This window comes from Cajanus cajan, chromosome 3, assembly GCF_000230855.2.
Source record: "Cajanus cajan strain Asha chromosome 3, NIPB_CcT2T_4, whole genome shotgun sequence".
Lineage (NCBI taxonomy): Eukaryota > Viridiplantae > Streptophyta > Magnoliopsida > Fabales > Fabaceae > Cajanus > Cajanus cajan.
The window spans coordinates 62,477,487-62,540,713 of record NC_138519.1 but is presented as its reverse complement, the minus strand read 5'-3'; the positions used below and the strand labels follow the sequence as shown (position 1 = coordinate 62,540,713).

The 63,227-nt window shown below is 34.1% G+C and overlaps 4 protein-coding genes and 2 long non-coding RNA genes across 20 annotated transcripts; 2 read left to right on the top strand and 4 right to left on the bottom strand.

Annotated features, from left to right (window-relative positions):
• Positions 1 to 4,667: 4,667 nt before the first annotated feature.
• Positions 4,668 to 7,913, bottom strand: LOC145955825 (uncharacterized). 12 transcript variants are annotated; one of them, XR_014432548.1, is made up of 6 exons: positions 7,177 to 7,913; positions 6,947 to 7,033; positions 6,751 to 6,829; positions 5,425 to 5,502; positions 5,179 to 5,351; positions 4,668 to 4,954 (listed from the first exon to the last, which is right to left on the bottom strand). It is a non-coding gene; the product is annotated as an uncharacterized LOC145955825 (long non-coding RNA). The 12 variants fall into 12 exon arrangements; XR_014432547.1 differs by having other exon boundaries at positions 5,179 to 5,334; XR_014432550.1 differs by having other exon boundaries at positions 5,179 to 5,254.
• A 9,820-nt stretch (positions 7,914 to 17,733) lies between these two features.
• LOC145956583 (uncharacterized) lies at positions 17,734 to 19,817 on the top strand. Its single transcript, XR_014432824.1, has 3 exons — positions 17,734 to 18,861; positions 19,308 to 19,366; positions 19,503 to 19,817. It is a non-coding gene; the product is annotated as an uncharacterized LOC145956583 (long non-coding RNA).
• Positions 19,818 to 27,220: 7,403 nt separating this feature from the next.
• LOC145956380 (uncharacterized) lies at positions 27,221 to 29,970 on the bottom strand. The gene is made up of 3 exons (XM_083071969.1): positions 29,817 to 29,970; positions 28,290 to 29,571; positions 27,221 to 28,082 (listed from the first exon to the last, which is right to left on the bottom strand). The coding sequence occupies exons 1-3, from the start codon at positions 29,968 to 29,970 to the stop codon at positions 27,221 to 27,223; spliced, it is 2,298 nt and encodes a 765-aa protein (XP_082928095.1).
• Positions 29,971 to 35,677: 5,707 nt separating this feature from the next.
• On the bottom strand, positions 35,678 to 37,671 carry LOC109818651 (uncharacterized). The gene is made up of 2 exons (XM_083072144.1): positions 36,719 to 37,671; positions 35,678 to 36,556 (listed from the first exon to the last, which is right to left on the bottom strand). Exons 1-2 carry the CDS (start codon positions 36,741 to 36,743, stop codon positions 36,015 to 36,017), a joined length of 567 nt encoding a protein of 188 aa, XP_082928270.1. The 5' UTR covers positions 36,744 to 37,671; the 3' UTR covers positions 35,678 to 36,014.
• LOC145956379 (uncharacterized) lies at positions 36,753 to 37,287 on the bottom strand. The gene is made up of 2 exons (XM_083071968.1): positions 37,161 to 37,287; positions 36,753 to 37,072 (listed from the first exon to the last, which is right to left on the bottom strand). Exons 1-2 carry the CDS (start codon positions 37,285 to 37,287, stop codon positions 36,753 to 36,755), a joined length of 447 nt encoding a protein of 148 aa, XP_082928094.1.
• Positions 37,672 to 40,428: 2,757 nt separating the features above from the next.
• Positions 40,429 to 56,555, top strand: LOC109818649 (phosphate transporter PHO1 homolog 3). Of its 4 annotated transcripts, none has more exons than XM_083071039.1 (16): positions 40,429 to 41,290; positions 42,057 to 42,420; positions 42,503 to 42,551; positions 42,638 to 42,709; positions 42,821 to 42,950; positions 43,050 to 43,170; positions 43,290 to 43,548; positions 43,630 to 43,734; positions 43,825 to 43,869; positions 43,994 to 44,143; positions 44,597 to 44,875; positions 45,559 to 45,695; positions 45,838 to 46,474; positions 55,294 to 55,342; positions 56,099 to 56,153; positions 56,371 to 56,555. In XM_083071039.1, exons 1-13 carry the CDS (start codon positions 40,705 to 40,707, stop codon positions 45,938 to 45,940), a joined length of 2,400 nt encoding a protein of 799 aa, XP_082927165.1. In that variant the 5' UTR covers positions 40,429 to 40,704; the 3' UTR covers positions 45,941 to 46,474; positions 55,294 to 55,342; positions 56,099 to 56,153; positions 56,371 to 56,555. The 4 variants fall into 4 exon arrangements, with proteins under 4 accessions (XP_082927165.1, XP_082927163.1, XP_082927164.1 ...); XM_083071037.1 differs by having other exon boundaries at positions 56,236 to 56,555; XM_083071038.1 differs by adding an exon at positions 47,784 to 47,826 and having other exon boundaries at positions 56,099 to 56,555.
• The last annotated feature ends 6,672 nt before the right edge of the window (positions 56,556 to 63,227 follow it).

The following is a 63,227-nucleotide window of genomic DNA, read 5'->3' as shown; positions in this document are numbered from 1 at the left end:
GGAACACCCCCAGACCAATGGCCAGGCCGAAGCCGCCAACAAGGTCATCCTCCGGGAACTCAAAAAGCAACTAGGAAATGCCAAAGGACAGTGGCCCGATGAACTTCCCAGCATCCTCTGGGCGTATCATTGTACCCCCCCAGTCAACTACACAAGAGACGCCTTACAGGCTGACCTACGGAGCTGACGCAATGATCCTAGTAGAAGTCGGCGAAACATTCCACAGGCGCCAAGTCTTTAACGGAAAACAGAATGCCCAAGAACTGGCAGCTGACCTCAACTTAGTGGACGAGCTTAGAGACGAAGCTCAAATCCACGAAAAAGCCTGCAAGCTCCGAGTTTCCCGAAGATACAACACCCGAGTAAAACCTCGCTCGTTCCGAGTAGGTGACTTGGTATGGCGATTACTAGGCGAAGCAAGAAAGGACACGTCAGATGGGAAACTCGCACCCACTTGGGGTGGCCCCTTCCGAGTTACAGAAGACTTGGGAAATAGAGCTTATAGATTGGAAGAACTCCGCGGCAAACCTATACTGCGAACTTGGAATGCTACGCATCTCAAGTTTTATTTTAGCTGAACTTTGTATGAATGAGTTGTGCACTCTTTTCCCGCCTCAGTCTTTTGTCCCAAAAAACAGAAAGATGGTTTTTGGCTGAGAGGGTTTTTAACGAGGCACATTCACATAATCAATAAAATGACTCATTCCATTCAACTTACATCTTTTTCCCATCATTTTATGTCTAACATCAAATGAAGGTCGAGTCCGAACCTCGGTTTATTAAGGTCAAGTTTGAACCTTCACAAAAATCTAAGGTCGAGTTCGAACCTCGGGTCATCAAGGTCAAGTTTGAACCTTCATAAAAACCTAAGGTCGAGTTCGAACCTCGGTTCATTAAGGTCAAATTTGAACCTTCACAAAAATTTAAGGTCGAGTTCGAACCTCGGGTCATCAAGGTCAAGTTTGAACCTTCATAAAAACCTAAGGTCGAGTTCGAACCTCGGTTCATTAAGGTCAAATTTGAACCTTCACAAAAATCTATGGTCGAGTTCGAACCTCGGGTCATCAAGGTCAAGTTTGAACCTTCACAAAAATCTAAGGTCGAGTTCGAACCTCGACTCATCAAGGTCAAGTTTGAACTTTCATAAAAACCTAAGGTCGAGTTCGAACCTCGGTTCACACGAGAAGCATAGTCTTCGTTGGAACGCACGGCGATCTCCAATGACTTCTAGGCCCTGGCGAGGTCCCCCCTCGCCGCCCGGAGCTCGGCCCCCTGCATCTTCGCTTCGCCGAGGGCGGCAGTCAGAACCCCGTTCTCCTCCTTCAGGACTTTATTTTCATCCTTCAGAGGCTGAACAAGGCTCCTCAGCTTCGCCATGTCCTCCTGCTGCCTCGACCACTTGTGTTTCCATTAATCCACAATGGTCGTGCCTCTCTGCAAGAAGATCTGGGCAACCTCGAAACTCCCCATCGGCCCGGCCGACTCGATCATCGCCTGATCAGCCGTGCTCAGCGACCCCTTTGGGAAAAACTTCTCCGGGGTCACCGCGGCGCTCCACAGAGAGTCGACCTCCTCCGACGCACTCAAATGCTCTAACCGCATGGGCGCGCCCTCTTGCGCATAGCGGTACGCAAGATACGGCCGCTTCGGCTTCGGCACTGGACCGGAAGAAGGGGGCCCAGAGCTCGATCCCTCCCAACGAGCCCCGGCGAAAGTAGACGCAGGCACTCCCTACGCAACCACGGAAGGATTCCCTTCCGATGCCCCGGAACTTAGGAGAACCGAAACCCCGGTGTCGTTCCCCGCCTGCAAGAAATGAGGATACTCTTCTGAGAACAAAAAGTAAACAGAAGGGTAAAACATCAACGTCACAGAAGGGCCAACCGCTTACCTCGCCAACCGGGGTAACAGGTACAGCACCCCAGACTACCTCCTCGGCAGCAAGGACCACTTCCTCGACGACATCCCCTGCCTATAGAAAACAGCCTCAAGTCAAAATCGAGAAAAACAACGTACAGTGAAGAAAATAGAAACAAGACTAAGAAAAAAAAAGTACTCACCACGACGGCCCGGACAACTCTCTCAGCAGCTCGGGCCAGCACCTCGCCGGGCTGAGCGACAGGCCCAGTAGCCGACGCCACCTCTTCAGCGGCCACACGAACGCCCCCTTTCGACGGTAGACTTCCAGCAAGGTCCACCATGCCGCCTTCAGCAGCCTCGGAGGCAACCTCCCATATTCCACGAGGGGCAGAGGTCCCCCCGACCTCTCTCCCACCCCTCTTTCTCTTTCGGTTCACCTTTAGGGGGGAAACCTCCTCCTCTGGAAGCTCGGAGACCTCGAGCTCGGTCACGTTGAAGTAGTGCTTCAGATCGAGCCACAAATCCTCCCCTATAATGCCAAATCTCAACAAACTACCAAAACATACGATACTCACCCTCGAGGCCCCTCTCCCTATGCGCCGAATTCGCCAGTGACAATATCGACTTGCAGTCCAACGGACGAGGAAGTGCCGAAAGATTCCCAATGGCAGCGACCTCCGAGGCCGTTAATTGCGAAGGATCCACCCCGTGGAACCTAGACGGTTTGGGACACCAGTAAAAAGGGAACTTCGGCAATCCGCCGAAGTAGAAGCCCCCATCCTCTAAAGGGTCAACGTCCACGAGGGCAACCCGGAAGAACTCGGTTTTGAAGTTTTTATAAGACTGGGAGTAAGGAGTGAATAAACCCCCCTCTTTACTCCCGTTCAAAGAAAGAATGCCATAAGGCGGAACACCCAGCTTCAGCTGATAAAAGTGAAGGAAAACACGGAGGGACAACCCTATCCCTATGACCGCACACAAGACTTGGAACGCCCTCAAAAAACCCCAGCTATTGGGGTGTAGCTGGCAAGGTGCCGCGCTGATGTAGTTCAAGAAATCACACTCAAACTGAATGAAAGGAAGACAGACGCCCAGGTCCCTGAAGAAACACTGATAGACATAGAAATGAGGAGGGTCGGTAGACCTCCCCATATACACACCCTCACCGGCCGTACAGGGCTCGAGTCGAATCATCCGGGAAATGGAAGGGTCGCAAATCCGATGCGTCTTCCAAACCGCATTAACCTCCAGAGGTGATCTGAACACGCTTCGAACCCCCCATTTCGCGCTTCACCCAGTCGTAGCCAGGAACGCCCGACTCCAGGTCCTTGGGTGGAGGCGGGTCCTTCCTCTCGGTGGCGCCCCTCCCGGTAGCCACCACCTTACCGCGCGCTTTGCCCCTGGCAAGGGCAGAAGAACTGGCGCCATGACCACCAACCATCAAGAAGAGTAATAGAACTCGAAGAGAAACTGTGAAAATGGAGACAGAAAGCGAACGGGAACGAGAAGGCAAAGAGGACTATCGTACCCAAGAAGCCAAAGAGTGGAAGAAAACAGAGTGAATAAGGAGAGACACGGGAGAGAAAGAGAAAAGGGCTTTTTCCCCAAGTTTCAAAACGGCCATGCCACGTGTCAACCTAAGGGCACGCTGACAACACATTAATTGCAAAACCATCATTGCATAACCGTCATTTCCCTTAACGCGCCACTTGCACGTTTTCGGAAAATGAACAGTTGCGACACATGGCATCTCAACAGGCAGAAGTATGCGAAAGGTCACTTCCCCCAGTGAGCTCGGTCTTAACTCCTCAACCTACGGACTTCGGAGCTCGGGGGGCTAGTATACTGTCCGTACCGCGAAGTCGAGCTCCGAGCTCGGCATCACAACACAAAATGAGGTCGGGCACGCGCTACGTGACGTCAGCTTGACATTTAAGCAGATCATAACCGATCTCGAGAGATCTCGCTTCAGACGGGATCCACCATTTAATCCTATCATATTTTATCTCAGGCCCAAGGCCCAAAGCAACCCTAATTCACACTAAGGTACGTGCATTACACTACAAAAAAAAAGGATTTTAGCGACCACAAAAATCGGTCGCTAAATTACTTAAATCGGTCGCTATTTACTTTAGCGACCGAATTAGCGACCGATTTGAAGTAGTTGCAAAAACCCTGGTCGCAAAGTTGTTTAGCGACCGAAATACTGGTGGTCGCTAATTAGCGACCGAAATTTTCGGTCGCTAATTGGTCACTACGATTATGGTCGCCATAGTATATGGGGACCAAATTAGCGACCGAAAAAGAAGTCGCTAAATCGGTCGTTAAATGTGTTATTTATTTTTAAATTTTTAAATAATAATTTTCCTTTCCGTCGCTAAATCGGTCGCTAACAATTTTTAAAATAAAAAATTATTTTCAATTTCGGTCGCTAAATCGGTCGCTAAATTTTATTATTTTAAAAAAATAATTTTTATTTCGGTCACGAAATCGATCACCAAGTGTAATTTTTTTTTTAAATAATTTCTGATTCGGTCGTTAAATCGGTCGCTAAATTTTATTATTTTTAAAAATAATTTTCAATTCGGTCACTAAATTGGTCGCTAAATTTTATTATAATAAAAAATTAATTTTCTTTTCGGTCGCTAAATCGGTCGCTAAACATAATTTTATTTTTGAAAAAAAAAAACTGATTTTCATCAGATGTAAAATTTTAGATCCCAGCTTGCATCAATACCATGGTCATTAAAATTGTAATTAAGATTTCTATGGCAATCAATACATTTTGGTTTCACTATGCAAAGCAATAAACCAAGAGCTATCATTAATTAATAAAATAAATATTTAAATATAACCAAAGGGAAAATTATCAAATTAAGATTGAGTCACCCAAGACAAATAAGAAGGAAGTATAGCTTGGGCCATGAATATCACCATCATCCTCCAATGGCTGCCTACGAATATCACCATCATCCTCCCTGAGTTCAACCCGTATAAACAAATTCCTTTTCCTACGGATCCCTGAAACTTACGCCACGCTCTACGCGCCAATCATCCGTGTCAGGTTTTTCAGGCATTTTAGCAACACTTTTTCCTGGAACAACGCAAAGATACAACAAAATTCAAAATCACAGATTCACAAGAGCATGATCAAATTCCAAAATTTATTTGAAACAAAAAAGAAACGATACTCAGGATCAAATGAATCTCAATCTGTTAACTCCATTACAAAGCTGGAAAAGGGTAATGAAGTTTTGACTAAATTACATGCAATAAAAATGAGTCTATAAGTAAAATGAAACGAATTTAAACACTTACCCTCCACTCAAATCCCGAAAAGACTTGAACAACGTAGTTGCCATACTGATCTTGAGTTAACATGCTAATAAACTACCTAAGACAAATATGAAAAAGACTGCTGGTAATTTCTATCCTGCTATTCCAATTTTTGTGAGGATTTCTTTTTTCAAGCAGCTGTTCAATTTATATGACTGCATAAACATTTCAAAAGTTCTATTTCAAGAAACCCATAAACCAAAATTCATGATTGTCTACCGAGATCACCTGGATGTACTTTTCAGCAGGATTGGTCGTGTTTGATGAAGGATTCACTGATTTTAGCTCGTGTAATGGAATGACTACCTGATGCATAAACCAAAGCATTCATTAACTGCCATCTGCACAAACCAAAGCATTCATTAAAATGCACAGCATAACAGCTTAATAAAATTTTTACTTTCAGTATTAAACACCAGAAAAATTCAATCAATAATAGCACATATTAACTGCCACATATAATGATTGAATTAAAAATATAAATTACATATTAGAAGAAAAGAATAAAAAATCCCTGGAGCAAATTATAAGAATATAACATGTTTGGTTGGATCTTTCAGTTCTAGGTACAACAATAACCATGCACCCAGTGATCAGACATTGCGCCAAGGACAGATCCTTGATAAATAAGAATACAATAGTCCTCGTAACATTAGATAAATAAGAATTAATAATGTGTTAATCAACCAAACTAAGTACGTTGGGTTTACACATATACAATAACCTCCCTGTATCCAATATCCTCTAAACAAAACTGATCGCTTCCATCAAAATGCACATATTAACATTAGTACCAAACTAAACATCTCCAATCAAATAAATTCAAAGTGCCCGCTTGCAACAAGGAACAAAATGCCCCAATAATCAAAACGGAACCTCAATCTTCTCACACATGCCTCTAGCAACAAACAAGATTAAAGAATTTACACGAAAAATAAAGAAGAAAAGGCAATATGATATTTAGCAGCAAATTACACTGAAAAGGGAAACACAAGAACAATTCATACGGCATATACTAGCAACCCCTCATCATTGAAGCACAAAAAGGATAAAACAACATGTTGATTTGGTGTCTTTCAACACAAACTCAAAGTACAAACCATCTCTTTGTGACCATATCGATAGGTCACACGCATAGCCTACGAATTAAAACCAAACAAAGTTGAACAAAAAACCCAAAAAAAGCTAATAAAAATAAAAACCTTAGACCTGTTACCATAAGACAATAAAAAATAAATATTGTTGTCAAATATCCTCCTCCAACCATATAATTATAATTATATTATAATCTTTAACAATTTCTATGATAAAAACAAAAGTATAGAAACAAAATTTAAAGATTACAAGTAGAAATTAACAATACATTTTCTCGTAACTTAATTATTTTAAATGCAAAATCATTCAGTACAAATAATTTCCTTGGTTATCCTCCAGCCGATTAAATGACTGAATTTAATTGCCAGTGCATTATGAACAAAAGCTAAGAGTAAGACGAAACTATATATGAGAAATTTAATAACTTGGATACTACTCACGTTGGTTTAATGATATTACCTGGTCTAACAAAATCAGATAGCCCAAAATCAATGACTTTCATCACAGAATCCTCATCTTTTGAGACAAAAAGAAAATTCTGCAAAGCAAAAGATATTAGAGGTAACTATGCAAACATAAAATAGCTTATTCATTGAAAGGCACAACCAAATTATTCTAAGTCACTATCTAGAAATTACTATGGCAGTATCAATACCTTCAGAAATTGAAAATCAACATATATTGAATTTCCGGCCAAGAGAGGTGTGTATGCATTAACATGTCTCTTAACAAATTCAATAACCTGAAATTTCATAGATCGTAAAAGATAATAAATGAATAAAACAAAGGGAAAGAGATTCATTCACTACATTCCAGAAAAGACCCAACAAGCAAATGTGAGATATAATAGATATATTTATGCATGGGAGTTGGAACCGAAGAAACCTGATTTTGGAATGTGTCGAAAACGGTGGAGAAGAGATTGAGCATCCCAGCGTGCACCATCAGAGGCTCGTGGCCTTCCTTGTCACCGAGACTATCCAACGCCACCAACTTCCTTGTCGTGCCAGGTAATCATTTCTTACCACAGCCGTAGATTCCCACATACAAGTCACACCAAATTCACAAAATACAAAAAATTAAAATTAAAAATTAAAATAAAATAAAGAGGGTTAGGGTTTTACCCTAACAATCAGAAGCTTCTCCTCTTCACAAATGGGGGACGCCAGGAGACCCTCACCAGTCCCCATCTCCACCTTGGACAAAGCCCAACGCTTTGACTCCAGGCCCCTCATCTTCGTCTTTAAGGACGACTTCCTCGCCATGGTCCACCGCGACGAGCTCCTCGAGTACGCGCTCGTCTACGGCAACTACAAGGGCGTCCCCAAGCTGCAGATTCACGAGGCGCTCGCCAAGGGCTGCGACGCCGTGCTCCGGGTCGACATCCAAGGCGCCGCCACGCTCCGCAAGGCCTCGACAAGTCCGCCGGAATCTTCGTGAGGCACACCAGGCCGTTGCACCCATAGATGTTCATCGCATAGGACTTGCAGATCCCCTTGAGGCACGAGGGCCGGAACGTGAGCGCCGGAACGTGAGGAGGCCCAGCATGAACGCCGTCGAGGAGGGGACCCTCTGCGGTGTTCTGTTGCGGTGTGTTGTGTTATTAGGGTTTAGGGGAACTTGGGGGGTTTATGTCCAAAAAAATTCAATTTGAAACTAAGTTTTTTTAAAAAAATTAGATAATACTTTTTAAATTAGTTAAGAAACATAACATATGGAAATCGAATTATCATATTCTTACATATACTTACTATATGTGAGTAAAAATACAAATTTTAAAAATTAAGAAAATTAATGAAGTGTATAAATTTTAGATTTTATATCAAATATTCTTAATCATATTTATTTCAAATAGAGTTTTTTTATTAAAAGAATCAAATAAAGTTTATTTAATTAGATTTGCCTATATTTTAGTAAAATAAAATTAAGTATTTTTCTTTTTACCTATTTGTATGTTTAAAGGGAATACATAATTATGTATAGTAATCCAATATTAAATCAAAAGATAATAAAAATTATAACTAAAATCATAATAAATATTATGATATTAAATTTAGTATATATTAAAATTAATTAAATATTTGTATTTAAAAAATTGTTACAGATTTTAGATATATATTTTAAAGTTTTTATTTTATTAAATTAATTAAAAATTAATTATATTTTATCACTTTTTAATAAAGTAAGTGAATGATAATTAAATATTATAATTATTTTACAATAATTTAAAATGAAAAAATAATAAAATATGTTAACTTATGTTTCAAATAAAATGCTTTAAAATATTATAATCAAAAGAAATCCAATATTAAATCAAAAGATTATAAAAAATTATAACTAAAATTATAATAAATATTCTGATACTAGATTTTTAAAATATATTTTAATTAAAAATATATTTTTGGTGAATATGATGGTTAAAAATATTTTTTATAAATAATTATATTAAAAATAAATTTTAAAATCTTATAATGGTGTTTTTTAATGATGTTAACTTAAATATTCCCAAGATTTTAGAATAAATTAAAATGAAAAGATAATAAAATATGTTAATCAGTGTTGGGATTTTATTTCAACACGAAACTTTAAAATAAATGTGCGAATAAAAAAAACTCGCTCAAAACGGTCATATATTCTATTTGATAGAGAAAAAAGTAAGGAAGCGCATTGTGATGTATTAAAAACTAATCAAAAAGAACAAGTAGGTGGTTTGTCCAATTAGTTATGGGGAAGACTTAAGATTTCTCCACGTAAGTATGTGTGTGGATTCGAGCTCTACTGTCAGTAATTTTAGCCTTTTTAAACAAATGAGATGTAATTGTAATAAAAAGGAGGTGTATATATCATAAGTTAAATACTATGAATATCTTCGAGTAAATTAAAATCAAAAGATAATAATTTTTTTAAATTACTAAAAAATATTTCATTTTTTAATTGTTTCACAAATTCTTACTAATTTTTGTATAAATCAATTGCTTTTAAACAATGAAACTAACATGATTATATTAATTGAATTGAATGATTAAATCTAACTTTTAAAATAATAATTGAAATAAAATAAAATTCAAGAAAATAATTTCAAAATATATTAAGTAAATAATTTTTATATATAATAAAATTAAAGACAACGATTAAAATAATCAATGGAATTAATATAATGTTCATTTATAAATATTTAAATAAATTATAAGTAGCAAGGTATTATTTAATTGATGTTTAAAATAAAATATTTTATAATATCTGAATAAATTTATTTTTAAGATAAACTATTATATACATATTTAATTAATATAATTTTAATATATATATATATATATATGTATATTAGATATATTTTAAATATATATTTTTATATTAAAAAATATTTTATCATTAAATAAAATAAAAATATTTCAAAATATGGCTGTTGTTGAATCTGTTTCCCATGGTGGGATCATATTCATATATAATAATAGAATCATGTCTCCTTAAAGAAGCAATATCTACCTCAAAGTAGTAGAGTATAATTGAAAATACATGGTATAACGTATTCTAAATAAATGATCTCATGTGTTATTAGTGTATATATTTATATATACATTTTTTATTTTATAATTTTTATTTATTAAACTAATGGAACATTAATTATATTTTATCAATTTTAGATTTGTTTGATAAATTTTTATTAATCCTTATATAAGCCAATTATTTTTAATTTGATCGAACTAGCATGTTTATATTAATTGAACTAGATGTTTAAGTCAATTTTAAAAATAATAATTAAAATAAAATAAAATTTATGAAAAGAAGTTTATTTACCTTAACAAAATTGGAAAGAACAATAAATTATGTATTTTCATATTATCTAATAATGTAATAAAATATTAAGCATGACAAAAGAGAAATAAATTTCTCAAGAGAAAAATAAATAAATTTTCTAGATAAATTATTATTTAAATTAGTCTATTTTTTTTATAAAAAAAGATTCAATTAAAAAGATTATTATTTAATTTTGATTTATAGCATTATGTTTCTCATTTTTTAATACATCATGATATATTAATTATCTATTTTAAATTATATAATTTGTATTATTTTACAAAACAAATTAATTTTATTGGGAGGGTATTGATTTTTATTTCTTATCATTAATATTTTTATCATTATAAAAATAATATTATATATTTTTATATTTGCTTTCATTTAAAAATATATATTCTAAATTTTTTAGAAAATTTACATTTAGCGACCGATTTTAATTTGGTCGCTAAAATTATTATAAATATTAATATTTTTTATTTTCTTAGCGACCGAATTAAAATCGGTCGCTAAAAAAATAAAAAAAATAATTTTTTTTTATTTTTTAGCGACCGATTTTAATTCGGTCGCTAAAATTGTTAAAAAAATTAATTTTTTTATTTTATAGCGACCGATTTTAATTCGGTCGCTAAATTTATTAAAAAAGTTATTTTTTTTATTTTTTTAGCGACCGATTTTAATTCAGTCGCTAAAATTATTAAAAATTAATTTTTTTTTATTTTTGTAGCGACCGATTTTAATTCGGTCGCTAAATTTATTAAAAAAAATTAATTTTTTTTTTATTTTTAGCGACCGATTTTAATTCGGTCGCTACAATTATTAAAAAAATTAATTTTTTTTTATTTTTTTAGCGACCAATTTTAATTTGGTCGCTAAAATTATTAAAAATATTAATTTTTTTTTATTTTTTTAGCGACCGATGTTAATTCGATCGCTAAAATTAATAAAAATATTAATTTTTTATTTTTTTAGCGACCGATTTGAATTTGGTCGCTAAAATTATTAAAAATATTGATTTTTTTTATTTTAGCGACCGAAGTCGTTCCGTCGCTATTTTAATCAACAATTATTATTTTAGCGACCGATTTAGCGACCGATTTTTTGCCACTAAAAATTCGGTCGCTAAATTGGTTGCTAAATAAAATTTGCAACCAAATCAGATTCGGTCGCTAATTAAGTCGCTATTAGCGACAGAAAAAAAATCGGTCGCTAATTTCGGTGGCTAAATTGACTTTTTTTTGTAGTGTTACTTATACGAGATTCATACTCCCACAAACACTAACTCATCGGAGTCTCTTTTGCAGGTACCTCCCCCATCTTGGAGCACCAGCGTACCCGTGAAGGAGGCTCACCGATCTTACCTGGCGGATCAGCTCTACAGCAGATTTCCGGTAAGAACAAGTATCATGCATACAACATTAAAATTAAATTGAAAAGTTACAAATTTAAATAATCAAAACAAAAAAATAAAAAATCCTTTCATGAGAGTGATTATTCATCAATATTAAACTTCATTGGAGGCTTGAGTAGATAAATTTATAACAATTTTATGTTGTTTAACATCAACTTTATCTTTTTCTTCAAAAAAATGGTATCTTGTTAAAATAATACACATAATAATAAATGAGTTAAGTAGGTTGTTAATGGATTGAGTTGATGAGAGTGTAAGTGGATTAGGTGGGTAGCCCGACCCACCACGACTTCAATCCGGGTGGGCCGAGTCAAAAGTAGGTTGTGTTACATTTTTTAGCCCATTATGAATTTATTTTTTTTGCTTGACTTGACCTGTTTTCAAGATGGGTCGGGTTGATCCACAGGCCAAAAATCCATTTTGATAACTCTAATTTTAGGTGTCAAAAATAGGTGATTAGTAATATAACTACTTTTCCTTCATTGAACATATGATTTCTATTTATCCTTTGATTAGTATACTTGTCAAAAAAAACATATAAGATGCATGATTGTCTTATATATTTGAGTTTTATATCTGTCAAAGGATCTAAAGGATGATATACTTGTAAAAGATACTCTAATACTTAAATGAAAATTTAGCATAAAAATCTATGTAAATAATAAATAAATAATAATTTTATTCTAAAATACATCACTATTTATATTAATCATAAAGAATTCTTGGACCTATAGATTTTGATGGAAGATTACCAGTTAGGTATTATTTCGTTCTAATTAACCTTGATTTACTATGTTACGTACTGAATGACACATAATATAACTCATCATTGATGGTGAACAGAGTGTCAACGACCAAATGAACTAAAAGAGTCCCAAAGCAATCATGCTATATTGCACCTATGAGGATATGCTTGGCCACCAAGTGATATGAGAATCTTCTCATAACTTTAATCTGCTAGACACATTAGGTTGACAAATCCACAACAGATGCCTTTCGACTTGTCCTAGAAATTTGTTCGACTACTGATAGTACTAGGAGTCTTTCCCTAGTCGAAGGAACAGCCAAAACCCTTTCATCAACTTTTTCTTTTGGTTTATGGTGCCTCTTATACTTCTTTAATATAGATAATAAGTAACTTGTTCTTTCATTATTCAGTGGTGTTAATGTTCTTCCCGTATAGTTAGTAGCAAGAGTTCACCAAATATTGAGGAAAATCATTTTTGTCGCCTACTCTACTAAAAAAGTATAGCACGCATTGTACCTATTAATTAAGGGTCTTTCAAAATCTTTTATATATTTAAGATATTTTCTGCTTAACATTTAATTTGCGCCATTGGTGGTTTTAGCACGGATATGGTCATTTTGTTTACAAGACAGAAGAGGATTATTCAATTCTGTTCCGACCAAAAGGTGGACTAGGGTTTTTTCCTAGATCGTGCCTTAGAGCCAGAACATTCAAAAGTGTAATCTGCCTTCTCAACTCACTACAACAAATATGGTTTTTAGTGACTAAAATAAAGTGACGAAAGTAAAACTTGTCACTAATAATATATTTTTTGTGACTAAATTTTAATTTGCCACTAGTATTATTTATAATAGTGGCAAAAAATAAGTCATCACTACAATTCTAGTAGTAGTGACCAAAATATGTTTGTCACAAAAAAATTTGACACTAATGTTTACAAAGTTTACTTTTTATTTTAAAATCGTCACTAATAAATTTTACTAAACATACAAAATATATTAGTGACAAAAAAAAATGACCTTATCATAAGTATTATAATCCATGTTTAGTGATTATAATATTAAAGTTATCATTTATTTTTAATTATAGACAAATTATTCATTATTCATCATTTAAAATTTGAAGTATTTGTGTCTATTAATTCTTATATATTAAATATGAATCTTTATATGAGAGTGTTTCAGGGGCTTTTATTATCTAATTTAATTTTATTAATCATAATTATTTATGAATTAAATATTAATATTTTAAAATAAATTATTAATAAATGAAAATAAATGTTTTGTTACAATACAAATTATTTATCATAATTCTAAGATATTATTTATATATTTAAAAAATATATAATTTATTATAAATTTTAATCAACTCATATATATTAAACATGAACCTTTAGAATATTTTAAAGATTTCTCTTCGACCAGAGAGTTTTTATGCATTATTTTAACTTCTTATCTAATTCAAATTTTATTTATTCTAATAATTTATGAATTAAATTTTAATATTTTAAAAATAAATTATCAATAAATAAAATAATATTGTGATATAATATAAATTATTTATCATAAATTCTAAATATAATTTATATATATTATATATTTTATTTGTTATAAAATTTAGTGCATATAATAAGTATTTAACATGTGCATTACACATGCCAAAATACTAATTATAATTAATTATAAATATTTAATATTAGTGTATTAGTAAATTATTAAAATCAAATTCGAGTAGTTAGTTTGACATGAGAAATATTTGGTGGCAAATCTTTCAACACTAAAAAACAACTAATCTTAAAAGTGGTGGAAAAAAATTGAATTGACTCGATTAATAAAATCAGAAAATTAAAGCATACGCAATAATTTGTTTAAATTAGTCTCTTTTCACTCATATTATCCCACAATCGCCTGAAAAATAATTTCACCAATTATTGATCTCTATACTTCTCTTTTATTCTATATTAGTGATGATGAAACACTTCGTAACTCTATAATAATTAAATAAAAATTAAATAAACAACTAATGTTTGATGGTTCAATTGGTATTGTAGTTGATTTCTAAGCTTCAAGGTCTTAAGTTCAAGTCTTAGGATATATAAATATATTATTTTTTTAATTTTTTAAAAATAAAAGGGTATTATAGTCTACTAGATGTGGAGACCAAGTAATTACTTAAAGGGATATCCCCTTTATATATACTATAGTGGGATCGAGCCTCTATTAAAAACAAAATAAAAAAAATAAAAAATATATATTGATCTAATTAATGTTATGATTAATCCATTAATTTTAAGTTCTTAAATTTGATAAAAAATATTTTTTCTATTTTTTTTAAATAGAAGGGTAGGATGATAAAAAGAAAATGTGGAAACCAGAGTGGTTACTGAAAAAAGTATCGTTTTTATATATTAATATATATATATATATATATATATATATATATACATATATATATATATATATATAATATTTTGACATATATTTAAAATATTTAATTTGATTATATATAAATGTTTATTATGAGTAATACAAAAAAAAAAATACAAGTTGAATAACAATGAATTAATTAACTATTTTAAAAAAATATAAAATTAGAGTAAAATTTTGATCATGGTGAGAATCAAGTACTGCACCTTTAGAAGGTTAAAATAAAAATAATCACTATTCGTAAGATATTTTATATTAATATTATATATTTACTAATTAAACATATAATTTAATGTGATAATTTATCCTAATATAAATAAAATATCAAAATAACTAATTAAGATATTAAATTTAATCTCAATATATCAAACAAGATCTGTTATTTTGTATAAAAATAATTTTAGAGATTTTTTTGCAACGAAAGAATTTGAAGAAATTCTTTTAACTTATTATCTAATTTAGTTTTTATTTATCATAATTATTTATGAATGAAATATTAATATTTTAACATAAATTATTAATAAATAAAAATAATTTTTTTCTATAATTTAAATTATTTATCATAAATATAAAATATAATTAATAAGTTTAAAAATATTTATCTATACAAATTTAAAATATAATTTATATATTTGAACTTAGTATTTATTCACACACACATATATATATATATATATATAATTTATTATAAACTTTAACTATATGTAAAAGATGAATTTATGCATTGTAGATATTAAATTACTAGTTTATTAAAATATCTGTTGGATCGAGGGCTTACCACTAGGCCAAAAGCTATAGCTGATAGTCAGGGCGCAACTCTTTTTACTTAAGAGCGCAGCAGCCCAAGCGCCATGATTCGACAGTGACTTGGCCCACCTAGCCTCCGCCACGGGACAATTGATGCAACCCGCAACAATCTCCCCCTTAGCAATTGCCCCGTTGGGTATTGAACTCATGACCTTGGCTCTGATACTAATTGTTGGATCGAGCGCTTACCACTAGGCCAAAAGTTATAGCTAATAGTCAGGGCGCAACTCTTTTTACTTAAGAGCGCAGCAGCTCAAGCGCCATGATTCGATAGTGACTTCGCCCACCTAGCCTCCGCCACGGGACAATTGATGCAACCCGTTGGATCGAGCACTTACCATTAGGCCAAAAGTTATAGCTGATAGTCAGGGCGCAACTCTTTTTACTTAAGAGCGCAGCAGCCCAAGCGCCATGATTCGACAGTGACTTAGCCCACCTAGCCTCTGCCACGGGACAATTGATGCAACCCACAACAGTATCCAAACAATACTAGATTAAGATTCATTAAAACTTCTTCTAAAAACATAAAGATATATTAAAACCTTACTAATCTTAAAGGCTAGTGTACCAAAGAATAAAATATTATTAATTTAATACTATATTAAAATTCAGAGTAATTTACACTTCACTACCTTAAAAAAATATTTAAAAATATTACATTAAAGACTAATTTAATTTGTGTAACTCTTATTATTTGCTTTGGTTTATTATGATTGCAAAAAAAAAAAAAAATTATCTCTTGCACTTTTCATACAACCCTAACTAATACCACCTTAGTTTTAATTTTGTCCTTTTTTTTTCTTTCTTCACATTTTACTCTAAAATCTAAATTACTTTTATCTTCCATTGTATTTTTTTTAATATTTAATATTTTGTGATCTCATTGTTCTACTTTAGTATTTTAAACCTTTCACATTCTTTAACTAAGTATTCATTTCATGATTTTTATTTTATTTTAATTTTTTAAGAAACAATGAGCCACAAAAAGTCTATTTTTACCCTATTTTATTATAATAAAAGTTTTAATTTAATTCGATCAACTTTAATTGATTTGAATTGATTCGATTTTTAATTTTTTAATTTTTAATTCAAATCAAACTAATCTAATACAATCATATTCAATTTGGTTTAGATCTAATCGTTGAATTTAATATAAAAGTAATAAAACAAAAATAAGAAATCACACTAGAAAAATTATAAAATATAGATTAACGGCTTAAGTATGTTTTTATAGTCCCTCAAATTTAAGACAAATTTGTTTTTGGTCCCTCAAATTTAAAACTGTTATTTTTAGTCCTTGTAATTTTCAAAAATCTTGTTTTAGTTCCTTAGGTCACTAATAACATATTTGAAAGTGACTAATTAAGATAGTTATGCAATATCAACTGGATTTAATGTGATATTTTCACTAATAAGGACACGAATAGGTAGATTTTATGCAATAATATTTGATAAATTTCTTAACAAAATTTGAATATAAGGACTAAAATAAGATTTTTTTTTTAAAATTACATGGACTAAAAACAACAATTTTAAATTTGAGGGACCAAAAATAGATTTACCCTAAATTTGAGGGACTAAAAACATATTTAAGCTTAGATTAAATTATACTTTTGGTCCTCCTATAATATCAAATATGCAATTTTGGTCCTCTATTTTTAAATTCATTATTTTATTCATTTGATTTTATAAAATTTGTAATTTTGGTCTTTTTATTGAATGTTCATTTGTTTATCATTAAGATTGTAACGTTAATCATATTTGATCTTAAATAGATAGCATAGCAATTGATATTTAATAATATTCATGCTAAATTTCACTTTTAGTTCTAATTAGAACTAAAAGTACAATTTAGCTTAAATATTGATTATCATGTCATCTATATAATATTAGGATACAATAAACATTATAATTTGAATGATTAATAGATGAAATTTAATGAAGAGACCGAAATTGTGAATTTTATAAAATTGAGGACTAAAATTGTGAATTTAAAAATAGAGAGAACAAAATTATAAATTTCATATTATAGAGAAATCAAAAATAAAATTTAACCAAAAATATATTGTCATATCATTCAAGTCCAACAAATAAAACATCCAATACAAATCTATTTGTTAATATTATAAAATACCTCACTTAAATCATTTAACATTAAAAAAATTTAAAATAACCATATCATTAAATTTAAACTTAAATTTATCACTTAAAAATGACATAATTACAGTAGTCAATAATAAAAAATGAGAGAACAAAATAATAATAATAATTGACTTTCATTTTATGAGTGAAATATAATAAAGGACTTTCATATTTGAATATATATTTATCTTTCACTAAAAGTTCAAACATCATAACTCAAACCAAAATTAATAATAAAAGTAAAATAAAAATAATAGGATTTTTTAATCAAATGGATTGATATCATTCAATTTCTAAAAATGAAAATTCGAGATACAAATCAAACTAATTGAATTTATACCTTTTTAATCTGATCTTAAAGATAAATTAAAAAAGTCTCTTAAAAAGTAAAAAAAGTTATTATTGAACAAAACTCTTAAAAAGTAAAAACATTCCAGTTGAATAATGAATTTAAAAAATTATCTTTTAAGATATATATTCTTATTTATATACATTTATTTATAAATTTAAATTATAATAAAATTTAATTATTAATATAAAAATTATTATATAATTTATATATTTAAAATTATTTAAATATTGATATAAAATAAATAAATATTTTGTGTATTACACATATTAAAATATTAACTATTTTTTTATTTTAATTTGAAATTTTATTTAATTAAAAATATATTTAGATTTATTAATAATATTTTAAGCATGGTAAGTTGGTTTATTTATATATTATATTATAACATACAATTTTAGACATATATAATAATAATAATAATACATTTTTAATAAAAATAATACATATTGATATTACTATTAGTATCTTATGTTTTGTTTGAAATAGAAATTAATAAAAAGAAATTTGAAATCTTTCCCGCTTGCTAAGAATTTATCTTTCCGCCATTATGCATCCACGATCTTTTTATTCGTCTATTTTCTTGCCATATTTGATTTTCAGTTTTTATTTTCCATACGGTTATTGTTTCCTTCTCCAAAAAATTATGAATTTCCTTCTACCTCACTGCTTCGAAAAAATTATGAATTTCCTTCTGCCTCACTGCTTCGAACCTTGACACTTTGGGCACCTCCCTCCAAATCCCTCTCTTGATTCCAAAAACATAGGTTTCGAATTGTCAAGAAAAAAAATTATAACTTCGCAATAATATTTTCCAGCAAGACATTTTAGAATCATCGTCAATGTTTGATATCTCACGGTACATTCTGAGTCTGCTTACACAAAAAAGGTATCTTATTTTTTTTTTCTTTTATGTCACTAGATTTGTGCTGGAACTTGGAAACAATATAGGAAAGATAATAAATTTTGATTTTTTTTATTTAGATATTTGTTGTGGAAAGATTTTTTCCCCGTAAGCTTAATTAAGTGTGTGGAACATTTCCAAGAGGGTTCTGGGCTTTTTATGTTATTATGAATTTATGTTGTTTTATTGTTTTATTTGGGTATGTAAATTCAATAATTCTTATCCTGTATTAGAATATTCTTGATTTTTCTTAATCTTGTTTTGTAAGTTACTTAAAGCATTCACGTTTAGATTTTGAGAAACTTAATATCACAATTGAAGATTATTTCCATGAGTTGAATTTTGCATGAAAAATACTACTTCAAACATTATTTGAAATTGATGTTGTTCATGGAATAATGTTTATTACTACATCTATATAATTGATGTAGGTATGTTAACTAGCACGTGAGGATCAAAGATGTCTTCTTCGAACAGTTATGATTTTAAGGTATGTTGAGTTGTTTTTAATGTTCTTTTAAATATATGATTAAAATAAATATATTATCATGAAAATATACATTGTGATACTAAATTTTGGTAAAATGACTTCATTCTAATCCTAGTGAAATTTAAATTAATTGCAGGTGTCGGGACTATTAACTAATGGAACTTATGGAGCCGCAACACAAGGATTCAAAAATTATGATGTAATCCATCTAGTGGGACTAAGAATTGGCCGGTGCCATCTCTTTGATTAACATATTCAAAGCCGTTACGAACAATATTAAGCAGCTAAGACTTGGAAGGAATGATGGAATTTTTTTGCTAAGAAAGAAGTTTATGGCTATTCTTAGAAGAATACCCAATAATTTTCTTTTTTACATTTTCTCTTGTAATAATGACAAAGCATATTTATTGATTAGTTTTATTTACATTTTGTTAAAATAAATATTATGAGAAAATTTATAATATAATTATTTAAACTATTTTTTGTGTATTTTGTTAATGCATTTTTGTATAAATGAATGAATTATTAGGTATAAGTTTCAAATTTTGAATTGATATTGTAAGATTGATTTAATTTTGAAAAGGTAATATAATAGAGTAATTTGTATAGAAAAAGTAAAAAGTTATAGATAAAATTTAAATCAATATCATAATTAGAAAATGAAATTAAAGACTAAAATAAAAAAAATAACTATATTATTAATATTATTTTAAATAATAATAAAAATAATAATTACTAGTTGTGACAAGACATTTTGAAACTAATGATAATATATTTATGATTTAAAACTCTTAATAGTGACAATTAACTTATCACTATTATATTGTATATTTGTGACAACTTGATTTTGTCACTTTTACATATAAATATTAGTGACAATAATTTTCTCACAATAAATACTAATATTTATGACATTTGAAAAATCGTCACTAATTTAATAGTGACTCGCATATTAGTGACGATTGGTGACAAATCAAAATATTGTCACAAAATGCTTCTAGTGATGAATTTTTAAGCTTTTAGTGACAAATGTAGTTATCACTAAAAATTAATTTTCTTGTAGTGACTCTAGGGTTTTGGGTTTTATGGTACGTCGTTCACGGGCCTCTTGGGCCCCGAGAATGAAGGGATTTCCCTAACCATTCTTATCTTGATGGTGCAGGGTTAAAGGGGATAAGTCTAGTCGGGTTCTGACCGATTGGGTCTGCGCCGAGGACCCAGTCGGGTTAATGCCGAGTAGTCTCCTTAGTCCTTATAGGCGAGAGGAGTCGAGTTCCCCAGGTCGAGTCGAGTCATGACCGACTAGGTCTGTGCTGAGCTCTCGATCGGGTTAGTGCCGAGTAGGCATGGTCACCCTACTGCCAAATAGAGGTGCAAGTCAGATTTTGACCTGGACGGCACACTTGCCTTCCAGCCCTGAGCCGAGAAGGCGAGAGGGCTTGTGGCCTGATACACTAGTCGGGAAATACCCGAGAAGAAAGCCTAATCGGATTTTGACCTGGACAGTACACTTGCCTTCCAGCCTTGAGCCTGTAAGGCGAGAAGGCTTGTAACCGGGCAGCCTGGTCGGGTATTGTTCGAGCAGAAGGTCAAGTCGGAGTTCGACCTGGACAGTACACTTGCCTTCCAGCCTTGAGCCTGTAAGGCGAGAAGGCTTGTAGTCGGGTAACCTGGTCAGGTATTATCCGAGCAGAAGGTCAAGTCAGATTTTGATCTAGACGGTACAGCCTCCACGGCCATGGGCCGAGAATAGGTGTCGGGAGAACGCCGAGAATCAAGTCGTCACGTGGGACCGTGATTTCCCGGAACCCTAAAAGAGGTGTCTTTTCACCTTACTCGAGAAAGGACATGCATTTATTGCAAGGCCGGCGTCGCAGAGGTGTGAGTAATGATTGTGCCACGTGGCGGAACGTATTGTTCAAGTTAATGGTGTGGGACCCCCCCTTTGGTCTCTTGGGCTTAGGGTCGCAACGTTCCACGCGCGCTGTGACCCTTGGGTTCTCCCCCTTACACGCGATCCTTGGTCTCTTATAAATAGGGATGACCTTCATTTGCCTTTCTTTCTGTTTGCACTCTCTTCTCCGGTGAGATCCTCTGCTCCGCTTTGAACTGCGGTGGTGCGCGGTGGTGTACGGCGTTTTGGTGGCCTTTGTTAATTGAAAGGAGTTGTTTTTGTGTCTTTAGGTACGCCTATCTAACCCCCTTTGGCCTTTCTTGTTTATAGAGAACCCTTAGTTCCCCTTTTAAGTCCAAATCTGCTTATGCCATGGAGGCCATAAGTTATGGGGATATGTATAAGTGGGTTAAAGGTGATGTGCTTCGTTGCACATCTTTAATGAATTCGTGGGCCGAAATGGATAGTTTTGGTAGGGAGCATGTGGTGTGCATTGAGGATAATGTGCTTGTTTGTGAGCCTTGTGTGGACAAGGAACCTGTGTGTGTTAGGGGTGATGCTGCTGAAACTTTTACATTTTGCTATGCAACTTTAATTTCTAAACTTAGGGTTAGGTGGCCACTTTCCGATTTCCAAAAGGGGGTCCTGAGCACCTTGAATGTGGCACCTACTCAATTGCACCCCAATAGTTGGGCATTTGTCCGAGCTTTTGAAGTTTTATGTGGGGGTCTCGGTATAATACCGACTACAGAGAATTTTTTTTATTTTTTCGAAAGCCGTGTCAATAAACGCAGTGGTTGGGTGTCCGTCCATGGGGTATCAGGTCGGGGAATTTTGACCCTTTTTCAATCGTCCTATAAGGACTTCAAGAAATCTTATTTTCGAGTTCGTTGTACGCCTGGCAACGAGGACTTATTTAAAGGATATCCCTTGTACTGGAACGAGAAAACTAACCCCTATGCTGGGTTAAGTCCCGAGAAGGTTCCTGAGAATGATCAAGAGGATGTTAGGAAACTTGAGGAATTGAAAACGGTTTTCAACACCGCCAAAATCTTAGATTTAGAAAGTAGGCCCCATGAATTGAAAATATATATAGGTAATCGGTCCCTCGCCGATCACCCTTTGTATGTTATTGTGATGCTTTATTTTTACGCTAGAACGTACTTCTTATTTGATTATTGTGCAGATAAGATGGCGAGTATGAGCAATCGGGAATTGGCCAAGCTCTGGAAGCAACAGAAAGCTTCCCAAGTTGCTGGGGTCGGCGAATCGGCGACCGAGAAGGGTGTGGAGACCGAGAGGCCTGTGACTGTGGCTAGGGGTGTTGGCGAATCCTCCCACAAGCGTCGGCGCGAGGGCGAGAAATCCGTCTCGGTAGTGAACCTGGAAACAGTGGTAGCCACCGAGGTTGATAAGGGTGATACCGAGGTCCAATCTGCTGAAAAGACTATTAGTGCTTGCCTCGGCGAAAACTGGGATCCAGTGGATCATGGCCACGAGCGTAGCGGTGTCGCGTCGTTTTGGGATGAGAAGTTCAACCACGCTGCTCATATTCGCTGCACCGACTTGCTCGACGACGATAAGGGGGACTTGGAGAAGATGAGTTCATTCTCCATTTCTAAAGGGATCGAATCATTGTCTAATCGCCTCTCTGCTCTTTCACTTGTTAACGAAGATAAGATCCGCGGGTTGGTGCGGGAAACTAAGTTGCAAGGAAAAAGGATCCTGTCCCTCGAGGAGAGCTGGGCCAAGAGCAAAGCCGATTTTAAGTGGGTATCTAATGAACGAGACAAATTGCTTGAGGCTCGACGTGGTTTTGACGAGGAGAAGAAGGCTTGGGCTTCCGAGAAGTCGTCCCTTGAGAAAGAATTAGAGGGGGTCCGACTAGCTCGAGACAAAAATGCGGATGCAACCCAAGTCTTCGAGAACGATTTGGCCTTGGCAAAGTCTGAGATTGAAAAGTTGCAGGCCGACCTTGAAGCTGCTAAGATGGATGCGCTGAAGAAGTTCGTGCAGGGTTTCGATGCCGCGACGACTCAAGTGAAATTTCTGCACAGCGATCTGGACCTTGGAGGTGTCGATTATTTTAAAGAAATTGTGAACGGGGAGTTGGTGGATCCTCCTGAAGATGATTGATGATGTTTATGTAGTCTTCTACCTTTGTGATCCTCGAGTGTTTTGTACGAGGTCATGCTTATGTTGGAACTTCTATGCTTTCCTATTTGTAGGTTGTTGAACTGGATGTTTGAAATTTGATATTTCCTTTTTTACTTCGCTCTAATTCTTCTCTACGATTCTAAGCAATAAATCAATTTAGAACTAGATTTGAATTTCCTACTAAAGAATCGAAAATTTTCCAAGTTAAAATTCCGATCCATACACCGTTCTAGGAAATTTTCTAAGTTAAAAATGATACTTCACAAATCTAATCGGTAAAATTCTGATCCATATAACATGGTAGAAAATTTTCTAAGTTAAAAATGATACATCGCAAATCTAATCGGTAAAATTCCGATCCATATGACATGCTAGAAAATTTTCTAAGTTAAAAATGATACTTCACAAATCTAATTGGTAAAAATCCGATCCATATAACATGGTAGAAAATTTTCTAAGTTAAAAATGATACTTCGCAAATCTAATCGGTAAAATTCCAATCCATATGACATGCTAGAAAATTTTCTAAGTTAAAAATGATACTTCACAAATCTAATCGGTAAAATTCCGATCCATATAACATGGTAGAAAATTTTCTAAGTTAAAAATGATACTTCGCAAATCTAATCAGTAAAATTCCGATCCATATGACATGCTAGAAAATTTTCTAAGTTAAAAATGATACTTCACAAATCTAATCGGTAAAATTCCGATCCATATAACATGGTAGAAAATTTTCTAAGTTAAAAATGATACTTCGCAAATCTAATCGGTAAAATTCCGATCCATATGACATGCTAGAAAATTTTCTAAGTTAAAAATGATACTTCACAAATCTAATCGGTAAAATTCCGATCCATATAACATGGTAGAAATTTTCTAAGTTAAAAATGATACTTCGCAAATCTAATCGGTAAAATTCCGATCCATATGACATGCTAGAAAATTTTCTAAGTTAAAAATGATACTTCGCAAAACCACTCGGTAAAATTACGATCCATATGACATGCTAGCAAATTTTCTAAGTTAAAAATGATACTTCGCGAAACCACTCGGTAAAAATCCGATCCATATAACATGCTAGCAAATTTTCCGAGTGAAAAATGATACTTCACAAATCTAATCGGTAAAATTCCGATCCATATGACATGCTAGAAAATTTTCTAAGTTAAAAATGATACTTCGCGAAACCACTCGGTAAAATTCCGATCCATATGACATGCTAGCAAATTGTCTAAGTTAAAAATGATACTTCGCGAAACCACTCGGTAAAAATCTGATCCATATAACATGCTAGCAAATTTTCCGAGTGAAAAATGATACTTCACAAATCTAATCGGTAAAATTCCGATCCATATGACATGCTAGAAAATTTTCTAAGTTAAAAATGATACTTCGTGAAACCACTCGGTAAAAATCCGATCCATATAACATGCTAGCAAATTTTCCGAGTGAAAAATGATACTTCACAAATCTAATCGGTAAAATTCCGATCCATATAACATGCTAGCAAATTTCTGAGTGAGAAATGATAATTCACAAATCTAACCGGTAAAATTCCGATCCATATGACATGCTAGCAAATTTTCTAAGTTAAAAATGATACTTCGCGAAACCACTCGGTAAAATTCTGATCTATATGACATTAGAACTTAAACATATAATACGAATAAAATATTTCTAAGGTTGGAACGAATTTTGATCATATAATGTGATTGTCCAAATGCCGACTAAAATATTGAGAAAAATTCTAAGTTATTGAAAAGAACTTAAACAAAATGATCGCCCATATGCCGAATTTAAATATTGAAAAAATATTTCTTTTGTTAACCAAAGGAAGCTCAACCGTCTATTCGGTCAAATGCCGATTCGAATATGGATTTGAAGAAAGAAGTTTGTTCTGAGCCATCATCTGAATGAACGGATCGTCCAAATTTCGACTTGTCTGTCTTGAATCGTCAAAATTCTGACTAACGATGGTGGATAACGTGTATCAAGTTAAGAATCGACTTGAACCATATAAACTGTCTTCGAGTTATTTATACTCGCCCAGTCGGACTTTTGCCGACAATCACGAGTTTTGGTCTTCGAGTTATTTATACTCGCCCAGTCGGACTTTTGCCGACAATCACGAGTTTTGGTCTTCGAGTTATTTATACTCGCCCAGTCAGACTTTTGCCGACAATCACGAGTTTGTCTTCGAGTTATTTATACTCGCCCAGTCGGACTTTTGCCGACAATCACGAGTTTGTCTTCGAGTTATTTATACTCGCCCAGTCGGACTTTTGCCGACAATCACGAGTTTGTCTTCGAGTTATTTATACTCGCCCAGTCGGACTTTTGCCGACAATCACGAGTTTTGGTCTTCGAGTTATTTATACTCGCCCAGTCGGACTTTTGCCGACAATCACGAGTTTGTCTTCGAGTTATTTATACTCGCCCAGTCGGACTTTTGCCGACAATCACGAGTTTGTTTCCTTTAAAATAATATATGTTAGGAGTCATGATAGAAAACAGTGAGATGACATTTTATTGGAATTGAAAGATCGGTGCCTCATTAAAAACCTTCTCAGCAAAAACCCCTCATATTTTTACGGGGACAAAATACTAAGTTAGGAAAAGAGTGCACCTAATACAAATGGATAAAGAGACTAGCTATAGTAAAAACGCAAACTTGCAGCGTTCCACGTTCTTGGTATCATGCCTCCATCCAAGGTCCTCAGTCGGTAAGCCCCTTTGCCGACCACGTCATCAATTTTGTAGGGGCCGACCCACTTAGGTGATAACTTGTTCCTCATTTGTGTTAGCTGAGCCCGCTTCAAAAAGAGGTCTCCCACAACGAAGTCTCTCGGAACGACCTTTGTGTTGTACTTGAAAGCCGCTCTTCTGTGGGCTGCCACTTGGTTTATCCTTGCTCTCTCCCTTGTTTCGGCGATCAGGTCCAAGTCTACTCGTCTACCTTGGTCGGATTCCTCTTCAGAAAAAGCTGTGGTACGCACTGAGGGTTCCGCGATTTCAATCGGGATCATGGCATCTGTTCCATACACCAAATTGAATGGAGTGTCCCGGGTCGATGAATGAACTATTGTGTGGTATGACCATAGAACCCGGGGAAGCTCCTCTACCCATGAAGCGCCTGAGTCTTGGACACACTTCTTTAGCCCGGCGAGGATTATCTTGTTGGCCGACTCTGCCTGACCGTTAGATTGCGGATGCTCGACTGAAGTGAACGTCATTCGGATTCTGACCCCGCGACAGAATTCGCGAACTCTCGAACTTGCAAATTGTGTCCCGTTATCCGACACGATCACCTGAGGAACCCCGTATCTGCATACTATGCTCTTCCATAAGATCGCCTTTACCTTCTCCGCTGAAATGGTCACCACGGGCTCCGCTTCGATCCATTTGCTGAAGTAATCCACTGCCACTAACAAGAACTTCAGCTGCCTTATAGCTATCGGAAATGGGCCGAGGATGTCAATACCCCACTTGTTGAATGGCCAAGGAGACAGAATTGAGTGGAGTCGTTCAGCTGGGGAATGGTGCAGGGTTGCATGCCTTTGGCATCCATCACATTTCTGGACCCAATTGACACAATCATTTCTCAGACTCGGCCAAAAGTAGCATGCCCTCGCCACTTTGTATACTAACGCTCGTCCCCCGATATGACTTCCACACATTCCACCGTGTATCTCCTCCATCACTCTTTGCGCTTGTGACATGGTCAAGAACCTTAAAAGGGGAGAGCTGAAGCCTCTTCGATACAACCTCTCGTTGATAACCACGAATCTGGCTGACTCCCTCTATATCAATGAGGCCTCTTTCTTGTCTTCTGGCAATTCCCCCCGAGTCAGGTACGCAATGTAGGGTCCCATCCATGAGTCAAGTTCCTCTTGGATGAAGAGAACATTCCCCTGTGGCTCGTTAATACTCGGCTGTGTTAAGGTCTCTTGGATGACCGACTGAGTGGCTCCCGGCTTCTTCGTGCTGGCCAGCTTGGAGAGCAGATCGGCCCTCAAGTTTTGCTCCCGCGGCACGTGGTTGAGCGAGAACTCTCGGAAATTCTCTGATAGAAGCTTAAATTTTTCCAAGTATTTGGCTAGTTGAGGGTCCTTCGCTTGGAAAGTGCCCGCTACCTGCCCGGTGATCAACTGTGAATCGCTTCTAGCCGATAGACTTGTTGCCCCCATCTCCTTTGCCAGACTCATCCCCGCTAGCAATTCCTCATACCCGGCTTGGTTGTTGCTTGCTCGGAACTCAAAACGTAGTGACTGTTCTAATAGTATTCCTCCCGGTCCCTCTAAGACTATCCCGGCTCCACTTCCTCCTAGATTTGAAGCACCGTCCACCGATAGAATCCACTGGGTTTCGGTGATCGCGCCTTCCTCGGCTGGAGGGGTCAATTCTATCAGGAAGTCGGCTAATGCTTGAGCTTTGATTGCTCCTCTCGGTTCATACTTGATGGCGAACTCTGATAACTCGACTGACCACTTCATCATTCGGCCAGCCAGATCGGGGTTTTGTAGTACTTGGCGAATCGGATAGTCCGTCCGGATGACAACCTCATGACTCTGGAAATAATGTCTCAGTTTCCTCGCCGTTATCAATATTGCTAGGGCTAGCTTTTCAATCCTCTGGTATCTCGTCTCGGCTCCCTGTAATACCCTGCTTACAAAATAGATAGGAGCTTGGGAGCCTTCCCGCTCTTGTACAAGAACGGAACTGACTGCTCGGGCGGAGGCCGATATATAGATCAGCAACGGGAGGTTCAGTCTCGGCTTTGTTAGAATCGGGGGTGACGCTAGGGATTCTTTGAGCTCCGTGAAAGCTTCTTCACACTCGGCTGTCCAAGCAAAACGGTCATTCTTTTACAGACACTGGAAGAGGGGCAAAGCTTTATCTGCCGATCGAGACAGAAATCGGGATAGCGACGCCATTCTTCCAGTTAGCTGTTGGACTTCCTTTACGGTGGATGGGCTCCTCATGTTGATGATGGCCGAACACTTGTCGGGGTTCGCCTCAATGTCGCGGTGAGTCAGCAGGAAATCGAGGAACTTTCCCGCCTGGACACCGAAAGAACACTTCTCAGGATTCACCACCATGTCATCTACGTAATCTTCCACATTCCGCCCTAGCTGATTCACAAGGACTTTGTCCATCAGTCGCTGATAAGTCGCCCCTGCGTTCTTCAGACCAAACGGCATAACCCTGTAGCAGAAATTGGCTTGATCGGCTATAAAAGCGGTCTTGTCCTCGTTTGTGGGATGCATTCGGATTTGGTTGTACCCCGAGTAGGCATCCATGAAGCTTAGCAACTCGTATCCCGATGCCCCATCCACCAGGCAGTCTATGTTCGGCAGCGGGTATGAGTCTTTTGGGCAGCCCTTGTTAAGGTCGGTGAAGTCCGTATACATTCTCCACTTCCCGTTGCTCTTGCGCACCATGACTACGTTTGCCAACCAGGTCGGATATTGGATTTCTCGGACGTGTCCTGCCATCACTAACTTCTGCGTCTCTTCCGCGATAGCCCTTCGTTTTTCCTCGCCAAACTTCTTTCTCTTCTGTATCACTGCCATCGCGCTAGGGTCTATGGCTAGCTTGTGGCACAAGAAATTTGGATCAATTCCAGGCATGTTGCTGGAGTGCCATGCGAATGCCGACACATTGTCCTTTAGGACCCTCACCAATTTCTCTTCGTCTTCGGGAGTCAAAGAGGTACCTATCTTCACGTTTCTCCCTTCCATTACCTCCACTTCTTTGACGTCTTCTGCTGAGGCGGGTCGGTGGTCGAACTGACCCATTCTAGGATCCAGTTCGACAAAGTGGATCTCCTTCTCTACCCGCTTAGTGTACAGTCGCCTTCGCGTCTTTAAACTATCCCCGTAGCATTTCCGAGCAACCTCCTGGTCCACCCTGAGAACCCCCACAGTGCCACTCGGCAACGGGTACTTTACCTTCAGATGGGGAGTAGACACTATCGCTCCCAGCTTGTTCAGAGTCGGCCTGCCGATCAGTATACTGTACGATGACTGAGCATCGACCACCAAATACCGAACGAGCACCGTCTTCATCTTAGCTCCCTGGCTGAAGGTCGTCTCCAGATCGACGTATCCCCTTGCGATGACCTGGTCTCCTGCAAAACCAACTAGAGTCCCTGCATAAGGAATTAGTCGGTCGTTAGGTATTTTCATCCCCTCAAAGGTTTCCTAGAATAAAATGTCTGTGGAACTTCCCTGGTCAATCAACACGCGCTTCACATTGTACCCCATGACAATCGCCGATACAACGACGAGGTCATCCTCATGAGGGGCTACTCCTTCGTAATCCGCGTCTGCGAACGAAATCTCAGGCTGAGATGGTCGCCTGAACTCCGACACCGTCAACACTGACCGAGTGTACCTCTTTCGGGCTGTCGAGGTAGTTCCCCCGCCGGCGAAGCCTCCTGTGATGGTGTTGAAATCCCCATGGATGGGTTGCTGATGGGCTTCCGACACCTTTGCTGGCGCGTCTCTGGGAGGAGTTCTCTCTCTACACCTATCCCTCCTGGTGTCATCTTGCGTGCGCCTGGGTCACCTATCTGACGAGCTTCCCTCCTGCTTTCTCGCCACAAACTCCTTCAGTCGTCCCTCCTTGATCAAGCGCTCGATCTGTCTTCCCAAAACAAAACAATTTTCAGTTGAGTGCCCGTGAGTCCTATGGAACTCACACCAATCGGTTTTGAAAGGGCCCAACTGACGCTCCGTCGCCGCCGCGAACTCAAACAACGATGCGCTATTGACATCGTGGAGTATCTGTCGCCTAGGTACAGTGAGTGGAGTGAACTTCTCTTCTTCATTGTTGCACGTCTACTCGCCCCTTGACCGACCATCGTGATCGGCCTGCCTGTAATTGTCGTCCTTCACGTTGTACCGGTCTCGTCGTTTGTTCTAGTCTGATCGCGGTCGAAGATGCTTGTTCCCCTCCTTATTGCTACCCCCGGCTTCTCGGTTCTCAGTTGTCCTTTTAATGATCTGGTTCTCCTCCGTCTTGATGTGGCTCAAGGCGAAAGCCCTCACCTCCGACATTGTTTGGCAATTCGCCCTTTCGAGTGCAATGTCGAAGGCTCCGGACCTCAAACCTTTCTAAAACGCGATGACCGCCATTCTCTCATCCACCGATGCTATCCTTAGAGCAACCTCATTGAATCTCTGCAGAAAATCCTTCAGTGACTCCTCCCGTTGCTGCTTAAGATCAAATAAATCCGACGTGATCGGTGGCTTCTTCTTATTAGCAGCAAATTGAGCCATAAACAGCCGACTGAAGACGTCAAAGTCGGTGATGGATCGATCGGGGAGGCCACTAAACCAATCAAGCGCCGCCTTCTTGAGTGTGCCCATGAACAACTTGCAGCGGACTTCCATGCTTCCTCCACAGATCAACATTTGAGCCCGGAAGTCCGTCAAATGTTGACTGGGGTCCTGAGTTCCATCAAAGGGTTCGACCTGTGGTATCCGATGATCCCTAGGGATCATCTCGGCCTCTATGGCTTCCGAGAATGGTCGAAAGTCTCTAGGGACCTCCAGCATGATGTCCTCCTCCACAGTCCTGGTACTAGCTGCTATTCTGGCCTGCATCTCATCCGCTCGTCTCCTGATCTCCTCGTTTTCTCGTTGAATGACCTCCTCTCTCTCCCTGGATCGCGCATTCTCCTCCCTTAAGCCATTGATCATGGCCATCATCTCCTCCATGGTTGGTGGTTGCGAGTTGTTGTTGTTGTTGCCGCCTCTCGCCATGGTAAAGTGTAGGTTTTTTGTGTTTCTTGGGGCGTAGGAAGAGTTTCACCGTAGCCCCACAGTGGGCGCCAAAATGTTCCGGCCAAAAGGTGGACTAGGGTTTTTTCCTAGATCGTGCCTCAGAGCCAGAGCATTCAAAAGTGTAATCTGCCTTCTCAACTCTAGGGTTTTAGGTTTTATGGTACGTCGTTCACGGGCCTCTTGGGCCCCGAGAATGAAGGGATTTCCCTAACCGTTCTTATCTTGATGGTGCGGGGTTAAAGGGGATAAGTCTAGTCGAGTTCTGACCGACTGGGTACGCGCCGAGGACCCAGTCGGGTTAATGCCGAGTAGTCTCCTTAGTCCTTATAGGCGAGAGGAGTCGAGTTCCCCAGGTCGAGTCGAGTCATGACCGACTAGGTCTGTGCTGAGCTCTCGATCGGGTTAGTGCCGAGTAGGCATGGTCGCCCTACTGCCGAATAGAGGTGCAGGTCGGATTTTGACCTGGACGGCACAAATTCAATAATGTATTTAATGTAGTATTAAATAGCCTACTTATTGGGAAAAACCCAAGTCCCACATCGACTAGAGATTAGGCAATTGAATAGTATATAAGTGGAAAGCAATCATTACCTTACAAGCCGGTTTTGTAGGGTTGAGTTAGGCTTAATCCATTATTCTAACAGGGTATCAGAGCCATTTAGATCCACTTTAAAAATGGGCCACCCACCATTGATGCATGCCTCACAGGCATGAGGGGCTGTATTGAGAAAAACCCAAGTCTCGCCAATCCTAGATCATTAAAAAGAGCCACCCACCATTTATTCACGTACCAAGCTCAATAGTGCTGGACGTGAGGGGGTGTATTGAGAAAAACCCAAGTCTCGCCAATCCTAGATCATTAAAAAGAGCCACCCACCATTTATTCACGTACCAAGCTCAATAGTGCTGGACGTGAGGGGGTGTATTGGGAAAAACCCAAGTCCCACATCGACTAGAGATTAGGCAATTGAATAGTATATAAGTGGAAAGCAACCCTTACCTTACAAGCCGGTTTTGTAGGGTTGAGTTAGGCTTAATCCACTATTCTAACACTACTAGCTTCTGAACTCATAGAAACTAATCAATCACGTAACCAAGCACGAAACTCATCATTCATGTATAGTTAGATTCTTAAGAAGAAAGAAAGATATATATAGGTACATCAACCCTATCTCTAGTTGATTTGTGCAGTAAAGTTTTAATAATTGTTTTGGTATATGTCAAAAATATTCAAATTAAACTAAAGCATTCGTTTGTGTTAGGTATAAGCTGGTGGCTTTATTTTTTTATATCTTAAACAAATTAATGTTTTGTTGGTCTATTAGATTTAACCTAAGATTTTTTTAAACATTATAATAACTAAGAACCTCTACAATTGGAGTTCCTTAAGGCTTTGTTTGGATTTGAGGATGGAAAAGGGAGAGTGAAAAAGGAGGGATTTGAAGGGAAAGTGAGTGGAAAGTGAGGTTGTTTGGATTAAGGAAAAGTGAGTGGAAAGTGTAGAGAAAGTTTGTGAAAGTTTGTGAGTGAATTGATTGATGTGATAGATAAAAATGAATTTTTTAATTGATAATTGTGTTAGAGCACCTCCAACGGAGGGTGCTTACTATGTTTCTTAAGAACAAGCAATGTTGCTTATAAAAACTTTCCATTGGAGTGGATCTAGGTGGCAACCCGGTTGCTTAATTTATTTTTTTTTTCAGTTGCTTGTCCAAGGAACGGTGCTTAGCACTGACAAATTTGAAAAAGAGAAACGTGATTGGCTGATAGGAATCCAAGTGGAATATGAAAAGGGTTTTGAAAATAAATAAAATAAATAAAACCTCCATCTTGAGGTTCTTCCTACATTGGGCATGTGCGAAGGCCGCTGGACGTTGGAGGAAGGGTTGTCGATGCCGGCAACCGGTCGCCGATCGCGCGTCGTCGGCGGCGCGTCTCCGGCCGCGCTTATCCGTCCGGGCCATGGAGCAACCCCCCTAACCCGCGCGCGACTCCACCGTCATGAGTACCTCCGCACGCGCAACTCCGTTGAACCAGACCTCATCAGTGCGGAATCGCCTGACCAGCCCGATGAGACCCCCAGTCCGCGCGCACCTCTGTTCGACTAACCCCCTCCGCGCACGCGACCTTCGACGACAGAACCCACCAGTCCGCGCGGGACCTCCGAACGACAGAACCTTCCAGCGCGCAGCTCCGCACGAGAGACCCCTCCGCGCGCACCTCTCTGCACGACAGAACCCTCCAGGCGTGCGGCCTCGCACGACTAACCCCTCCGTGCGCGCGCCTCATCGCACGACTAACCCCCGGTGAAAGCTTGAGTGAAGAGAAAGAGAGAGTGAAAGGAAAAAGAAAGAGAAATGTGAAGAGAAAGAGGGACGTAAATTAAAAAAAAAAAGACAAGAGACGTTAGTATTTCTTTTTTTTTTTTTGTATTTTTTATTATTATAATTTTTGATTTCTTTTTATTATTGTAATTTTTTATATATTTTTTATTATGTAATATTTTTTTATTATTGAAATTAAATATTATTATAATTTTTGTTTTGTTAGTTATTTATATTTATATATTATTTATAATAATTAATTTTATAAAAATTTATTATAAAATGTAGTATGAGGTGTCAAAAAGTGTAGTATGAGTTGTAAAAAAATAGGAGTTCTTATAAGCAATTTCCATTGGAGCAAAAATTGTAAAAATATAGTATGAATTGCTTATGAGTGACGTGGCACAGTGAGACCCATTTAAAGTGGTGGGGAGTTGCTTATAAGCAACTCCCATTGTAGATGCTCTAAGATTACTATTTTGTCCTTAGGTTAAAATAAAGTTTATAATTATTATAATTAAAAAATAAATATATAAATTTTAACTAAAAAAATAAATATAAAATATTAATTTAAAAATAATTTAATTTAAATATTTGCTTTAAATTTAATGATAGATAAAAATTAAAAATTTAATAGATGAATATAAATTTACACTTTTACTCTTGGATTAAAAATGAGTATAATATTATTTATTAAAAATAATAATAATTACAATAAAATTATATTAATAAGTATAATTTATTAAAAAAAATAATGATAAGAATAATAATAAATATTAAAAAAATAATAAGAATCATAATAAATAATAATGATACTAATTATAATAAATAATAATAATATTCATAATAATGAAAATAATAATAATTTTTATAATAATAAATAATAATAACAAAATATATTATGATAATTATATTTTCTAACATTATTTTATTAATGTTTATGAAAGTGTTATTATTTTAATTTTATAAACATGTATTACTTTATTTTTTTTTATATTTCTACTTTTTGATGTCAATATTTAAATAATAGAATTTTCTTAATATAAAAAAAATGTACAATAAATTTTTTGAAAATTAATTAATAAATTAAAAAAATTGATAAATCATTGACATAAATTAGAATGAAATGAAGATACATTTATTAATTGTACCACCAGTGTACTAGAAATGCAACAATATAAGTCTAACAATAGAATAGAGCTGCCAATCAAAAATCAAGGGTATAATTAGAACCAAATCAATTTTAAAAAAAATATATAACTAACCATTAATCTTCAAAATCAACGAATATTTATTTTTAATTTATTTTATTTTTTAATTATTCATAAATATATATATATATATATAAATTAAATATTAATATTTTCTATCTTCTCACTTTTATATATATATATATATATATATATATATATATATATATGAAAAAAGTATTAAATAACTATTATTTATTAACAAATTAATGCGGCCAGAACGGCCCGTTTTGAATCTGGAACGGCCGTTCTGGCGTCATTTGTCATGCTAAAAATTGATACCCAGAACGGCCCGTTCTCATACTAGAACGGCCCGTTCTCATACTAGAACGGCCCGTTCTCAGACCAGAACGACCTGTTTCCAAAGTGGAACGGGCCGTTCTGAGTTCGTATATTGCTTATAAAATTGATTTTTGGAACGACCCGTTCTGGGTTCGCCTGGAAGCTAAAATAGGCCACCATAATCGATTATGCAAACCACATAATCGATTATGAGCTTGCATAATCGATTATGTCCTCAACATAATCGATTATGTAAGCCCATAATCGATTATGTGGCATGCATAATCAATTATGCTTCAATATAATCGATTATGCATGCCCATAATCGATTATGCAAGCCCATAATCGATTATGTGGCTTGCATAATCGATTATGCTTGGTTCCTCTACATGCATGGGGCAGGGTATTATGGGATTTTCTCAAATCTTACGTGGTTTTCATCTATTTTCTTCGCAAAAAATGCGAAGACGCCAACGCCTCTTCTCCCGCTTTTCTTCGCCTTTCTTTCCTCGTAAATCAGTATAAACAAACGTGCAATTTCCTCGCCTTTCGTTCGTCGTGAACAGTAAATCAGCAGAAACAAACACTACCTAAGTAACTCTCATCTACTTTAAATGGGTCTCACTGTGTCACGTTACTTATAAACAATTCATACTATATTTTTATGATTTTTGCTCCAATAGAAATTACTTATAAATATCTCCACTTTTTTACAACTCATACTACACTTTTTGACAACTCACACTACACTTTATGATAAATTTTTAAAAAATTAATTATTATGGATAATATATAAATATGAATAATAAACAGAAGAAATAATATAATAAAAAAATACAATAATAAAAAGAAATTATATAATAAAAAGAATTACCAAAAATTATAACAAAATTAAATATAAAAGCTAAATACGCACTAATTTTCGTTATTATGATATCCAAAACGTTCTCAAATATGTTCCACCAAGTCGTGTTGTAGTTGTCGATGTTGCTGTCTATCACGAAGATGTGCTTTCCTTTGTAAGTATGTTGCAGTAAAAATAGGATGAGGACCAATAGATACATCAGTAGTCGAGACTTTGTTACCACCATTATCATAATCAAAATTAATATTGTATGTGTGTCTCTCATCTTCAACTATCATGTTATGTAGTATGATGCATGCATACATGATATTCTTCAATGTATCAACACGCCAAGCACGTGCTAGTCCACGCACAATTGCAAATCGAGATTGTAATACTCCAAATGCTCGCTCTACATCTTTTCTTGCCGATTCTTGTCGTTTGGCAAATAATTTCCCCTTTTCTCCTTGTGGCATAGGAATGGTCTTAACAAATGTAGCCCACTCTAGATAAATACCATCAGCAAGATAATAACCCATATTATATTGGGTTCTATTCAATATGTATTGTACAGCAGGAGCTTGTCTTGACAAAACGTCATTAAACACATTCGAAACATTCAACACATTAATGTCATTATTTGAACCTGTCGTGCCAAAAAAAGCATGTCAAATCCACAAGTCTTGTGAAGCTACAACTTCAAGCATAATTGTGGGTTTGCCGTGATCACCTCGACAAAATCGTCCTTTCCAAGCAACTAGACAATTTTTTCATTCCCAATGCATACAATCAATAGACCCTAACATACCTGGAAAGCCACGTCCATTCCCCATTTCAAGTAGTCATTCAACATCTTCATTGTTAGGCCTCCTAAGGTATTCAACTCCGAATATGTTGCACACACCGGATACAAATCTCTCTAAGCATTCCATAGCAGTGCTTTTACCAATTCGAACGTAATCATCTGTACTATCAACACTTGATCCATATGCTAATATACAAATTGCAGTTATGCATTTTTGTAATGGTGAAAGACCCTTCTTTCGAGTTGCATCAACCCTCATCTGGAAATAATCATCATAATGACCAAGGGCTTCTACAATTCTAAGGAACACATGCCTTTGCATTCGAAATCTTCGTCGAAATTGAGCATCTGTGTAAACTGAATTATCAGAGAAGTAATCATTGAACAATCGATTGTGCCCTTCTTCATGACATCGATCAATCATCAATCTTTTTTATCCTTCGACGAGTAGTGTTGTCAGATTGTTGTTGCATCTCAAGTGCTATTCTCATTAAATGTTCGTCGGTGTTGTCTTCAAGTTCCTCATCTATAACTTGCTCAAACAAAGCATCAAAGTCTTTGTCAGAATCCATTTTGTGGAAAACTAAAGTGTCAACTTTAGAGAAAATAGGAAGCAACAAATAGATTTAGAGACAAATAAGACAAGTAGGTTTTGATAATGAGATGCAACAAATGTGTATCAATTATATAGTATCATAAAAAACGGCCAGTTTGCAATGACTAGTTATAACAGCTAGTTTCATAACGGCTAGTTTTATAACGGCTAGTTTCATAACGGCTAGTTTCATAAGCATAAGTGAGAAATAAAGTTACAACAAATTAAATTCAATTACAATAAAACTAGTCTAATTTGCGATAATTAAAATTACAATAATATTTATTCTCCTAATTTGCGCCTAATTTTGTGCAACGGGCATGGGGACTGCCTGGTGCGGGGGCCGGGGACGTTGGACCCTTCTGTGATTTTTGTTTGCAAAACCTGTGTGCACATTCTAACTTGGATCCGGATGAATCAATCACACATCTCCATTTGAAATTTTATAGTGCTAAGCACCATTCCTTACTTAAGCAACGAAGCTAAAAAAAATTAAAACTTTTCTTGCTATATAAGATCACTCAAATGATAAATTCTTGTAAGCTTTGTTACTTATTTTTAAGACACATCTAAGCATCCTTTATTGGAGGTTCTCTAAGAAGCAAGAAGAAATACAACTTCAACTTGTTAATTATTTCCTGCTCAAAAGAGAAAAAGGGACAACAATGTGGACTCCACCTTCATTTATAAAAAGTTTAAAAGTTTCCGCATTTATGAATGTTTTGTTTTGAATGGTAACAAACGAATTAGAGAAAGGAACCACACGAATACAAATGGACAGGGTCCGTACAACATCAAGTAAATACAGCTAAATTTACAGATCCAGAAAAGGCTTACAAGTTGCGTCCAGTTGTTAGATAGAGATAACTTTAAGTGTTAAAATGAGGAAATGATTTCGATTTGCTGATATCAAAACAAACATATGTACAAAAGAACTTCAGACTTGGTTCTAATGTGTTAAAAGGAAGAACATTTCAAGAAGATATATATGTTAAGAATGTTGAGAAGTACTCAACGTTGTAGGTTAATATAACTCAAAGATTTCAATATATTTAGAAATTTAGGTAAAAAATATTTTTTGAGCATACATGTTTCAAGAGGTTTATTTTTATTTTTATTTAATTTATTTTTTAAGCATACTCTATTTAATGACTCTTTCTTTCTTTTAATTTTGCAATTTTTAATAAATTTTAACAAATAAAAATAAATATGTTAGTGACTAAAGTGTATTGTTAATATTCATTTTTAATATATATAATTTCTTTTGCTTCTTCTTTTAATTCAATTCTTTAACTTTTATTCTGTATTTTTTCTTGTTTATTTCATCCATTAATTCTAATCTTTAATTTGATTTTCATTTTCAAAATTCTGAGTCTAAACCGACCTTTAATAGAATCTTATGTAGAAAGATTTGATAGTGAGAGTCATGTATTTATTTATTTTTTTATTCCTAAAATATTTATCGTCAATAACAGTGCTCGCTAGGTTAAAAATATCTCAAAAATGAGATATTCATGTATTTATTTAAAATCAACGATAATTTATTAGTATTATTAGCGAAAAATTATCTATGAAAAATACATGCTTGTAATAGCCATTCCAATACTCAAAAGTCACAACAAATTTGGTAATAGTTAGACTTTGCACGATCTAATAATTGTGATTGTCTTATTTTACAAGATTTATTCGGAAGTACGTATAGGAAAAAAATAATAGGAAGAAAAAAAAATTAAATTAATTTTTTAATTAGATAAATTTATATTATATATAATATAACAATTTTTAAAAAAGAAACTAATATAATTTTTTTTTATAAATTAACTTATGCCTAAATTAAATTAAATTTATTGATAAATTAATTTTATTTTTTCTTTTCAAACTCATAGTTGTTATTTTTTTTATTATTAACTCTTCAGACCTTAATTTATACTTTACACTTTACAATAGTGACAAATCTACATATATTTGATGAGCCACATTTGCATCACCTAATTTTAAGAATAATACATGTATGTATTTTGAGTCGTTTATTTTTTTATCTCCTCTAAATTTATAATTTGAAGTCATTGTCATCTAATTTCTCAATTATTGTTAATTTTTGTCTTTTATTAACTAATTTCTTTCTTATATTTTGATTTCTTCGATTCACTTTTTATTATTAATAAGTGTTTCTCTTTTTCATATATATATATATATCATTTTTTTTTATTTTTAAATAATCTGTTCCCATTAATTCAAGTCCTAGGTTCGAATCAGAATTTTGAAATAACCTCCAAACTGTTAAATTTTTTTAAAAAGTAAAATATGCAAGTTTACGGACGTGAACTTTTTAAGTGTTTGAAAAAAATTTTGGTTGATTGTTTCGGAACAAATAACATTACTCTTTCTTAATTTAAGAAAAAATAATTATATTTAATATTATATCATACAGAGATTAATTTATGTTTGGATTTTCATTACACTCGCGTGGAATGAAAATTTTGTACTTTCCAATTGCAGGATATAAACATAAATCTTTTGAGAGTAATGGTAATCCAAACACAGTGATAGAGATATTTTATGATATTTGTTTGAGAGGATATTGTATGAGTTATTTTTATAAGGTTATTACACAAACATACTGATATTTGTTTGAGAGGATATTGTATGAGTTATTTTTATAAGGTTATTACACAAACATACTCTACAATGATGAAATATTGTCCGCTTTAGACCTTAGCCCTTACGGTTTTGTTTTTGATCATCACTGAAAAGGCCTCTCAATCATTGAAATATGTTTGTATTATATAAGTTATTATTTTTTATCATATTTTATCGATGTGGGACTTGTTTATATCCCAACACAGAGATGGTAATACTAACTCTAATTTCACGTTAATGTCGAAAGTGGGGTATATTGTCACCAACGCATCATGCAGGAACAGACCCACCCTCAACCAGTTATTACCCGCAAAGGAAAACCGATCCCTTTCACCATTCACTCTTTCGAAAAAAAAACTTAATCACGTTAACTAAAGATTATATAATTATCCTAAATTATTAAAAAAGGACCGTTTATTCACGTATCGAGTCTAGCAATACTAAATAAAAAACAATTATCATCTTTTAAGTTAATTTTGTAGGGTTGAAGAAATCTAAATCCACTTATCTATAAAAATGACTTTGAGAAAAATGTTACAATGTGACTCCACCTTTCATGATAAAAAGTTCCTCTCCTCTAACCAATTTGCACTTTGCAAAGAAGAGCTGAAGCCTAGATAGAAGCAATTTTTTGTTCTCTTTAAGCAACCACTTTTATCCATTAGTTACTTCTCTATCACTTCTAAGTTCCTGAGCTGGTCACATTGTTAGCACATACCAAACAGGGCCAGAATAATCTAGATTCATTCCAAAAATGAAGTTTGGCAAGGAATTCACGGCACAAATGGTACCCGAATGGCAAGAAGCTTACATGGATTATGGCAACCTGAAATCCCTTTTGAAACAAATCCTTCATCACAGGCAGAGAAAGAAGCCACATTCAAGTGCCACCCCAACAGGTCTAAAGCGAAAGTTATCACTTCACAGAGCTTTCAGTGGCCTCACACAGAGGCACTACCAACCCTTGAGCCCTTCTGAGCAGGACATTGAGAACCAACCCATTTTGGTGCACTCGGTGCTGCGAGATGGCCATGAAAAATACGAGACCACTTTTCTCATGGCCGCAGAAGAAGATGGAGAGTACGAGTTGGTGTACTTTAGGAGGCTCGATGATGAGTTCAACAAAGTGGACAAGTTCTACAGGTCCAAAGTTGAAGAGGTGATGAAGGAAGCGGTTGAGTTGAACAAACAAATGGATGCTTTGGTGGCTTTCAGGGTGAAAGTTGAGATTCCAAGTGAGGCTTTTGATAGCTCAGTTGAGATGACTCGTCTGGCTTCTGATGTGTCTGTTTCGACCGCAGCATTGCATGCTTCTACACCCAGAGGGGTCCATTTGAACCGTAAGTTTCCATCCTCATCTTGTTTTGGTGCACTGTTGTTTAGAGTCTTGTAGATTTGATTCCGGTAAAATTGATTTTCAACCAGAATTAAAATGTATGTTCAAATTTATCATAGAAGCTTCTTGATACAAGCTATAAGCAATTTTGACAGTCTTAGAAACTTGTTATTTACTTTACTCTTCCTCCTTGGATAAGTCAAATTTCATAATATAGATTGGATTTAACTTTTCTAGACTATGGAATTCATTTTAGAAGGCAAAGTAACTAATCTCTTTGATAATCAACTAAAAGTATTATTGGCTGCTGAAATTTATTTTTCACATAATTTTTACTATATTTATTAGTTTGAAAATCAATGGGTTTCATAAAGGTAAGTATAATAGGAGAAGTTTTACGTTTTAATCCGTCAAAATAGATTTAACATTGTATCCCAAAATGGAAAGGGTTTTTCAGAAATGATTGATGTTTGAGAAAGATTAAATTAACCTAAATTTTAAAAATAAAAGACCAAAATAAATACGTTGAAAGATTAAATTTAGTCTTAAAAAAATATAAAATTGGTTCATCTTGTCTAGTTGCTTAGATTTTCAGAATAATTAGTTCTTAATACATGCGTGTATCTATGGTGTGTTCTACAAATAAACCGAAAAAGGGTGTTTAGTTTGAATTCCGAAATTAAATCTATCCGAAGTAAAACTCAATTCTATGTTTGAAATGGTAGAGAAGTTCTCAGTTTGTGTTGAGGTGATTTCTGGTGCATGGACAGGAAGAGTTTCCACGGTAATTGAAGGTATCAAAGAGGAAGGAAGTACCCACCATGGACAATTAGAGGAATCTGGCGATGACATAGGTGAAGAGATTCAAACTACCAACAAAAGAGTTGAAGTGCAGAGCACAAAGAAGAATATCAAACCCATCAAGTCCATCAAACCTGCTTCTGTGGAAATACTTAATCGAGTGCAACTAAATAACACTTATGAGACTCCTCGTTCAACTATAGGAGGCTTCATCAACTACCCTGGCCAAAAAGAGTTAAATTTCACCAAGGAAAATTTGAGCAAAGTTGAAGAAACACTCAAACTGGCTTTTATTGAGTTCTATCACAAGCTTCGACTTCTAAAGAACTACAAGTATAGATTATATCACAATCCCTTTTACATCAATAAGCTTATTGCCTTCTCGTTTCTTATGGATTTGTTCTTCATGAAACAGCTTTCTAAACGTATTGGCATTTTCAAAGATAATGAAAAAATATGACAAGGTAGTTATTCAACCTTCAAATACTTGAAGTCTCTCCCTAAAGCAAGACAAAATTGTCTATTCACCTCGTTTTGCTTCATGCATTAGATTACATCAAGAGGTGCAGCAAAAGCCTACATGAAAATGGTTGATAAGTCCTACCTTGGGAGCTCCGATGAGGTGAAATTGTATACAATGGGCCTAAACCTTGGCAACACCATTCTGAATGTATATGAATTATGAAATGCTTTCAATTGCTTAGTTTTCCTTTTGAATCACTTTCCCCTGCAGGTAACCAAGCTTATGGAGAGGGTGGAGAAAGTATTCATTAAGCACTTTTCCAACTCAAATCGAAATAAAGGAATGAGCATCCTGCGACCAAAACCAAAGAGAGAAAGGCATAGGATTACATTTTCTATGGGTAACCAGATATTTAGTACTATACATATAACAAAAAAAATTGGAATGTTTGTGTTTAGCGTGTACTTTTTCCGAGTTTCGTTGTTGATAAATTTCACAGGTTTTTCTGCTGGATGCACTGCTGCTCTAACATTGGCCCTTATTCTAATTGTCCGTACCCGTAAAATCATGGATCATTCAGGAAGTACCCAATACATGGAAATCATGTTTCCTCTTTACAGGTAACTTTATATGCAGATTTTGAAATAGATGTCTTGTCTGTCTTTTAACTCCTAAACCTTCTAATCCGAAAAAGAAGCAGAAAAGTGTAGATAACTTACCACTATCAAACTCTCTGCAGTTTATTTGGATTTGTAGTTTTACACATGCTGATGTATGCTGCTAATATATACTTCTGGAGGCGATACAGAGTGAATTACTCATTCATATTTGGTTTTAAGCAAGGCACTGACTTAGGCTATCATCAAGTCCTGCTCCTTAGTTTTCTCCTGGCAGCATTGGCACTAGCCAGCGTGCTTGCAAATCTTGACATGCAAATAGATCCAGAGACAAAAGATTACAAAACATTCACTGAACTTTTGCCACTTCTCCTGGTTATAGTAAGGCTATTAGTATCACATTAACCTTGTCAATTAGTTTTGTTCGTAAAATTACGCAGTGAATTCATTTTTACTCTGCAGATTGTGATTGCCATTTTATTATGCCCATTAAACATTGTATATCGATCAAGCCGAATATTCTTCCTCACATGTCTGCTTCACTGCATCTGTGCTCCTCTTTACAAGGTAAAGAAAAATTGTAGCGAACATAAGTTAGGAAAAGAAACCCACTTATTTGGACAATGATTTTTGTTTGGAAATCTAACACCAGTTCAGGTCTCACTGCCAGATTTCTTCATGGCCGATCAATTTACCAGCCAGGTCAGTGAAATCCCAAAAGGAATTATGCTATGTTTTTCATTTTTCTATCTCCCATATCATAGCTTTTGTCCCCATTGCCCCTTAAGTGATCATTCAGACACAATGATCCTTTTTACTCATTCAGGGTCAAGCCTTGAGAAGTTTTGAGTTCTATATATGCTACTACGGCTGGGGTGACTTCAAACACAGAGAAAGTACTTGCAAGTCAAGCAGGATATTCATAGCCTTTTCATTCATTGTTGTTGTGATTCCATACTGGTGTCGCTTTCTTCAGGTACACAACTTCATTCCATTTCCCGTCGCACATATATTTCAGCTTTGTTAGTCATAAACACAAGAATGCATTGCATACAGCAAGGTAGCATTTGGAAGGGTTTATTTCATAGGTGTTGGGTTATGCTTGTGAAAGTGACCTATAAGGCTATTCATCGGGAAATGGGAAGTTTATCACAATAAGCTTGCTGAATCAAGCGCTTACAAGATAAATTCTCATGTAGCTAGTAGGATTGACTTAATGGTGGAAGATTGAGTAGAAACGTGGAGATATAGGTTTGATCTTATTGCCGTTGTTATAATTTTTTCTACTGATAGAAAAAAATATATATTCTCCTGTAATAAGTTCTTATTAAGAGCTTACTTAAGGTGCTTATCCAAACATTACGAAAGTAAAAATGCATGCTCTTAAGAAATGACTAAAACTGACAAATAATCTTCTTTCTCTTGTCAGTGCCTAAGGCGTCTGTTTGAGGAGAAAGATAAAATGCAAGGATATAACGGGTTGAAATATTTCCTCACTATTGCAGCTGTTTGCCTAAGAACAGCTTATACTCTTGATAAAGGAACGGGTTGGGAAGTCCTGGCCTGGATTTTCTCAGTATCTACAGCCATTTTTTCCACATATTGGGACCTTGTCATTGATTGGGGTCTCCTCCAAAAACAATCCAAGAACCGCTGGCTGAGAGACAAACTCCTAATCCCTCAGAAAAGTGTATATTTCGCAGCTATGGTATGTAACTAACAACAGAAATTAAAAAAATATCGTACTTGGAAATCTTCTAAGATGCTGAATTTATGCTTTCTATCTGGAAATATACTCACAATTAGTAGTTTAGCTTGTCGCTGCTCTGCTTGTTATAAACTTTTAAAAAAAAAATTGAAGAGTTAGTGTAAACATTGTAGGTCTATGCTAACAATATGATGTATCACACTAATATTTTGATGCCACAATTGTTAGGGTCATGTTATGGTATTTGTTTTTAGGAGATATATCTGTCAAGAGAAGGTATTTATATCTTTATTGTTTTTTATTGGTTATTCCACACACATACAAGTCTACATTAATTTGATATTGTTCACTTTAGAATAAGTTTTCATAATTTTGCTTTTAATCTTTACTCAAGAGACCTCTTTCTAATAAAGTATATGTGAACTTCATAAACTTTTATTTCTCCTTTGGATGTTGATTGTATCCCTTCAACAATGATATATATTAATTTCCTTACTACTAGAATTGTCAGTTAGTATGATACATTACATCATGTAGCGTTAACCTACAATATCCATACTAATAATACCATTCTCATTAGACAAACTCTATAATACCAACAGAGACAAGTCTAACAACATAATGTTAACATATGGATTTTTTTTGTTTTTGGAAGTTAATGATTTTATTGAAACCACACGCAGGTGCTGAACGTGTTGTTAAGGTTTGCATGGTTACAGACAATATTGAATTTAAATTTCTCGTTCTTGCATAGAGAAGCCATGATCAGCATCATTGCCAGCTTAGAGATCATTCGCCGTGGCATGTGGAACTTCTTCAGGTAACAAATTAAATAAATAAATAAATAAATAAATAAATTTTGCTAGTAGTATTTTTGCATGGCAAAATATTGAACGCGTAGTTTATCAGAAAAAGTACATTTACATTGTGTATACATAAAATCATGCATGTTGGAATATCAGGGTGGAGAATGAGCATCTGAACAACGTGGGCAAGTACCGTGCGTTCAAGTCCGTGCCATTGCCCTTCAACTACGAGGAAGGCGAAGAAGACAAGGACGAGTGATGGGTGAAACTATGATCTCTCTCTCCATCACCATGACCATGACCATGACCATGACCATGACCATGACCATGACCATCACATTTCGACGTGTATGAAACTTTGTAAGTGCAGTTACGAATTGGGTTTGTGATGTGATGATTATAAACAAATGGGTGGGAGAGTTGACAAAATTCTCCCACTGAGAATCAAAAGATGAAAGTGGGGATGTCGGTGGTGCTGTGTCGCCCGAGCGACTGGTGGCCGCAAGCTACGAGGCTACCCTTTTTCCCCCACGGCTTTCTTGGCCAGCGGCGGCGGGGTTTAGAGGCGGTGGCGGTGGGTGAGTCCTTTCCCTCGCATTTGGGAGAGGCCACGGCGCTCCGCCAGCAGCTGAACCGCGGGGAGCTCCACGACGCTTTCATTGCGGTCCAGATTGGGAGGGTCCAACGCTCGAGTATTTGGAACGACTGGGGTTGCGGGAAAAGGGAGAGAGGACTGCCACTGGATTCGAGATGGAAGCGGGTGGCCATACTTGCTGGATTTCCAATGGAAGGGGTAAAACACATTAACAAACTAAACAAACAAAAACAACCTCACCCATTAGTTTATGTATCATGCAAAGGGTTTAATGGACTACAAATCATATGCTAGTTTAAGTGTTTATGGTTTCAATCTAAGACTATTTAATTTATGAAAACAAATTAATTCTACTTAATTATATATTATGTAAAGAGTAGTTAGAGATTATGCAATTTAAGACTATTTAATAATTTCTCTGAAGGGAGAGACATGTATTGCTATCTCAACATAACAAACATTTTGAAAGGCTATCCTAAACTTTGGTTCAATAATCTAGGAATTAGGAAAGGTGAAATATTTTATTTATTCATTGTTTAATCAATTTATTCACGAGTAAATTTATCTAATTTTCCCATTAAAATTATAGATTGGATTCTATATATCTGTCTATTTAATTTTATGTGTAATAAGTAATAATGTTATCAAAATCGAATGGCGTTATATATAGGATGTGATGCTTTTAGTTATTTAATCATGAGAGAACATTTTGCATTAGTTAAAATAAATATTTTATAATGATTATAGGACGGATGTAGCTGTCAACAATGTAGATTATATTTTAATTAATGCAAAAGTATTACAAAAATTTGAACTTGGTGCTCTGTTCCACAAAAATGTTCGAACAGCCCCTTCTTTAGTGCACCCATCTAGCTCTTGCACTCGACAAAACCCTTTTCTTTTGTGCTCTACCCTCAACAAAACCCCTCCCCTTTGTGCTCTACACTATTCAAGCCCCTTTCATGCTCTACATTATGCAAAATCCATCTCCTTCATGCCTTGTATCTCCTTCGCACTCCATAAACCCTTCCTTGCCACTACACCACATGTCTCCACACTTTGCTCCACCCTTGCCCCACATGTTTTCTCATCCTTAATCTTTTTGTCTTATGCCTCCATAATGACCTCTATCAATACTCTTTAAAGCTCAACTCCATAAGGAAATGACCTCCACTTGGAGATACATCTATGCAGAAAACTTTTGAATTGTGAAAACTTCTTTCAAACTCAACTTTTGAGACATTGGTTTGTGCCTTGAGACATATCTCATCAATTCAAAATTGAACCCATCTAAAAACCTCTTTACATCGGTTCTAATTTTAATAGATGTAAAAAGAAGTTTTTAAATCGTTATTTTAGAATCGATGTAAAAAGCTGTTTTCAATTTCAAAAATGTTATTATGTAAGTTTTTACATTGGTTGTGTAATATTGTATGTTTTAGATGTTTAATTTAATTATATGAGATATATGATTAATTTTTGTTTTGTTTTTATTATGTTATTTCAGAGCTCTACAAGTTAAGGAACTCAGAGAGTTAAGTTGCTTTGAGGTAGTTGAGTCAGAATTTGATTGGTCTAGCTTAAGTAAGGGATATATAAGGTTTTTTTTTTTTTAAAATGTGAATCTCATAAGTTCATGTTTTAAGAAAGGTTAAAGAGAAGGTAGTAAGATAAGCTTTGGAGCTAGAGGAACTTTTTTCTTCTTCTACTTCAACTAATTTCTTCTAGTCCCTTTCCTTAACTAGGCAACAATAGTAGATTGTCGGATTGGAAGCTTGGAGACCGAGAATCTTAGATCGAGAGCCTTGCAAAGTTCTCGAGCTCGTCTTCCATCTTCTTGATTTTTGATTAATTAGAGATAAAAAAAAAGTTTGTTGATTGAATATTGTTTGATTTCACTTGTTGTTCGTTGTCTAGAAATCATCATTTGTGTCGAGATTAATTGAAATCATGAGGAATGATGAAGTGTAGTTGTGAAGTGGTTTTTGGTGAATGTGTTCTTTTGTGTTGGAATGATGTTATCTAAGTGGTATAAGTGTTTGGAATGGGTGCGGTTGTAAGAAAAGAAAGGGAAAAGTGGCATTTGATTGGAGATGGAAGCACGAGGACATACTTCCTGGATTTGGAATGGGAGGGGTAAAATAAATTAAGAAACAAAAAAAGTCACCCATTAGTTTATATATCAAGCAAAGGGTTTGAAGGATGAAAAATTTGTTGGGATTCATCCCAAGTCCCACATCGGTAAAATGAAGGAACATTGGCTAGCTTATAAGGGTATCCACCATTCCATAGTATGAGGCCTTTTGGGAAGGAGCCCAAAAACAAAACCGTGCGGGCTTGGGCCCAAAGCGGACAATATCATACTATGGTGGAGGAAAAGGTGGACAATCGGGCCCAACAAGTGGTATCAGAGCCAACGGTTCGACTAGGGTTCGATGCGGGAAGACCCTCAGTGTTGTGCCTCGCGATGGAGAAGAGATCCGAACTTGGTGTCTTGTGTCGAAAGTCTTCCTGATATCCTGGTGTTCAGGCAGCGTGTCCCGTAGAGTTAACGGCGGTACAAGATGGTGACGGATTATCGCTTGAGGGGAGGAGATCACGAGACATGTGGTCCTTGGTCTGAGGGGAGGTTTGTTGGGATTCATCCCAAAGACCCTCAGTGTTGTGCCTCGCGATGGAGAAGAGATCCGAACTTGGTGTCTTGTGTCGAAAGTCTTCCTGATATCCTGGTGTTCAGGCAGCGTGTCCCGTAGAGTTAACGGCGGTACAAGATGGTGACGGATTATCGCTTGAGGGGAGGAGATCACGAGACATGTGGTCCTTGGTCTGAGGGGAGGTTTGTTGGGATTCATCCCAAGTCCCACATCGGTAAAATGAAGGAACATTGGCTAGCTTATAAGGGTATCCACCATTCCATAGTATGAGGCCTTTTGGGAAGGAGCCCAAAAACAAAACCGTGCGGGCTTGGGCCCAAAGCGGACAATATCATACTATGGTGGAGGAAAAGGTGGACAATCGGGCCCAACAAAATTATTAGGTAATCTAAGATTACCAAGTGTTTATGGTCTCAATTAATCACTACATAATATGTATTTAAGTAGTTTAATATACGAGAACAAATTAATTACACTTGATTATATGCCATGTAAAGAATAGTTAGAGACCATGTAATCTAATACTACTAAATAATTTCTCTAGAAGGAGAGACATGTATTGCTATCTCAACATAACCAACATTTTGAGAGCTTGCCCTAAACTTTGTTTCAATAATCTAGGAATTAGGGGAGGTGAAATAGTATATTCATTCGTCATTCAATCAATTCATTCATAAATAAATTTATCTAATTCACTCATTAAAAAATATAGATTGTGTTTTATCCATTCATTTAATTTTATGGGTAGTAAGTGATAGTGTTATCGAAATTGAATGGTGCTATATATAGGATGTGTTGGTTTCAATTATTTTATCATTGGAGAGAACATTTTATATTAGTTAAAATGAATATTCTATAATGATTGTAGGACCGATGTAGATGTCATCAATATAGGCTAAGCTTTAATTAATACATAAGTATTACAAAAGTTTGAACTTGGCACTTTGTTTCGCAAAAATGTTAGACACCTCCCCCCAAATGCCCCTCCTTTAGCACCCATCTCCAATTGCACTAGGCAAAACCCCTTCATTTTGTGCTCTACACTCCACAAAACCCCTTTCCTTTGTGCTCTACACTATGCAAGCCCCCTTTGTGCTCGACACTATGCAAAATCCATCTTCTTTGTTCTTGGTAACCCCTTCGCATTCAACAAACCCTACCCTACCATTACACCCCATCACTACTAGAATTTCTCTTATTACATGCGAATTTTTCTGCGAATTTTTATGAAAAATTCGTAAGAAACGTTGTTCCTACAAATTTTTCTGCGAAATTTTATCTGTAGGTAATACCTTCGTGGATAATATATTTTTGCAAATTTTAAAATTCGCAGGAAAGTTTCCTGTAAATTTTTTGGCAAGAAATTCTGTAAGAATATTTTTTACGAAAAAAATTTAAAAAATTACTATAAATTCTATCAATAATTCTTCAACTTTCAAATGTTCACAATGAATTCATCCGAAGTATTTGTTTTCATGCCTCCAATATGTGATACATAATCTTTTAAATTATAAGATTGTAAATTATAAGCCTAACACTCAACTATACAAATCAACTTGTAAAGTAAGTGTTGCCCCAACTTATATACTCTTTAATTGTTTTATTTTCAATCGATGTGGGACTTCAAGTTTTTTTTAAATATTAAAATTATAAATTTAAATATTTTGTTTTTATTTTTCTTGCAGATTAAATTCGAATATTTTTTTATAAGAAAATTTGCAGGAAAATGACACTTTTCTAGTAGTGCATATCTTCGCATGTTGCTCTACCTTCACCTCACATGTTTTCCAATCCTTAATCTTCTTGTCCTATGCTTACATGATGACCTCTATCAACAATCTTTCAAGCTTAACTTCTTCAAGAAATAAAAAGAAAATGACTTCCACTTGAAGAGACATCTATGTGAAAACCTCTGACTTGTGAAAGCTTCTTTCAAACTCAACTTTTGAGACTTTGGCTTGTGCCTTGAGACATCAAATCAATTCAAAATTGAACCCATCTAAAAACTTCTTTACATTTGTTCTAATTTTAATCGATGTAAAAAGAGGTTTTTGAATTGTTATTTTAGAATTGATGCAAAAAATTGTTTTCAATTTCAAAAACGTTACTGTTTTACTTTTTTACGTTTTTTATTAAACAACTAATGTAGAAAAATGATGTAGCATGGTATTTGTGTAGTAGTGTATGCTAGAGAGATTCTTCCTTCAAATTAATGCCATGTAAATATTGTTCTTGTTGGCTCGTATGAGTCAGTTGACAACTTGCACTTGCCTATCTGTAGAAATAACTTATTATACAAGTAAGCGTTGGATTTTTCTTAATGGTGGGAATTTGTATCGAGAATCTCAAAACTAGTAACTGATGGAATTAGTTTCAAGGGGGATATTTTTCCGATAGGCTTCTTCATTTTCCTTGATCTTTCATCCATGAGGTCTTTGAAGAAGTAGAAACTTCAAAATGATGGAGGAGACAAGGAATGGTAGCGCCACTTCAAGAGAAGATAAGCTAAGAATGCTTCTCACCACAAGTTAAGGATCCTTGATAAGAGATTCAACTGAAGTTACACTCAAATAGAGGAACTCCAAGGACTCTTAAAAATGAGAGAAAATTCAATCTCAATCTTAGTCAATGTCAAAACTGATGTGATTATACATGCTAGGACCTATATATAGAGTTTGGTAGTTTGTGGTGCAAGTTATTAAGCTAACCAAGGTTAAATATAACCAAGGTTAGGTTAAATTGTACTTAGACCAGCTAACTCTCATTCAAATTTGAATTCCTTACAAAAATGATGTCAACATCCTAAATCTAGAAGAGAAAATAAGAGCTTGTCACATGACAAGGTGCAAAAGGTGTGATGAGCATTGTGTTAGTAGAACAGGGGTGTTGAAGTAAATATGCAAAAAGTGTGACTAATGTGTAAAACATGTGACTTATTGGTAATGTGTGAGCCAATGAGAGAGTGTGGAAACCAATATGGATGTCCACCATGATGGAGGTATGACTCTCCACTCTCTCTTAGCCCAAACAAGCACATTTTCCAAATACTAGTTACACCTCGCTAAATACTAAATACACTCTTAAAAAGAAAATTACAAGAAAATAATTTCCAAATTTATTTAATCCAAAAATTAAAGGTCAAAATTTAAAAAAAAATTTACAAAGAGAAAATGGACTACTAAAAGTAACCAAAACTCAAATGAACTTAAGTCTTCTTCTTTCAAGTCTAACTCACTCCTCTTAGTTCTTTTTGTAGTTTGCCCTCAGGTGTGATGACATCATACCATTGCTCTTCAAGAGGATTTATCCTTAAATCCAAAGCATCATTTTCCTCTTCTTTAACATTTGCAAAAGAAAGTGTATCACAGACATTAAAGGTGTTGTTTTCTTGATTAACATGAAAGAGGTCTAACTTATTAGTCCAATCTAGATGTGAGGTTGATTTATCTTTAAAGATTTTTATTTTCTTGGGGTCCTCTTGAAACACTTTTGATCTAACTAGAAGACCTATATCATTATCTAAACTAAAGCTATACTTTTCTAGCTTTATTAAAGGTGGTTTTTCTCTAAAATATACAAAAAATGCCTTTGTTGTTCTTTGTGGTCACTTAGACTCCTAAAAACTAAGCTATTTACAACAAATTTTCCTTGCCTTCCTAAAGAACTAGGTGACTTAGGGTCACCATGAATTAAGAACTTCTTAGAAACAAGATGATGTCCCAAAGATTGGAAGGTTTAGAAGAAAGCATGGAACATTTATAGGTGGGGTAGTTGAGAGTGACCTTATAAGTAGTTATCTTTAGAGAAGCAATAAGATATCCACCCTTCAACAAAACAACTCCCAAATCTTATCTAGATGCATGGTATTCAAGCTCAAAAGTTTTAGAAATGTTTGGAAGAGTTAGAACATTTGCATTGGAAAGTTCACCTTTAATGGTTTGAGAAGCATTCCCAAACTTTTCACCGCAAAAGGAAGGAAAAATGTTCTTCACCAACTCATTGAGTGGTAGAACAATGGATTGTTCAAGATAGAGATATCTTAACAACCAATTTAGAAGAGATATCTTCCTCCGTTTCACTCCTTTCATGCTCTAGGAGTTGTTTTTGTTTTTTTGTTTTATTATTTTCTTTTTCCCTTGTAAGCTTCATATGTATTTGATCCTCTATCACTTGAGTTAGTGTAAAAGGATGTAATATAAACTTTCTATCTTTGTGTGTGAGAGGCATTTCATTGGTAATGTCATTATGCATAGATTTCTTGTCAAATTGTCATGGTCTTTCCAACAAAGTATGATAACTTTCCATAGGAACTACGTCATATAAGACTTTATCATCATAATTCCCAATAAAAAAACTTAACCTTCATTTGTTAGTCCACTACCATTCCCTTGTTTTCATTTAGCAATGAAGCCTAAGGCTTAGGATGGGCTATGATAATGATGGCTAACTTTTTTATCAATCTCGTGTTACAACAATTGCAACTTGAGTCACTAATATTCATAAGGAGAGAACATGTTTGTTCTAAAATTTTATATCGTATATGAAAGATGTTCTATCTTTGTGAAGTGTTAATTTCACAAGGTTGACTTTCAAGAAACCTTTTAACCAATAAGAGATTACCATCACAAAGATAAACATTCTTTATCTTAGGACTATCCACCCTTCTTCTTCACTTCCACTAGAGGTGGAGGAAGAAAATGTAATCTCCTCTTGACTACTATAGTGTTCTAGGCTCTTCATGATTATGATCTTTTTGGTGGGTCATTGAAAGACAATGTGACTTCTCCCTCTAGACACTTAAATCACTTGATATTACTTGTCCTAAAACTAGTGTTAGGGGGTTTCTTTCTCATGTGAGAGTTTTCTTTTCTCATTTTTTTTTTCTTTTGATGGATCACTCTTCGAATAACTCTTTAAAGATTACTCCTTCTCTTTATGATCCTTCTTATGATGTGAAGATGATGATGAGGAATCCCTCTTAGAAGAAGTTTTCCTTAACAATTGTTGCTCAATATGCATAGTTGAACCATGTCATCAAAGTTCTTATATGACAAGAGTTCAATTTTATCCCAACAATCCCTAATCTCAAGACTCAAGTTACTAAGGAATCTTGCTATGATGGTTCTCTCTTCTTCCCTAATTCCTTCCCTAATGATATATAACTCCATCTTTTGACTATATTCTTCCACATTAATGTGTTTTTGATGAGTTGTTTATGGCCATTCACACAAAGAAGAATGGTGGTTGGGTTGACAACCATGCTTAAGATACATATGTAGCTTATACAATTATTTTTCCATTTCAATTACATTTTCAAACTTACATTTCTAACAATTTACATATATTATAATTGATCAAGCACAATATCATAAGCGTTTGTGGATAATTAAGTCAGATGGTGTTGACAAGTCTAGTAGTGAGTTGCAACCAATAAGTGGGGTCAACAAGATTCAATGTTGGAAGAAGTAGTAGGTGGCCAGAGAATGGAAAGGTGTTATGGCAATACAAATCTGGCTTATAACATCTGTCAAGACGTGTCCTCCCCTACACAAGTCTCTTTATTTGTTTAGGCTATGAATCATGTGCATCACCACTTTGCTCCAATTGAGGCATTAGGTTAAGAGGTTCAATGTGCAACTAAGCAAGCTAATGTCGTAACTGTGGGCTTACATGAGACAAATGAAAAGTGCATAAAGTTAGAGGAGCATATGAAGTTGATGTAACAATAGTTACAAATAGTGATATGGACCGTCAGTTTGGGAAGATTCTGTAGGTACTATTCAGGTTCATCCTCATTATGATGAAGACTTTGATCAGCTGCCATAGAATATGGACGGTCTTTCATTCGATGGTGTCATCATCATTCTTAAATACTAGCATTTTAGTAACTTTACTACTTTATGTTTTTTCATTTGGAAAATGAAATTAATACGAGAGAGAAAATGTTTAATTTTTTTTTAAATTAAATTAAAATACTATAATATTCTTTATACAAATTAACGAAATCATAAAAAATGAGTGATTCTCTTGTCCTAAAATTTTGGTGTAGGTTATTAACATATTTCGACTAAAAAATAGGTGAGAGTATATATGTTAACAATTCCATATATATATATATATATATATATATTTTGTTATATTAACATATATGTTTAAACATAATAATCATTACATATATTTTGTTGCATGATGGTCTTGTTATATTCTTATTTTCGTTGTTGAATTTATGAAATTATTGGGTCTAATCGCCTTGATTGATCATTGCAATGGTAGCACAAAGTCTGATATTATTGTGAATTAATTTACTTTGTTAATTAATTAATCTAATTGTACTTCTTTTGATTCAACTTTATCGTTTTGCAGGATCGTAATAGCCGTGCAATGTGATGTATTCATTATATGATCACTCTTGGTATTTATTTATTTTTTTTTTGACTTAAAAGTATACTTAAATCAAGATGTGATAGTTTAATACTTGTATAACCTGACATGTTAAGATATTTTCAACTTCATTGTTTTTATAATATAAATTGTAGCTCATTTAAATATGTCATCCATTTAGATGTATCTGCCTCATTGTTAGATTCCTGATGCAGTGTTATTCACTAAAGCGACAACATGCTATATAGTTATGGCTAACAATCTGTATTACTTAAAATTTTGGGCTTACTGTTAGGCGCAATTCTTAAATATTGTTGCCATTAAAATTTAAAGCAATTTTTTGTTTATCTTTTTTTAATGTTTTCTTAATTTCCTCAAGTGTTTGTACTTACAATTACTAAGTTTGCTTTAAACTAGCACGACCATCAAACCTAGCAAGTGTAGTAATTCATTTTTACAGTCAACACACAGGGTTATGTGTTGTTGGCATATGATTTACTAATTACTTGAAATGGTTTTATATGCAATTTGTGTAGTTTGCAGTTAGTTCCTTCTCATAACGATGGAATATTTAGAGTTATTGTGTGAATAAAATTTTCAACAAGCACTCATAGGAGAAGAAAATAAAATGAATGAAATGAGAAGAATCAAATTAATTCTTGTAAAGTTATAATCAAATCATGTACCTTTTGCACCTATATATAGTGATATTTAAAGTTATAATCAAACAATATTTATTTGCTAATGCCTATTATTATAATCAACTGATGTACCCTTTGCATTGCAGATGAGCATTACTTACCTCTACCCTCTTCCAAGTGAGAATTTCTATTGTAATACTGGTATGTCTTAACAGTTTCAATTGTTAGCTTTTATAAGGAAAACTTTGTTAATCATTGTGGAATGCCATCATTTCATGTGCAGCTGGCCCTTTGGAAGTGGATTAATGTATGTTAATCATTTTGGAATGCCCTCAATTTAACTTTTATCAGTATGTTTATTGCTCATCTACAAATTAGGTTCTGGTATGATTTTCTGTAGCATATATGGAATTTGTAGGTGACTCTGAACTCATAAAGGTGTTTGGGAAAACAACAAATTTGGTAAACAATTAATTAGTTAATTATCAATGTGATCTACTTCTATACCATTTTACTACTATACTACGAATGTACTAGAAAAATTGAGGTGTCTTTTGGACAGGTTCGTGGGAATGAATCATTCTACTTTAATTTCTTTTGCTACTTTAATTTCTTTTGCCACTAAGACACTTAATGCTAGCCAAATTATATTCAAGTTGCATGTTATTGGATCGGGCACAGAGCCAAGTCTGTATATATTTTCTTTATCACATTTTTCTCTTCTATATTGATTCACCTATGAAAAATATTGTTTTCGGATAAATATCTCAAAATGACAATTTAGTTGTCCCACATTGAGTTTCCAGCCTTATTTATCTTAAATCATAATATTAGATTAATAATAAAAAATTGTATCAATTTAGTTGTTTCAGAAATGTCTTTATATATCAAGTTAAAACGGTCTGTGAGAAAAAAAAAAAAGAAGAAAAAAAGATAGTGTTGACATTATTGCCAATTAACTAATTAAAAATATTTTACATAATGTTAGTGTCTACTTAGCTGGCAGGAAAATCAAATTTAAAATATTAAGAAATATATAGGAAGTTATTATGCACTTTGTTGATAATAAATTAAAATTAAAAATTAAAATATTAGCCTAGTCTGTCTTGTTGGGATAGTTAGAACTATCAGCCTACCTAATTATTATTATTATTATTATTATTATTATTATTATTATTATTATTATTATTATTATTATTATTATTATTATTATATTTTAATATTAAATTTAAATAAGTTACATGATAAGAGTAATTTATAATTTATTGCACAACAAATATGTTATACATTTGATTAATTTTATTATTTATAGACTAATATATGTGAGTCATTTGCATATTGAGAAAGAAATATATTAGAAATGGTACCAAAATAAATAGACAAAGTTTTTATTTATATTTTTTAATATTTTTTGGTGGACCGACCACCCTTAGACGGAGCAGATCAAAATGTGTAGCCCATTTTCAATTAGCGGATTAGTCCGACTTAACTCATATTTTACGGGTCAACGCCTAAACGATTGAAATGTTCCATTTTGTTACCCTTAAAGTACCGACAATAAAACAAAATTAAATAATTAAAAATATTTTTAAAAAATTAGTATCAACCTTTTGACAATAAAATAAAATCAGAAAACTTTAAAACTGTTTACAAAATGTTGGGATTGGTTTCGTCAATAATAAATCAAAATTATATATATATATATATATATATATATTTCACAAAAGTTATTATTCACTTTGTTAAAAATAAAGTCGAAAAAAATATTAAAATATTTAAAATTATTAATATAACGTTAAAAAGAACGGCCTTAACAATAATAAAATAATGTATATTATAAAACTTGGAAAACAAAAAGGAGAGAGAGACATGACGAGTTACATATTTAATCCATGCGAAACACATAATGTTTGGAAATTGACAGCTTTATTTAATTATTTTTTAGTGATACGTGTAATGCACAAATAATATAGAACGCATGGCCGCAATACAATTAATTAATTAATATAATAATATGGTTTCTACCAATTTTTTTTTTAATAATATGGCTGCGATAGAACACAGTTGGATTGAGTTGGATTAAAAAAAATTGAACTAAATATTATTTACTGTTTTTCTTTTATTTTTATTTTTTATTTTTCAGTTTTAAGAAACACAGGTGTGATGTTGTGTGTAAAATCATTTTTTGTTTCCAATTTTTTCTTTTAAATATTTAAACACATCTTTTTGTTCTATTTTGATTTTACAAAATGTTTTTTTTTTTACCAGAACTTGGTATAGATCTTAATATATATACTTTATCATTTATTTACCTATTTAAGTTAGGACTAAATTGAATAGATTTAGTCTTTAACATGTAAAAAGTAAGGTTTTTTTAACTTTTGAATTAACTTGTTTAAAAGGTCTTAAGGAAACATAAGCCTTTGAATAAGCTTGAGGGTCAAACTTCTAAAAAGGTATGGTTAATTAAACTTTAATAAAGAACCTATAAAATCTTGAAACTCTAGGAAATAAATTACATTGTAAGTTTTAGAAAATTTCAAAGCATGTAATAGTTTGTTGTAGGTAAAACCTAGTATACAAATAACTTACGTAATAGACAAATAAATGGTTGATATGTAAATATTAAAATAAATATTTATTGATAAATTTTTAACTTTTAATAACAATTTATGCTAATCACTACTAAGTCAATTTGCTTATTACATAAGAATTAATTTCGAACTTGAATACTCATCAAATATGTTGAGTTTGTCAAAAGTTTTGAACAATTGACCATAATCGGGTTTGTGTATACTTTGTATTCATTCAGCTTTTTTTTTAAGAAATATTTATGCAAAAGATGATATTTATAAAGTAAATTAACTTCATATTGTGTGTATTTTATTTTTAAAACAATTTTCATAAAATTTAAAACATAAAAGAAACAACATAAAATTAAAAAAAAAATGCTTAAGTCAAATTCACTAGTGAAAAAAAGACTTTTAATTTTTTACTTTTAAGATTAGTTAAAGTTAAAAGTTTGACTTTTAAGATCGGTTATTAACCGATCTTAAAAGTATCAGTTTTTAAGAAGAGCGATGGTGGCCAATGGAGGGTTGCTTTCGGCGAAACATTGTTAGAAACATGCGTTCAGGTTACGTTCATGGAGTGAAAGAGACCGAGAGAGGGAGGCAAGTGCAAGGGAGAACGAGCAAGGAAGACCAAGTAAGGGAAACGCGTGAGAGAACAATCAAAGGGGAACAACGAAGGCGCGAGGGGTTGCATTTGCGAAGCGAGGGAGAATGACTAACGGGGAACAATTGGAGATCGCATGAGGGAGGCTAACCGATGTGAAGCAACGAAGGCACAAGGGGATACATTTGTGAAGTGAAGGAAGAGCGCGTGAGGGAGAATGACTGACGGGGGAGATGGAGGCGCAAGGGCCTGTGTTTGCGGTGTAACGCCCAATTTATATAATATTAAATATATATTCCTTATATGTTATTATCAAAATTATATCATTAATAATATTTTTCATAAAGACAAAGAAGATTTTGTGAACTTATTTAGATATAGTTAGTTCATATTTACATTACATATTATTCTAAAAATATTTACAATAATGTACTATTTTACACATTATTCATTTCTTTCACTTCTATTACAATAGTTACACTGATGGTGGAAATAAATTTACAATTAGACTAGTATGGTTGGTGGATAAAGAAATTACTATAATAGGTCCATCAATAATAGTGAGTTTTTCTTGGTAAAAAAAAAAATATGAAGATAATCATATGCCTTGAAACGTGTAACAAAGTTGGAAACAACATCCGCATCCCAATTCCCTCTAGGGAAGACAGCAGTAATAACAACTGTAAAAGGACCTGAAATCGTAGGTAGATCCATCTATTTTTTAATATATTTAATTTTAAAAAACAAAGAAAAATGAGGAGTGAGAACAAATATCCAATAAATACAAATAATTCAATAGAATGTACAGAATTATTTATAATCAATATTAAACATATATATATATATATATATATTATATTTTCATGTTATAATAAAATTTGAATTATTTTAGTAGTGACTAGTAAGGATAAATAAGCATAATCATAATATCAACCAACAAAAGGATATTTCACCTTAAATCCTTACTCATTTAAATTCCCAAGGTCAAACCTCCAACTACAAATTAATTCAAACTTTATTCTCTATGCCCATAGAATAATATTTATCTTTATACTTCATGAAGAAATAACAATATAATGAGCTTAGGATATTTTAACAAAACTATATTATAGTTAATATTAATATAAAAATAATTAAGCTAAATAAGTTTGAGTATGTTTAATTTTTAAAAACTTTAATATAGTTTACGTATGTATTAAAGAATATTGATCTAGTAAATGATAGTGATAAACATCATAAAATAATTAAATAACATAAACTAGTAACACCTTATTAATTATTTAGAGTAAAAAGTATCATAGATTAAGCAAGTAAATGAGGTTAGAAACACCTTACTAAATAAATATACATAGATATAACATAATAGTATATAAAATTTTAAAAGGATAAAGATCTCCTCCCCCTTACCTTAGAATGTAGACTTAACAAGAGTTAATTACGTCAAAATTTCACTGTTCTCTTCCTACTTACTTCTCTCTCTTTCTCTTTTTCTCTCTCCTCTTCCTTCTCTTTTTTTTTTCCCACTCCGTGAGCTTGTGCATGTGAAGCTATTGATAGAGTGAATGGCAATGATTACATGTGTGAATAATCAATTTTATCCGGACAAAAAAAAATAATGAAATGGACGTCTATTATGAAGAGGGGGAGCTCCCAAAGTATAGAGGCAATACCCTATGACAATAAGGAAGCTTGAAGCCCAAACAAGTTAGTTTTAGTAGCTCAGAACGGGCTGTTCCAAAATCGGAACGGGTCATTCCAATTTACTAAAAAAGACCTACAATCCTAATTGAGAATGGGTCATTCCCAAACTGGAACGAGCCGTTTCAAACCACCAAAAAGGTCTAAAATCCTAGTTTAGAACAGGCCATTCTAGTGCAGTTCGTTATAGGACACGTTCAAATCTAGAACAGGCCGTTTCGCCTTTAGAACGGGCCGTTCCAAGTTCAAATTTAGCTCATAACTGAATGATCCAGAACGGGCCGTTCTGGTCAGGTCTGACGTCTATAAATAGTAGACTCGGACACTATTCTCGAGGCAAAAAAAAACTCATCGAGAACTCCTTATAGCTCAAAATTTCTCTCTCTGCCTCTCTCTTTGTATTTCTTGAGATTTGTGAGGCATCTGTGTAGCGTGAAAGGTAGCCAAAAAGTACCTAATAGATCCTCATCTTTGAAGATTCAACGTGATAACAAGTTCCAGCCTCTCATTTGGTATCATATTCTTTTCTTGACTTTTTTTTTATTTGTTGAAAATAATTGCATGTACATAGTGAATATGATTTGTTGTCTTCAAAGTCATTGTTTAGAAAGTATTTAATACAAAACAAATAACAACGTCGATTGAATAACATTTTTATCTTCGATGTTACTTGATTTTAAGGGTTTAATGATTAGCCATTTGCTAACTTAAATTCTTATACAAGTTCTTCTTCTTTCTTTTTTTTTTTTAAAAAAAGAAATAAATAAAAGAGGTTTATTTCACATATAAATTATCTTCTGGTATGAAACAATTTATGATGGTAATTGAGTAGCATTTCTACCTTAAATATCATGTAAATCATAAAAGCTTATAGAATAGTCATTTGCTATACTAAACTTTTATGCACAAGATAAATTAAAAATGATCATTTTATGAAAACAAAAATGATTATTAATAACATTAATTGAATAGCAATTATATCTTTAATGTTATTGCTAGGGTTTATTGATTATCCATTTGCTAATCCAAATCCCTATGATTTTCTAATAAAATTACAAAAGAAGCATTTCTCATATTTAAATATATATATATATATATATATATATATATATATATATATACATTTCTGAGGAGTAAATTAAATATTTATAAATTTATATAATTTTGCGCAATTAATTAAAGGTATTGTGTTTTTACAGACGTCGTAGAGTGCTAATATCTTCCCTACACGTAATTGACTTTCAAATCCAATTTTGATTTTAAAGATTATTTTTAAAGGATTTTCCAATGTTTTTTTCCTTAAAATAAAATATTGGTGGCGGCTTCGTTGAAAAACAATGTTTGCATCATCCTGTTGTGATTCCGGTTACGACAACATGGTTAACTTTTAATAGGAATTTGGTTTCATTTGGTTAGTTTCCTATGCTCCATTTCTTCCTAGTTTCTTAGGGATAGGGTTCGTTAATTAAGGGATAAGAGGATAAGGTGCTAAGGTGTACAGTAGCAGATTTTTCATTTTTTTTCTTTTAATAAAATAATAATTTAAAAAAAAATTTACCCTTTCATAATGTTTATATATATATATATAAATATAATTACTTATATTAACCATTTGAATTTTTAAATATATATATATATATATATATATATATATAAATATATATATCATAATATTATTTTTAAAATAAACAAAGTTATAATAAAATTGAATACTAAATATTTCCATTTTAATTTGTTGGAAATAAAAGAAATTATAATATATAAAAAATACACATATGTATTTATCTATTTATTTTAAATATGGTAATTAAAAATTTTAAGAATAAGGCAATGATATGGGAATTTATAATATTGTATTAAGAATTTCAAAATATTATATTTGCGAAGAAAGGTAGGTCAAGTAAGGGAGACGCGTGCGAGGAAGAATGATCAAGGGGAAGCATTTTATAAATAGTTACAGTACTTTTAAGATCAGTTAAATTTTCACCGATCTTAAAAGTACTTTTAAGATTGGTTCTTCTATGACCGATCTTAAAAGTTATGTCTGATATAACTTTAAAGATCAGATATTAAAAGAACCGATCTTGTATACCACTTTTAAGATCAATTCTTTTGTAACCGATTTTAAAAGTTGTGTTAGATATACCTTTTAAGATCGGTCTTAAAATAACCGATCTTAAAAGTATTTTTGAGATCGGTTAAAATGTAACCAATCTTAAAAATATTCACATTATTTACAAAATTGTCACCGCACCATTACTAAGATCAATTACCTCTTAACTGATCTTCAAACCTCAATTTTAAAATTAATTTTTATAGTAGTGTTTATTAGATTTGAAATATATAACTCAATATCCAATATGATAAAGATGATGAGACACTCATTTTTTGACCCAAATT

Excerpts from the sequence above, each read along its gene's own strand:
- LOC145956380 (XM_083071969.1), bottom strand. The coding sequence starts at position 29,970 with ATGACACCAGGAGGGATAGGTGTAGAGAGAGAACTCCTCCCAGAGACG. Across the intron at positions 29,572-29,816 it reads ACCTCGACAGCCCGAAAGAG|GGACTCTAGTTGGTTTTGCA; the intron begins GTACACTCGGTC and ends TTCCTTATGCAG. Across the intron at positions 28,083-28,289 it reads TTGCCCCTCTTCCAGTGTCT|GGTATTACAGGGAGCCGAGA; the intron begins GTAAAAGAATGA and ends TTTTGTAAGCAG.
- LOC145956379 (XM_083071968.1), bottom strand. The coding sequence starts at position 37,287 with ATGGATTCTGACAAAGACTTTGATGCTTTGTTTGAGCAAGTTATAGAT. Across the intron at positions 37,073-37,160 it reads ACAATCTGACAACACTACTC|TTTACACAGATGCTCAATTT; the intron begins GTCGAAGGATAA and ends CTGATAATTCAG.
- LOC109818649 (XM_083071039.1), top strand. The coding sequence starts at position 40,705 with ATGAAGTTTGGCAAGGAATTCACGGCACAAATGGTACCCGAATGGCAA. Across the intron at positions 41,291-42,056 it reads CAGAGGGGTCCATTTGAACC|GAAGAGTTTCCACGGTAATT; the intron begins GTAAGTTTCCAT and ends GTGCATGGACAG. Across the intron at positions 45,696-45,837 it reads GGCATGTGGAACTTCTTCAG|GGTGGAGAATGAGCATCTGA; the intron begins GTAACAAATTAA and ends TTGGAATATCAG.
- LOC109818651 (XM_083072144.1), bottom strand. The coding sequence starts at position 36,743 with ATGGGGAATGGACGTGGCTTTCCAG. Across the intron at positions 36,557-36,718 it reads GAATGGACGTGGCTTTCCAG|GTTCAAATAATGACATTAAT; the intron begins GTATGTTAGGGT and ends TTGGCACGACAG.